We start from the raw sequence: 72,089 nt of genomic DNA on the forward strand, positions 1-72,089 counted from the left end.
GAGTGCTCAGTCACCCTCCCAGGTGTATATCGCTCGCTGAGTGACCCCTGGTTTGCCAATCTCGAACGATGCGGAGCTACCCAGGGCCGACAAGCCGCAAACACGGCGAAACACGTGTCCTTTGGTGCTGTCGCATCGTTCAATGAGTATCTGTTTCTCTACGTGCAGCCATAGAAGCCATTTTAATCTGTAAGTTTGAATTTCAAACACGTCTAGCATCATTTACTTATTTTTTTAATGGCTTTTCCCCCTTCTTTATAATTCACTGGCTTGCACTGTGGCATTGAGGAGTGCTCAGTCACCCTCCCAGGTGTATATCGCTCGCTGAGTGACCCCTGGTTTGCCAATCTCGAACGATGCGCAGCTACCCAGAGCTGACGAGCTGCAAACACGGCGAAACACGTCTCCTCTGGTGCTGTCGCATCGTTCAATGAGTATCTGTTTCTCTACGTGCAGCCATAGAAGCCATTTTAATCTGTAAGTTTGAATTTCAAACACGTCTAGCATCATGTACTTATTTTTTTAATGGCTTTTCCCCGTTCTTTATAATTCACTGGCTTGCACTGTGGCATTGAGGAGTGCTCAGTCACCCTCCCAGGTGTATATCGCTCGCTGAGTGACCCCTGGTTTGCCAATCTCGAACGATGCGGAGCTACCCAGGGCCGACAAGCCGCAAACACGGCGAAACACGTGTCCTTTGGTGCTGTCGCATCGTTCAATGAGTATCTGTTTCTCTACGTGCAGCCATAGAAGCCATTTTAATCTGTAAGTTTGAATTTCAAACACGTCTAGCATCATTTACTTATTTTTTTAATGGCTTTTCCCCCTTCTTTATAATTCACTGGCTTGCACTGTGGCATTGAGGAGTGCTCAGTCACCCTCCCAGGTGTATATCGCTCGCTGAGTGACCCCTGGTTTGCCAATCTCGAACGATGCGCAGCTACCCAGAGCTGACGAGCTGCAAACACGGCGAAACACGTCTCCTCTGGTGCTGTCGCATCGTTCAATGAGTATCTGTTTCTCTACGTGCAGCCATAGAAGCCATTTTAATCTGTAAGTTTGAATTTCAAACACGTCTAGCATCATTTACTTATTTTTTTAATGGCTTTTCCCCCTTCTTTATAATTCACTGGCTTGCACTGTGGTGTTGAGGAGTGCTCAGTCACCCTCCCAGGTGTATATCGCTCGCTGAGTGACCCCTGGTTTGCCAATCTCGAACGATGCGCAGCTACCCAGGGCCGACGAGCCGCAAACACGGCGAAACACGTGTCCTCTGGTGCTGTCGCATCGTTCAATGAGTATCTGTTTCTCTACGTGCAGCCATAGAAGCCATTTTAATCTGTAAGTTTGAATTTCAAACACGTCTAGCATCATGTACTTATTTTTTTAATGGCTTTTCCCCCTTCTTTATAATTCACTGGCTTGCACTGTGGCATTGAGCAGTGCTCAGTCGCCCTCCCAGGTGTATATCGCTCGCTGAGTGACCCCTGGTTTGCCAATCTCGAACGATGCGCAGCTACCCAGGGCCGACGAGCCGCAAACACGGCGAAACACGTGTCCTCTGGTGCTGTCGCATCGTTCAATGAGTATCTGTTTCTCTACGTGCAGCCATAGAAGCCATTTTAATCTGTAAGTTTGAATTTCAAACACGTCTAGCATCATTTACTTATTTTTTTAATGGCTTTTCCCCCTTCTTTATAATTCACTGGCTTGCACAGTGGCATTGAGGAGTGCTCAGTCACCCTCCCAGGTGTATATCGCTCGCTGAGTGACCCCTGGTTTGCCAATCTCGAACGATGCGCAGCTACCCAGGGCCGACGAGCCGCAAACACGGCGAAACACGTCTCCTCTGGTGCTGTCGCATCGTTCAATGAGTATCTGTTTCACTACGTGCAGCCATAGAAGCCATTTTAATCTGTAAGTTTGAATTTCAAACACGTCTAGCATCATTTACTTATTTTTTAAATGGCTTTAGCCCCTTCTTTATAATTCACTGGCTTGCACTGTGGCATTGAGGAGTGCTCAGTCACCCTCCCAGGTATATATCGCTCGCTGAGTGACCCCTGGTTTGCCAATCTCGAACGATGCGCAGCTACCCAGGACCGACGAGCCGCAAACACGGCGAAACACGTGTCCTCTGGTGCTGTCGCATCGTTCAATGAGTATCTGTTTCTCTACGTGCAGCCATAGAAGCCATTTTAATCTAAGTTTGAATTTCAAACACGTCTAGCATCATTTACTTATTTTTTTAATGGCTTTTCCCCCTTCTTTATAATTCACTGGCTTGCACTGTGGCATTGAGGAGTGCTCAGTCACCCTCCCAGGTGTATATCGCTCGCTGAGTGACCCCTGGTTTGCCAATCTCGAACGATGCGGAGCTACCCAGGGCCGACGAGCCGCAAACACGGCGAAACACGTGTCCTCTGGTGCTGTCGCATCGTTCAATGAGTATCTGTTTCACTACGTGCAGCCATAGAAGCCATTTTAATCTGTAAGTTTGAATTTCAAACACGTCTAGCATCATTTACTTATTTTTTAAATGGCTTTAGCCCCTTCTTTATAATTCACTGGCTTGCACTGTGGCATTGAGGAGTGCTCAGTCACCCTCCCAGGTATATATCGCTCGCTGAGTGACCCCTGGTTTGCCAATCTCGAACGATGCGCAGCTACCCAGGACCGACGAGCCGCAAACACGGCGAAACACGTGTCCTCTGGTGCTGTCGCATCGTTCAATGAGTATCTGTTTCTCTACGTGCAGCCATAGAAGCCATTTTAATCTGTAAGTTTGAATTTCAAACACGTCTAGCATCATTTACTTATTTTTTTAATGGCTTTTCCCCCTTCTTTATAATTCACTGGCTTGCACTGTGGCATTGAGGAGTGCTCAGTCACCCTCCCAGGTGTATATCGCTCGCTGAGTGACCCCTGGTTTGCCAATCTCGAACGATGCGGAGCTACCCAGGGCCGACGAGCCGCAAACACGGCGAAACACGTGTCCTCTGGTGCTGTCGCATCGTTCAATGAGTATCTGTTTCTCTACGTGCAGCCATAGAAGCCATTTTAATCTGTAAGTTTGAATTTCAAACACGTCTAGCATCATTTACTTATTTTTTAATGGCTTTTCCCCCTTCTTTATAATTCACTGGCTTGCACTGTGGCATTGAGGAGTGCTCAGTCACCCTCCCAGGTGTATATCGCTCGCTGAGTGACCCCTGGTTTGCCAATCTCGAACGATGCGCAGCTACCCAGGGCTGACGAGCTGCAAACACGGCGAAACACGTGTCCTCTGGTGCTGTCGCATCGTTCAATGAGTATCTGTTTCTCTACGTGCAGCCATAGAAGCCATTTTAATCTGTAAGTTTGAATTTCAAACACGTCTAGCATCATTTACTTATTTTTTTAATGGCTTTTCCCCCTTCTTTATAATTCACTGGCTTGCACTGTGGCATTGAGGAGTGCTCAGTCACCCTCCCAGGTGTATATCGCTCGCTCAGTGACCCCTGGTTTGCCAATCTCGAACGATGCGCAGCTGCCCAGGGCCGACGAGCCGCAAACACGGCGAAACACGTGTCCTCTGGTGCTGTCGCATCGTTCAATGAGTATCTGTTTCTCCACGTGCAGCCATAGAAGCCATTTTAATCTGTAAGTTTGAATTTCAAACACGTCTAGCATCATTTACTTTTTTTTTAATGGCTTTTCCCCCTTCTTTATAATTCACTGGCTTGCACTGTGGCATTGAGGAGTGCTCAGTCACCCTCCCAGGTGTATATCGCTCGCTGAGTGACCCCTGGTTTGCCAATCTCGAACGGTGCGCAGCTACCCAGGGCCGACGAGCCGCAAACACGGCGAAACACGTGTCCTCTGGTGCTGTCGCATCGTTCAATGAGTATCTGTTTCTCTACGTGCAGCCATAGAAGCCATTTTAATCTGTAAGTTTGAATTTCAAACACGTCTAGCATCATTTACTTATTTTTTTAATGGCTTTTCCCCCTTCTTTATAATTCACTGGCTTGCACAGTGGCATTGAGGAGTGCTCAGTCACCCTCCCAGGTGTATATCGCTCGCTGAGTGACCCCTGGTTTGCCAATCTCGAACGATGCGGAGCTACCCAGGGCCGACAAGCCGCAAACACGGCGAAACACGTGTCCTTTGGTGCTGTCGCATCGTTCAATGAGTATCTGTTTCTCTACGTGCAGCCATAGAAGCCATTTTAATCTGTAAGTTTGAATTTCAAACACGTCTAGCATCATTTACTTATTTTTTTAAAGGCTTTTCCCCCTTCTTTATAATTCACTGGCTTGCACTGTGGCATTGAGGAGTGCTCAGTCACCCTCCCAGGTGTATATCGCTCGCTGAGTGACCCCTGGTTTGCCAATCTCGAACGATGCGCAGCTACCCAGAGCTGACGAGCTGCAAACACGGCGAAACACGTCTCCTCTGGTGCTGTCGCATCGTTCAATGAGTATCTGTTTCTCTACGTGCAGCCATAGAAGCCATTTTAATCTGTAAGTTTGAATTTCAAACACGTCTAGCATCATTTACTTATTTTTTTAATGGCTTTTCCCCCTTCTTTATAATTCACTGGCTTGCACTGTGGTGTTGAGGAGTGCTCAGTCACCCTCCCAGGTGTATATCGCTCGCTGAGTGACCCCTGGTTTGCCAATCTCGAACGATGCGCAGCTACCCAGGGCCGACGAGCCGCAAACACGGCGAAACACGTGTCCTCTGGTGCTGTCGCATCGTTCAATGAGTATCTGTTTCTCTACGTGCAGCCATAGAAGCCATTTTAATCTGTAAGTTTGAATTTCAAACACGTCTAGCATCATGTACTTATTTTTTTAATGGCTTTTCCCCCTTCTTTATAATTCACTGGCTTGCACTGTGGCATTGAGCAGTGCTCAGTCACCCTCCCAGGTGTATATCGCTCGCTGAGTGACCCCTGGTTTGCCAATCTCGAACGATGCGCAGCTACCCAGGGCCGACGAGCCGCAAACACGGCGAAACACGTGTCCTCTGGTGCTGTCGCATCGTTCAATGAGTATCTGTTTCTCTACGTGCAGCCATAGAAGCCATTTTAATCTGTAAGTTTGAATTTCAAACACGTCTAGCATCATTTACTTATTTTTTTAATGGCTTTTCCCCCTTCTTTATAATTCACTGGCTTGCACAGTGGCATTGAGGAGTGCTCAGTCACCCTCCCAGGTGTATATCGCTCGCTGAGTGACCCCTGGTTTGCCAATCTCGAACGATGCGGAGCTACCCAGGGCCGACGAGCCGCAAACACGGCGAAACACGTGTCCTCTGGTGCTGTCGCATCGTTCAATGAGTATCTGTTTCACTACGTGCAGCCATAGAAGCCATTTTAATCTGTAAGTTTGAATTTCAAACACGTCTAGCATCATTTACTTATTTTTTTAATGGCTTTTCCCCCTTCTTTATAATTCACGGGCTTGCACTGTGGCATCGAGGAGTGCTCAGTCACCCTCCCAGGTGTATATCGCTCGCTGAGTGACCCCTGGTTTGCCAATCTCGAACGATGCGCAGCTACCCAGGGCCGACGAGCCGCAAACACGGCGAAACACGTGTCCTCTGGTGCTGTCGCATCGTTCAATGAGTATCTGTTTCTCTACGTGCAGCCATAGAAGCCATTTTAATCTAAGTTTGAATTTCAAACACGTCTAGCATCATTTACTTATTTTTTTAATGGCTTTTCCCCCTTCTTTATAATTCACTGGCTTGCACTGTGGCATTGAGGAGTGCTCAGTCACCCTCCCAGGTGTATATCGCTCGCTGAGTGACCCCTGGTTTGCCAATCTCGAACGATGCGGAGCTACCCAGGGCCGACGAGCCGCAAACACGGCGAAACACGTGTCCTCTGGTGCTGTCGCATCGTTCAATGAGTATCTGTTTCACTACGTGCAGCCATAGAAGCCATTTTAATCTGTAAGTTTGAATTTCAAACACGTCTAGCATCATTTACTTATTTTTTAAATGGCTTTAGCCCCTTCTTTATAATTCACTGGCTTGCACTGTGGCATTGAGGAGTGCTCAGTCACCCTCCCAGGTATATATCGCTCGCTGAGTGACCCCTGGTTTGCCAATCTCGAACGATGCGCAGCTACCCAGGACCGACGAGCCGCAAACACGGCGAAACACGTGTCCTCTGGTGCTGTCGCATCGTTCAATGAGTATCTGTTTCTCTACGTGCAGCCATAGAAGCCATTTTAATCTGTAAGTTTGAATTTCAAACACGTCTAGCATCATTTACTTATTTTTTTAATGGCTTTTCCCCCTTCTTTATAATTCACTGGCTTGCACTGTGGCATTGAGGAGTGCTCAGTCACCCTCCCACGTGTATATCGCTCGCTGAGTGACCCCTGGTTTGCCAATCTCGAACGATGCGGAGCTACCCAGGGCCGACGAGCCGCAAACACGGCGAAACACGTGTCCTCTGGTGCTGTCGCATCGTTCAATGAGTATCTGTTTCTCTACGTGCAGCCATAGAAGCCATTTTAATCTGTAAGTTTGAATTTCAAACACGTCTAGCATCATTTACTTATTTTTTAATGGCTTTTCCCCCTTCTTTATAATTCACTGGCTTGCACTGTGGCATTGAGGAGTGCTCAGTCACCCTCCCAGGTGTATATCGCTCGCTGAGTGACCCCTGGTTTGCCAATCTCGAACGATGCGCAGCTACCCAGGGCTGACGAGCTGCAAACACGGCGAAACACGTGTCCTCTGGTGCTGTCGCATCGTTCAATGAGTATCTGTTTCTCTACGTGCAGCCATAGAAGCCATTTTAATCTGTAAGTTTGAATTTCAAACACGTCTAGCATCATTTACTTATTTTTTTAATGGCTTTTCCCCCTTCTTTATAATTCACTGGCTTGCACTGTGGCATTGAGGAGTGCTCAGTCACCCTCCCAGGTGTATATCGCTCGCTCAGTGACCCCTGGTTTGCCAATCTCGAACGATGCGCAGCTGCCCAGGGCCGACGAGCCGCAAACACGGCGAAACACGTGTCCTCTGGTGCTGTCGCATCGTTCAATGAGTATCTGTTTCTCCACGTGCAGCCATAGAAGCCATTTTAATCTGTAAGTTTGAATTTCAAACACGTCTAGCATCATTTACTTTTTTTTTAATGGCTTTTCCCCCTTCTTTATAATTCACTGGCTTGCACTGTGGCATTGAGGAGTGCTCAGTCACCCTCCCAGGTGTATATCGCTCGCTGAGTGACCCCTGGTTTGCCAATCTCGAACGGTGCGCAGCTACCCAGGGCCGACGAGCCGCAAACACGGCGAAACACGTGTCCTCTGGTGCTGTCGCATCGTTCAATGAGTATCTGTTTCTCTACGTGCAGCCATAGAAGCCATTTTAATCTGTAAGTTTGAATTTCAAACACGTCTAGCATCATTTACTTATTTTTTTAATGGCTTTTCCCCCTTCTTTATAATTCACTGGCTTGCACAGTGGCATTGAGGAGTGCTCAGTCACCCTCCCAGGTGTATATCGCTCGCTGAGTGACCCCTGGTTTGCCAATCTCGAACGATGCGCAGCTACCCAGGGCCGACGAGCCGCAAACACGGCGAAACACGTCTCCTCTGGTGCTGTCGCATCGTTCAATGAGTATCTGTTTCTCTACGTGCAGCCATAGAAGCCATTTTAATCTGTAAGTTTGAATTTCAAACACGTCTAGCATCATGTACTTATTTTTTTAATGGCTTTTCCCCCTTCATTATAATTCACTGGCTTGCACTGTGGCATTGAGCAGTGCTCAGTCACCCTCCCAGGTGTATATCGCTCGCTGAGTGACCCCTGGTTTGCCAATCTCGAACGATGCGCAGCTACCCAGGGCCGACGAGCCGCAAACACGGCGAAACACGTGTCCTCTGGTGCTGTCGCATCGTTCAATGAGTATCTGTTTCTCTACGTGCAGCCATAGAAGCCATTTTAATCTGTAAGTTTGAATTTCAAACACGTCTAGCATCATTTATGTATTTTTTTAATGGCTTTTCCCCCTTCTTTGTAATTCACTGGCTTGCACTGTGGCATTGAGGAGTGCTCAGTCACCCTCCCAGGTGTATATCGCTCGCTGAGTGACCCCTGGTTTGCCAATCTCGAACGATGCGCAGCTACCCAGGGCCGACGAGCCGCAAACACGGCGAAACACGTGTCCTCTGGTGCTGTCGCATCGTTCAATGAGTATCTATATATATATATATATATATACTCCGTTGCTCTACTCCGTTGCTCTACTGTAAAAGCATGCGTGCAGAGAGAATACTACTGTGGTGCTACAACTTCGTGTTTTATTGCCAATACTATGTTCCTTTATAGTTACATAAGGAGCAAAAGAATTGGATAAAATCTAGGATGTGCAGCGAGGTACACTGTATAGAAAGAGCCATAGTTTAGCTAAATGACAATTTAGTTGAACAATCTACCATGGCCCTATGTTCCGTGACAAAATGTTCCCAGCTTCCTGCACGCAGCAACTCGACAATCTAGGTTGAAAAGAAAGAGTGAAGAGAAAGAAACCATCAAGGAGGCGGGCTCTCGGAAGCAGTAGCCGCTCTTTATTTCGTTTTTCGACCCGTCTGTCATCACTCAACGAAGATAAGACATGCGGTCACGTGCTTCGCAACATTCCGATATCTTTCGCTTGCAGGGATCGTCGGCTAGGCAGACGTGATGGTAGCAAATGTCACGTGGTTTCGTTACAAAGAACTGCGGATGCTAGTGAACAGTCAGTACGCAAATCAACATAGTGCTGGTCCAAATATATTCACTACAAAAATAGTCAAGCATACATACACAGTCACACACGGGACATGTTGGAGTAGTTCAAGGAGAACCCGCTTGGTTCGCAGCGAGCGCATAGCGCCGGAGCTCAGGAGCCTGGCTTCAAAACAGGGGCATCACGCATTCCATGTATTGAATATGGCGGTAAGCACACCAGTCCTTCTAGCCCACCATAACTGCACTCTTCCACCGTATGAGGCTCAACGTTGCCTTTACACCTGCCTTTCAACACCGTCTCGGCTCCACCTGGTCTTCCCTCTGCCCTACTTGTGGAGTGCACGGCGACCTCTGCAACGTCATCCTGGCTTGTGGGCAATATCACCACGAGCGTGTACTAAGAGAAGTTTCTATGCAACGTATTGACAAGCGGCCGTCCAACCTCGCGAAGATCCTCGGACCGTGGTCGAACGCTGCCCACCAGATGCAAGGCCTTCGTTTTCTTGCGGAGTACTCGCGCTCCACCTGTCTGGTGACGGATCCCTGAAAGTGCTCCCCCCATCATCATCCCCTCATCCGTTCCCAATGCGCAACAGGGCAGTGCACCGCCTCAGCGGCGGTGATTGCCCACCTCATCATCATCCAATGTATGTGTGTGTCTTGGGAACCGTTCCCTCCCAATCGCCTCCGCATGTAAATCTTGTGTTTATATGACATTTCGTTTTTATAACAATGACCGGTATTTTTAGCACAACTAGAGGCGAACACGTGTACCTTACACTCTTTACTGACCGTTGGTCACTGAGCTGGCGGTTCTCCTCCCCTATATCGGCCAAAACACGGGCTGGCTTTCAGGTTGACTCATGATGCCCCTCTGTCTGACATGCTTAAAAGAGCAGCGTCAGTGGTCATATAGTCAGAGTGATCCGCTGCAGTCATACGGCATTCATCGAACGCATACATAAAAAAAAAGAACAAACAAACAATTTCTGTGAGATCAGTAATTTCGCAACCACGAATATCGAGGCCCCCCCAAGGAGTCATACCTAGAGTCACTACTCTAGTCATACGTTATGAATAAGACGAGCTGTATAACCTAGCCCACAGTACTGCAAAATACTTGCTATTCCAGTTGAATAAAAAAAACACCCAAATGGAGGCGCGCGTATGCTGTGCACGCTTTGAAAGTGAAGGCGAAGACATTCCAAAAGCTGGGTGTCATAACTGGGGAATACACAACTGTAACCGACTTAACACTGTAAAAAATAATTTCTTTAGACGTTTCGTCTCCTATGCGGGAGACGCCATCAGTGTTCATCATCATGAAGGCAACCAAATCAGTCCTGCTATTTATGGGTTTGCCGAGACCGGAGTAGAGCCAGGAAGTGCGCAACGGTTGGCATTGCATGGTGTTCGCTTCCCTTGGATATGCCAGGATTCGAGGAACTTCCTCGGTCCCCACCGCTGTTCACGTGCAAGGGTGACCACGCCTTTGCACTCATGATGTCTCCCGCATAGGAGACGAAACCTGTAAATAAATTGTTACTTTTTGTTGTGTTAAGTCGGTGGCAGTTTTGTACTCTCCAGCTTTGAAAGTGCTCTGCATTTCTGATTCAATCTTGTTCGTAGTAATATTACAGTAGATCACAGGGATAACACTGAAACATTTACCTGAACTAACTCTAGACGAAAAGTTATGGTGGGCTACCATTAAAATTCGTTTATCATTCTAGGTTACCATGGCCGGGTGAACCCTGATAATATTTCGCCCCAGAGTTGTGATCTCATTTCCGCTAGCCTGGCCTACACTGGCGCCTGCGCCTACAATTCCACCGCCGGGTAGTAGATAGTCCACCGCCATCTCTCTTCGTAAGACCGCTCGGGAGCTCTCACAGGATTCCGCCTTAAGTTGCGAGAATTTTGCGACGCACGCCCTTCGTGAATCTAGACTTCGTCGCAACTTTCTCGTACGAGCTTATTGTGAATCCCGCCCAAGAGCAGAGAAGACAGACAGACCAGCAGTGCGTAGGCTGCATGTTGCTTTTGCTACGTAAGCATGGCTGTATTATTTTCGCTGGCCTTTTACAAATAGCGTTGCTGAAACATTATATACAATACACAGAGAGAGGTGCTCCCATATCACACTAGAAGAAAACACATTTTTCTTCGGAATTCATCGGTGAATTTCGTGGGCAGGAAAACGCCTCGGAGAACGCCACGCTGCGCTTCAATGGTTCATTGCACTTATGAACGAAACGTGTCCCATCGGTCCCATCGCCGCACATTAGCAGACAGGCGGCCACGAAAAACAGCTGCGCGTCCGACAGCGTCTGTAGTGGACGAGTTCCCGTAGCAGCCACGCTCTGGAATGCTTTCCAGGCCAAGTGCAACGACAAAGCCGCGGCCTCCGTGTCGTTTCTAACACCGTCTACAGAGTCACTGAAACATCGCCACTTTTGCGGTAGAAATAAGTAGTTGTCGTACAGGAGTTTTGTAGCAGCGTCCGCTACCAGAGACCCCAAAGCACCATACTTGACCGCATTGCTGATGTTCTTGTGGTAGAGTGGTAGCATCGCAGCATAAGGTGGCATCAAGAAGCGCTTTTCATTGCTATTAAAGAACGTGTAATATGTCTGTTGCATTTGCGGCTGAAAAGAGCTGCTAATGGAACCGAAGAGATCGTAATCGATTTTAGTGAAACCCTTGGACGCGTCCATCCAGTTAAGCAGGACGTGGTTTCCCATGTCGCTGATATTGGAGAGTATAACATCCATGGCTTGCGGGTCGCCAAACCTGGAACGGAACGAAAAGCATTCCCCCCTAACCTTACAATTCTCCGAACTGATACAAATGCTCCTATACAGAATAGGACAGGAAATAAATTGTAGCTCTCATCCGCATCGTTCACGGCATCACCATTGCCATCAACACCAGCATCTCCTTGGAATAATAATAATAATAATAATAATAATAATAATAATAATAATAATGGGGCCGTGATGTTACACGTAAGGTTTCCCATTGTTCGTCTGCCTACAGAATGGAGACATGTTGCACGTGCCGCAGAGTGGGACCTCCCTCGGGTATTCGCCTTCCCATTCTCGAGACATACTCAGTAGAAAAGTCAATATTGCAGTCAGTCTTGCCTTTGATATAGCTCCTACAACGTATTCAGGCTAAGTGCGATTTCTGTCTAGGATCCGCGGATAAGTGAAATACCTAAGTTGAACTAAATACACTGTTAAAACAGAACTTCACCACATAGCACGCTCCTAGCCAACCACCATCCCGAATGATACCATTGTGTCCTGGTTCGTTCAATACAGGGGGAGGAGCCTATCTGGGATATGCATAATTATGCCCAGATAAGCGCCTCCTCCCGTTGTCAGCAAATAAGGGCACAGAATGATATCATTCGGGATGGTTGGCTACGAACGTGCTACGTAGTGAAATTGTGTTTTAACAGTGTACCCGGGCTTCACAGTCCTCGGTGGATCAGTCAGCCTACACTCTTAAAAATGAACTTCACCGCATAGCACTCTCCTAGCCAACCATCATCTCGAATGACATCGTTATTTCCCCCGATCTGTCGAAAACAGCAGGCGTACGCATTTTTGTGACACTTATGCAGTTCATAATTGTCACAAAAATGGCGTACGCCTCCTGTTTCCAGCAAATTAGGGAAGAGAACGATATCATTCGAGATGATGGTTGGCTAGGAGCGTGCTATGCGGCGAAGTTCTGTTTTAAGAGTGGACTGATCCCAAGGAAACGGGTTCGAGCCCAAACGAGGACGCCAACAGCATAGTGGCGGGGTACAAGTTGCCTAGACACGCAGTCTTCTGCGGTGTGCCAGGTGCGGACAAACCTGAGGTGGGAAAATTTAATCCGCCGACCGACCATCACTGTTTCGTCACTCATGATCATAGTTGTCTCTCGACGTCAATCCACGAATTATCTTTACAGAGTCTTAGGAGACCGTTGATAGCGTGGTCTCCTGAGTCATGCGTGCTGCCATTGGTTCCGATAAGAAGTAGAATCCATGTTGCCGAGAACCAATAGGAATGGCCGACATTCTCTCCCCTCTGATGTCCCAGCTCGACCGCGGAGGTACGTTCAACACTCCTCAAAATGAACTTCACCACATAGCACGCGCCTAGCCAACCATCAGCCCGAGTGACATCGTTCTCTTCCCTGATTTGTTGAAAACGGGAGGCGTACGCCCGAATTGTGACACTTATGCAGAAATGATAATTGTCACAAAAAGGCGTACGTCCCACGCATTCCACAAATCAAGAGTGTTAGAGGTATCACTCTTGACAGTGGTTGGTTTTCAGCGTGCTATGTTGTAAAGCTTTGTTTTAAGCGTGAAGGGAAGGTATTTCCGTAATTACACTCTTAAAAATGAACTTCACCGCATAGCACGCTCCTAGCCAACCATCATCTCGAATGGTATGGTTATCTGCCCTGATTTGTTGAAAACGGGAGGCGTACGCCTTTTCTGTGACAACTATGAACAGCATAAGTGTCACAGAAAAGGCGTACGCCTCCCGTTTTCAACAAATCAGGGCAGATAACCATATCATTCGAGATAATGGTTGGCTTGGAGCGTGCTATGCGGTGAAGTTCATTTTTAAGAGTGTATGACCTGTGGCAAAATTATTTCTCTTTCAATACTTTGACATGTACACTCTTAAAAGTAACTTCACCGAATAGCACGCTCCTAGTCAACCATATTCTCGAATGATATCATTATCTGCCCTAATTTGTTGAAGACAGGGGGCGTACGCCTTTTTCCTGACACTTATTTTGTTCATCATTGTCACAAAAAGCCGTACGCCTGCCGTTTTCAACAAATCAGGGCAGATAACGCGGCCAGAAATCGCCTTTTTGTGTCAGTTTGGATATATGATAATTGCCACAAAAAGGTGTACGCCCCCCTCTCTCTTCCAATCAGAAGTAATAACGCTATCATTCGTGGCAATAGTTGGTGCAGAGCGTGCTATGCGGTGAAGTTCTGTTTTTAGAGTGAGTGGAAACACTTGCGAGAGAGCATGCCGAGAAGGGTGACGCACTTCCATTTCTTGAGGTTGCTGCCTGTACTGTTCAGTTTGAAGTTCGAGGTACGTGTATTGAAAGAGATTTGAATACATTTCACAACTAGAAACGACAGAAGTTCTAGGCATCGCATAAAGGTGTTCTGTTGGCTAACTGTTGTCAGTACCTTACAGCGGCGTAGTTCCATTTTTAAAACGAGGAAGGCTACAGATTGAATATCCTTTGATTTCAAAGGGGAAAAAATATTGAACGAATCTCCCAACGAATACGAACAAAAGAAGACCGAACCTCATGCGACGACCCCCCCCCCCCCCAACCCCCAAACAAAAAGAAAGGGGGAAACCGGCGGCGCCATTTTTCGCTTTTACTGTTCACCGATCTAGTCGTCTGTCAGCGTGCATAGAGTTTGTTCACAAATCCTCAATCAGGCGCAAGGACAGTACACATAAAGGAGTATTTGAGCAATAAATATAATTGTTGTCGCTGTAAACTGGATATAAAATATATAATTTTACTCACAGGAAAAAAAAGAGAAAAACTCCAGACTTTGGGTTTTCGTTCCTCTTAAATGGGTGAACTAGTTCTGAAAAGGAGTGTGTTCGGAATCACGCAAGTGTGGTCTACAGTTTAACGCACAGGTGATCCAGGGACGAAAGGGTTCTGGGCGAGCGCAATACGTTCTGGACAGGTCCAGGTCACGTCACAGGAAACGTCACCATACACGTGACCTTAAAGATGGCCGCTCCCACGACCGGAGGCGAAACCGTTTTTAAACATGGAGGAAGGAAACACAGGCGCGGCCGTTTCGAACAGATTTCGATGGGACCCCTCTGGCGATCGCTCCTGTCAAAGCCGCCATTACTTCCTGTCCACCATGTGATCCTGTCTAAAGTTTCGGTTTAGCAACGCTTTGCTCCTCGCGCTGCTTTCCGTGCTTTTATGCCTTTCTAAAGTCCTTTACTCGTAAAATGTGAGCACCATTGCGGAAACAACTATTTGTTAACGTGTTCTTACCGCGGTTGCGGCTATTGTTCAACAGAAAGCAGCTCTGTCATGGGAATAACGTTTCATTCGTAAGTACGTACTTGATCGGTTGTTTCGTACCCCTGTCTGTGAGAGTCATCTTGAATCATTCGTTTCCAAGCTGGCGCTGTGCTACAGCTGCAGATATTTTTAATTTCCTCCATTGCTGTACAAGTTTGATTACTGGCATGCTTTACCACTTCAGCAAGAAACACACAAAACGTGGCCACGTCGTCACACAAACGTCGCTGCCACGAATGATGTTTCTAGTCCTGCAGACCGGTCACATGGTAGACAGAAGCATCCCAGAATGCAATGCGAAAGCAGGCACGCCCGTCCCAATGACAAAAAGTTGGAAGGGCCGCTCCTGTGTTTCCTTCTTCCATGTTTATAAAGAACGCGTTTGATGTTTCCCTCCGCCGTTTTGATAGCTTTCGATAGGAGCGATTGTTTGCCCACCGTTATGTGCTTGATTGAGTCAAGTAGTGAGGAGGAAGAAGAAGATGACAATATCGAAACTGTTGATTACAGCGGGTAACGTTTTGTACGAGTGTGCTTGGGCAGGAAGAGGGTGGACTTACTATGAGAAGGGTAGTCACCTACTTTGAGTTCAAAAAGTTATTTCGCTTGTTGAAGAAGACACGGGATTCTCTGTCGAGAGAATTCGAAGCAGTCTCGCCTTATTTGCCAGAAATCCAAGTGGGGGTCGGCCGTGTATACCAGACGACAAGGCACGCCTGACAGCCTTGCTATATCTGGGTACGAAATCCTCCATCTCCGATGTAGCCGACACCGGTAGGTTTGACGTCTCAGCTCAGTGCGAGAACAACTACATGAATGACGATGGGATGAGGAGATTCACCGCAACAACTGAGTGTGAAAATCTTGCACTGAGCCTAGAATAATGCGGAATAGACATGCAAAAACCACGAGAGGCAGCCCAACGTGTTGCGATTGATTCGTGTTGTACGTAATAAATATGTGACGTACGTGTGTATATACTGATGTAAATACATTGTCCTGTAGTACTAAGTTCTGTGGTACTGTGCGCTTCAGAGAGCTTTTCCATATTAATCGAATATTTTATTTATTTACATGTGTACAGCGACCTATTTTCTGCGGCTTCAACCAGGCGAGAAGGAGCGAAACAGTTGAGAAACCCGTGAAAAATTGAGGAGGAAAAGAAAAAACAGGGCAGTCGTCAGGGGACCGGAGGAAGGAAATGAGTGATGGATACGAATTCAAAAAGCAGGTCAAGTTAAATGCGGGTCACACGGATCCTCGGTCACCCCTCATTAATGCAAATGACCTAGTACTCCGCGTTGCAAAATTTCATTTTGTCGTCTGCTTCATGGTGCACGAAAACGTTGCACCAACGTCCAACGTCGGAGCTGGTGCAGGATTTCCATGCGCTCGTGCTGCGCTCCCGTGGCACGTTTCTCGATCGAATGGGAGAGTGTAGTGCAACGGCTCCACTTTCGCTGAATCGAATGCGGGATGTTGCACTACTAGGTGAAGGTCATTCCCGCGATAGCGTAGGCTTACAGCTACAGAAGTGAATAGACAGGAGCCCGACACTGTGTATTTTAGCATTATAATTGAGCTTTTTTGTCGTGGAAACAAAATCATTTACGGATTCATACCAATCTTATAAGCAGAAAAACACTGAGATGTTCCATACTCAAGTGATTTTCTACTTTTGTACGTCTTCTATAGCAGGACTGTGTCATTCTTTGTTTGTTATGTCATATCGACGTTAGTGACGGAGCGAAAAAGAGGCTACGAGGACCTTCGACAACAGCGGTGCGAGCAGACGACGGCTGCCTCTGCGAAGACGTAACGTGGTGCAACACATTTTTACAGCAGCTGATATATGTGATGTTGGACTACAATTTCACCAAAAATTATCCCAATAAGTATTGCAGCGGTTATAATATAGGGGTCAAACATGGGAAAATTTTGCCGGGAATGTTTTGCTTCCATTTCGGGGCCATTCCGCATGCTTTACGCCGGCACTTGTGGCGTTAAACGGTAGAGCATACTTAGATGATTCTAATGAAATTGCATTGAGGTAAGCGTGTGGACGAAAAAGTTAAAAATGGCTCCGCAAGCTCCTTCCTCTCTCGAAAGAGATTCAGTCATCGCACAAGGTTCGGACAGGCCCTTGTTCGCATTCATTTGGAACATGGTTCAACATATATTTTTGGAGTTTATGAAATGACTGTGAATTTTATTAAATTGGGAGGGTTATTACAGCCATACCCCGAAGGGACTTTATCCAGCCTTAAGTCTGCGTAAAAAAAAAAAAAAAAACAAGCCGAAGCTCTTTGGCTGCAGCGTACGCGTATTGCGTTTATGAGCACTCAAACGTCGCATTACCAGCACTGAAAACAGCTGTTTCGACCTTATTCCGCTCGATGAGGCCGCACCAGATATCGAGTACTGGTATGGCAACGTATGAGATCGATAAACACTTCTGTTCGTGTGCATTTCCAGTCACATTCACGTTCACCTAGACCAGGGGTTGAGAACCTTTGCAATCCTAAGGGCCACATTTCAACCTCACCCCTCGCCCATATTTTTCCAGAGGCCACAGAACATATTTGAAACCGTTTCAAAGTAACTATAAACTAACATGCCACAATTATTAAACGGTCGCACAAGCTGAAAATTCCTTTAACTATTACTTTTTACGCGTAACGTACTGAGATCTCGCAATTTCTGTGGCTTATTGCAGTCACAAAGTTATGGTGACAGAGTACAACAAACACCTTTCGTCAACGGAAGATCGGGAAAGGCAACACAGAGAGCGTGCCTTTGTCTGAGGAATTGGCTTGCCGTGCCGCCCTCTGCCGTGCCAGCCCAGTCTTGGATAACCTCTCCTTAAGTTCATAACCAACAACAACTCCTAAGCAGCAGAGTGTTTGTCGCGCGCTTGGTCTGTGCTGGGCCATAATAGCGCAAGCCACAGGCGGACAGTAACTGGACCCCAAGCAGGCCGCGGGTTCCTGAGCCCTGACACAGATTGACACACTCCAGGCGGTCGGCATCTTCTCATTTACCGTAGTGACACAAAGTAGTACACAAAGGGACAACATCTAGCCTCAGTTCTATATTTCGATTAAAGAACAGCGTTCATGAAATGACATACAGTATGGCAGATTGCTCTGTAAAGGCTGTTGCTCTAAAGCATGCGTACATAATATACTCACCTGTCAGCATAAAATAGGAGTTCGTCCAAGCTCCGCTGTACGGTCGAGCCCACGTCTGATTGGTTCTCCATTTCCGTTGTACAACAGGGCTGTTTCTGGGACACAGTCCTGCTAATGGAACGAATTATATGATGCATGTCTTCACGAGTGTTAGTGTCGAAATACTGAGTTGCGTAGCTTCCGAAGGTTGCCCAACCCATGTACGATTCAGTCCGGTACAAACAGGTCTGAAGGTCCGCGACAGTTATGTCGTTTCTTCCCGCGTAGACTGAGAAGAATTTGCGATTGACGTATGGCGCCATCTGCTGGACATTTATCCAACCGATGTAACGATGTAGTTCGACTTCGCCAATTATTCCAAGCACTTTATTAAACCCCTTTATGTATTCTGTATTGCAAACGTCCACTGGTGTGTGTTCTAGATGAAACTCTGACTTGAAGACCTGTTCCCATCTGAGTTCACTTATATTAGGCGTGAGTTCAGCCAGCTGACTCAAATTCATTCGCACCGTTTCCGAAGAGACCCGAATTTCTTTCAGGAGCTGTTCCCTGATAGTATTTTCGACACGGACAAAGTCATCGTAGGCTTGGTCATCTTCCTTTGTGGAATCTGCACTTTTCATGAGGTCTCTCAAGCCCTCATAATATTCATGGTATCGATTCACTTGCTTGATCTGTAGACTATACTGGTGTTGTCGGATCATATCTTCACCTGGAAATACATATGGGAGCAGAGTGTCATGCCGTTTCGCAATGCCTAAGACGTTGCTCATGTAGAAGGCCTCAAAAATGCAAATGAGTGTCTTCGGGATATTTGCGTCCTTGTTTATGTGTGGCCAGTAAATCCCGCATTTGGTCCAGATGTCCCTCAGTACCTCATACTCTCCACCCTTAGGTCTGCTGGCAAATGCAGCAATTCTGCACGACTGGAAAAAACGTACAGCTTTCTGAACAGCGTTCTGATGCTGAGATGGAACCGTCTCTTCTAGCTTGTTGAAGAGGTTCTTGAAGAACCGCTCTAAGTGTTGCTTGTACATCGGAACGTTACGGTTCTTTTCCCACGTGCCGCAGACGTATAGATAGAAATTGTCGCAGGGATTTACCCCTAAATTCATCGAAGTTTCGAGCATGCCTCTGTAAGTAGCGCAGGCTTTCGTTTCGCACAGTGGAAGTCTTTGCTCATGGACAACATATCGAGCAAAGTAAGCAAAGTAGAGGTAGCCAAAGGCGAAGAGTAAGACGGCAAGTGTGATAATGACAAAGGTGTAATTGGGCACTCGGCGGGAGGTTGTTGGGCTGGAGAGACTGCGCTCAGCCAGGTGAGATGAAAGAGACTTGAGCAGTGCCGAATCCCGAAATTTCGTCAAGTCTTCGGGCTGCGAAAACCAAAGGACCGCAATAAAGCTCTATAAAGTGAAGTGCTCACTTGACATTTCGCGGGGTCAAAATGGCGCCGAAGGAACGGCACAGCGTAAACTGTAATTACAATTGGCCCTTGATTTGCACGAGGAATAGGGGCGAAACACGTGCACGCGCGAAAGACAAGAGCCGTGGATAATGCGAATCCTATTGTAAAATCAGTCACTGGACCGCCAGCTATGCACACTCTCTTGCGGGAGCCGGACGCACATAACCGAGGAAAGAAGGAAGTCACTGAAAAGGTTAGTCAGCTGCAGGACTCGAACCCACATCTTCTGGATTAAAGGTCCAGTGCTCTACCGATTAAGCTAAGCTAACACGCCTCGCCAATGACTTCCAGAAGATGTGGGTTCGAGTCCTGCACCTGGCTAACCTTTCAGTGACTTCCTTTTTTCATCGTTGATTGTTGTTCTTAGGCACTTGAGCCTTTGTGTGTTTGTCCTTTCTTCGGTGTTCCAGCTTCAGAACATCAATTTCCATCATGTTCAACCGGAGTCGCTTGCGTGCAAACACTTTTCGTTCCTGTCGCTTTTTCAACATTGCATTGTCGTTTTTTGAGTTTTTTTCTTTTTGTGTGTGCAAAATAACAGTGTGGAACGTTTGTGTTACAATTATCGTTCTTGTCGGAACATCGGACGTGACACTAATAATAGAGATGGAAAGAAGGAACATATGAAGAATACGATTTATCTGTCAGCGACCACGCATGCCCACAATCAACTTATATTTATTGTCATTGATTGATTTGTAATTAGCGTAGTGTCAATTTCAATCTTACGGGTGAGCTCCGACTTACACAGCTTCATTTAAAGGGACTGCCGCATCCGGAAACATGTGTATGGGACGGATACCGTAACGTTTGGCATCGCTTCGCAGTCTACTGGGCCAAATTTCTCTTCCAAAAACAGCTCACGTATTAAATAAACGAGTTTTGAAGATACGCGCTGCCTCTGGAGATAAGGAAGTCCCAGCGGTAGTAACATTACGATGACGTGGGTCATGCCCACGAATGTAAGCGCAGCGCAGTGGACTGTCGTCTGCTTCGCGTTTGCACAGCTAAGTGAAAAGTCCTCGGTAAAGTATGCCGACTTTCGCTTATGCGAGCGACTTCCGGCGCTGACTCACAAGTGATATTCAATGACATGTGCACAGGCGCTCACAGTCTCTCCGCTCGACTTGCTGACGCCAGGGCCCCATCTTCAACTTCTACATAGCCATCGTTATATTTAAAGGAGCCTGCGCGGATGAGATTTTTTGCACCGCATCCGACCCGCATCCGCGCACACGTTATTCGTGTCTGAGCAAAACGCACCGTCCGCATCCGATCCGCAAAATCCGCAAGTTTCGTAGGGCGCGTAAAGACCGCAGGAATCATATGTTGGTATAATTTCGGATGTCTCCATGCTGTCACGGAAGGTCTCACGACGATAAGCAAAGGTAAACCTTTCAACAAACGCGATATGGAGAGACTTCTGCAACGCGTGGAACGCTACCTCGCCGGTGCTCGCGTGGTTCGAGATGCCAGAATGCCTCCTCTCCCGTCTTGGCCGTGCATGGTCAAAGGTGAACCCGACCATGCGCTCGCTGTCGGCGCGCAATAGAACGAAATTGCTGGTAGAAAAATACAGCACGCGGTATATCCGCATCCGATCCGCTACCGATCCGCTGCTTTCACATCCGCATCCGACCTCGAGCCATCCGCATCCGATCCGCACACCGCAGGAAGTGCTAAATTTTCATCCGAATCCGCAAGTATCTTGCGGATATCCGCGGATATACGCTTTCATCCGCGGATGGTGCAGGGCTCTACATGGAAGTGACCCCTAAAATATTCTCGCTGCGACACCTTCTGCAACGAATAAAATGAGCTCCTGCGAAAGAACGATGAGCGCAGGTGACCTACAGAGCGAGCCCGAAGGCTCTCTTCCGCACACCTTTCAAAAATCATCCTCACATGCAAAGAGCGCATCGGCGAACGAGAAGACGTCGTGACGTATGAGCTCCGGCATGTGACTAGTGACGTCCAACGGCACAGCTCAAGCATATATAAGCGGTGCGTGAGCCGAGAGAGAAAAAAAAAGAAAAACGAAGAAAACAGGCACTGAGCAGTTTCTACGCCACGCGTGGCTCGTATCTCTCAGCCGCGACTGCTTTCTCCGACTGTCTTTTGTAAATTTGATTGCGCAGTGACAATACGCCGCAGAGCGAAAATATTTTACATGGTGACACCTGGTGGACAGCTCCACAGATGAGGCGGGGTTTCGAGCCATGTTAAATGTCACTTCGATGCTCCTTTAAAATTCGCGCTCCAAAGCCGCAACAGCTCGTGGCGAATAACGACAAGTTGAAAATCGAGTACCAGGCCGACCAGCTCGCGTGGCTCAGTGGTTAGCGTACTGGCCATGTCACGTCGAGACTGGAAGGTACCCGTTGTTCGAATCCCGGTGCCGGCTCTCTGGCGTTTTTCGTGGGTTCCCTCAGACGATTTCAGATATATGTTGGCGCAGTTCCCTGAGAAGTCGGCCCAGGACGCACATTCCCCCAAGGCGCCAGTTGTTGTCCACCTCTGTTAGGCCGACAACGGCAAGCCCTTTCATTACCATTCCCACAGGTCCTAGGCCGCCGGCCTGGATCGACAAAGGGCGCTCCCTGATTGTACTGTGCGACGTCATGTCTCTCTCCCCCCCCTCCCTTATAGTGACGGCATCCCCAGAGCCGCCTTCTGTCTTCCTCTCTGCGGGTGATCATCCCGAACGATTGCACACCGGACGTCGCAACATTATCACTTGAGCCATGGAGGAAGGAAACACAAGGAGCGGCTCTTTCCTCCAGGCTAGCGTAGCCACCCTCTGGCGGTAGCTCGAGTCAAAGTCGCCATTACGTCCTGTCCATAGGCGCCGACTGCGGGGGGGGGGGGGGGGGGGCGCCTATGCCCCCCGGAACATGAACTAGGGGGGGCGCCGCCTCCCCCGGGAAGTCCCGCTAAGAGACTGACACCAACCTTTGGGGCTTGGCGCGCCCGGGTCAAAAGAGCGAAGAGGCACCAACCCCAAAAATGCATCTTGCAATTTGTAAAATATGTATCCGCCCACCATACTCATCACAGTAGAAAGTAAGACAAGAAAGAAAAACACAACACATAGCCTGAATTTCGCCCAAAGCAATCAGATCAATGAAACGAAGCGGTCGAAAAGGTACCAGCAGCTGCCAGTGGGGTGTAACAGTAGAATCTTCGGAACGCATATCTGTTGGGAGCGGGTTCAACTCCCGCTGCTCCATTTCATTGACCATATTCATAATATGGCGCGCATTTCGGGTCAAACACCGAGGATTCAATGCGTTTTGTTCCTTTTGCAGTCAGTTTTCAAAGGCGTAATGCCTTCAGTTGTGCACATGTACACTGTTTACGTTCTCTCTGTTTTTTCTTTTTTTTTTCTGTTCTTCCTTCCTCTTATTTCTATACCAGTTCTACATACATCATAAGATCCCGCCAGAGTGTGTGATTCTTCAGCTTTAGTTTTGTGTTCTTCATTTTTCTTTTTGTTTCATTTTGCTTTCTTTTTTCTTTGCCTTTTTTGTCTACCCCATTTCACTCTTTTTTTGGAATAACACACCGACATCCATCTGGCTTACCGTTCTTTTTTTCTTCTTAATAAACATACCCCCCCCCCCGCCACAGTACTTATTTCGCGGTGCGCCCTTGGCATTCGTTACCACTTTATCAAGAAACGCACATACGTTGGAAGTCACCGTTGCCACACGTGATGTTTCCGGTCCCGCGTTCTCCTTTTGCGTTCTGCACACTGTGACTGGTCTTCTAATAGAAGAGTAAACATCCGAACATACAGAAATAAAGTGCAAGCACGCGTTCAACGCAATACTGCCATCTGAGCTGTGATACAACTATAGCTCGCGTCGTCTGCTCCGGTGGCGCCGTGCTGTTTGGAGGGTCACGTGAGCGGTCACGTGGTAAACAGGAGCATCCCAGAATGCAAGGCGAAGCCGCCTACGCTCGTCCCGATAGAAAACTCACGGAGAGGCCGCTCCTTGTGTTTCCTTCCTCCATGCCTTGAGCTGATGAAAATGGGGGCGCACGCCAAGTGGTAATAATGAACTACATAATACCACGAAAACTGCATACGTCCCCCCCCCCATCCCCCGTTTTCAGCGAATTAGGGAAAGAACGATGTCAGTGGGGATGGTTGGCTAGGAGCGTGCTATGTGGCAAAGTTGGCTTTTAAGTGTTCGCTACTGTTGCTACACGGACAGGGGAACAATAATGGAAACCGGAGCGGATGAAGATCGACGGAAACAGCAACCGAAGGCCAGAGCCTGGAGAGCCGGCCGCGTAGGTCACTGCCGAAGCCGTCTTCAGAGCAATGCCACGCTATCGTCCATGGCATCGTCTTGCGGTGTCGTCGGGGGTCACGGGGGTCAGGTTCAGTCATTCTTGCCGCAATGTTACGTCTCCCGCATTTGTACTTCCCGTGTGAGTTTTCGACGCCGGTAGTTTAAAGTGGACAATGCCACGTTCGTTTTATTTCATGTTTGTTATTGACGCGTTTTGTGTTATCCATCGTACGAAGCGAATAATAACGTCGCGTTTAATTGTGTTCATATTAGATCGTGCTTTTCTTTGTTAAACATGCATGGTGTCATTCTCGCCTCTACGGCTGCCCACGTGAGTCTATCCCCTTTTATTCCTTAATGTTGTGCGCCGTTTCTTCGGAAACGGGGGACATCACATCATATTTTCTACACATCCCAACAAAACTGTGCTCACCTCAGGGGTGACGTTAGCTTGCCCCTTCATGTCGAAGGTTGATCCTCCTGGTGTCAGGTTCGGCGTCCCACTCGTTTCCTTGGCGCACTGACACACATTGAGTGTAATATATTTATTATTATTTCGCTACCGGAAATCCTTAAAGCGACGTGACTGATGCAAAGACACGAACGTAATGTTAAGGAGAGCGCTTTTCAGAACGAAAATCTTCTCGTCTGGACAGAAATCTTATAATATGAAACCGTACTCACGGCAGGAGAGCCTTCGGTAGTCTTGGCTTTTGCGTGCGAGGTAGGTCTAGTTGGTGTCAGCGATGGTGTCCTTGCAGGTGAGACCGCAGTTTGCAATATAACCTGCCGTTCAGAGGGTATAAAGCGCAAATTGTTTACGTTCGCTACCGAAAATATGTGCAGCCACATAATGCAACGATACCAACTATTGGAGATAATATATAGTCTCCATCCGATGAAGCAGAAATATTTATTTATTTATTTGGCTGGAGTGGATTGAGCGGCGCGCGTGTATCTTCATCGCAATATTAGGGTAGCAGTCATAGTCGAACAAAGCTATCAAATTTATCTGCAAATCTGGGAAAGGCAACGAGCAGTTTGGTAGCCAGGAAAATATTTTGGGGTCTGGGGGTATTCCATAGGGTCTTCACATGGAGGAGGAGGACTTCTCCGCCCCTTCCATGGTATGGATTTTCCCCTTCCAAGATATAGCTTCCACAGACATGAAGATGTTCTGCATTATTCATTCAGTTGCGTTACTTTTGAGGTCTTCCTTTCGTTAGTTGCAGGCCTGCTTGTACGCGATTTTTGTCGTCAACCCCAAGTTTTCATTTTGGGTTCTGAAAATAACAGCCAGTCCCTGAGCACGATGTAACAGGCTGTATACGATGAGTGAACAGAGAGTACAGCATGCACGTTGCACCTGAAACGCAGATCTGTAACACGTAGTGTTGCTGTGAACCACTGCTGTGTCGGCAACAAAAGTACATTTGTGCTGTTTGAGAATGGTAAGGATGTGCTTGCTTTTAACCCATGGCAATCACTCAAAATTCACTTTCCGGAACCGGATCGAACTGATATTTTGCACTGCTACGGAGCTGAATCCGAGCCGAACCAATATGCCCGAACGTGAACCCAAGCCTTGCCCAAGCCTTGTCAACCTTCTTCTTGCAGCTTTTCGCACTGTGCCGCCCACATTGTACTTGCCACAATGTGAAATAAATTTTCAATTCAATTCAGTTCAACCGAACTGAAAAAATAACGGTTCCCTGCAGTTTAGTCCCTGCAATCCCTGCATATTATCCCTAAATCCCTGCAGTTAAGTAGAGTGGGCGAGTTGAACGACGAGTTAGTGCAGGTAAAGCTGGTTTAACTTAAACCTTCCGCCTGTGGTACGGAGCCCAGCTTATAGACCTCAGATGAGCACTGAAGCCTTGTTTACTTGAGCTCGATAGAAGCGGGTCGAGTTGACTAGCTGGTTGAGTCGAACCCGACCCGACGCTGTCTACGTGAACTCGTTCCAACCGGAGGCGATCGCAGCGGCGCCTAGCGAGTCGAGCGTTGAGCCTAGTCCGAGCGTGTCGAGTCGAGTCAACCTACCCCATACCGTCGGGTTGACTCGACGCGATGCGGGTCAACACGACCCGACAGCGCCTACATGAGCGAGTGGGACCCGACAGCTCAACCCGACCCGCTTCGGTCGAGTTTATGTAAACGCAGCTTGTACTTAAACCGACGTTGGTGAAACCTTCCTTTGTGAAGGGGAAGTATCCCAAAAAATAACTTCTTGATTTGGGAAGTATGATATCTCATAGGGGCGGGCAATCCGCAATGCGTCTGGCAACGTTGCTCCCCGAAGCTCAATTTATGTCTTCTCACCGCCACAGCCACTGGGAGGCTTGCTATAGGAATAACAACAACAACTTTATTTTTGGCTTTGGAGAGTGGGGAGGTTCATCGCCACAGGCGATACTCTACCCCATTGCTGGTGGGAATGTGGGGTATAAAATAACGAGCCCGTTCACAATAACGATCGAAGTCCGATGGTGTCCAGAAATGTCAGAAGAGCTTTGAGCGCAGAGCGTTGCTGGGCTGGATTAGGCTAGGGACCAAGCAATTTCGATAGGGAGAAGGGGCGAGAGTCTAGCTGACGACGAGACTCGGAGAGTGTGGTTCGGGAAGGTTCGTAGTGGGAGCAATGAAGAAGAATATGCTCCAGATCCTCAAGAACACCACAGTGGCAGCAGGTGGGAGAGTCAACTTGTCTCAAGCGGTAACGCCACTGAGCTGTAAAGGCCACATCGAGGCGCATTCGGTGGATTAATGCAGCATCTTGACGAGAGGTGTTTCGTGGCATGCGGAAAGCGAGCGTTGGATCAACTCTGCTCAACATAGAGGGGGGGAAGAATGTCGGTTGTTCATTGGCGGGAAGCCAGGGGTGTCACTAGGCGTCGCAGAATTGAACGGCGGTCTCCTCTCAGCAGTACAATACTGGTCCGTTTCCGATACGAGAGTGCTGCTTCTGCGGCGCTGTCGGCCTGCTCGTTCCCCACGACACCACAATGGGCTGGAACCCACTGGAGAACTAGCCTGTGGCCTGCGGCGTAGATAGTGTGGTAAGCCATTAACACATCTGTGACTAGGGGTGCGGATGGGCCTCGTATGCCGGAATTTTCAATTGCTTGAAGTGCAGATTTGGAGTCTGTGAAGACTGCCCATTCCCGCGGTGTAAAATCAGCGATGTGTTGTAGAAAGAAAAGGACGGCATAGAGTCTCGCAGCTGTGAAGGAGGTTGGATGTGAAAGGCGTCTTCCGTGCACTACGCCTCCGGATGGTATGACGAATGCTGAGGCGGACTTGTTGTTATGGGATGCGCCATCGGTATATGCTGCCGTAAACGTAGAAAACTTCTCGTCTACCAGAGCATGAAATCCTGAGCATGAAAACCTGAGCATGAGCCTGATGAAAACCAGCCAGAGCATGAAAACCTGATCTCTTCTTTCCAGAAGGTATGGAAGGCGTACAAAAGTGGGCGGTACCGGTAGAAACCAGGGGGCTTCCGGCGGTATGGTGTCCTTAGTTATGAAGCCAGTGAGAGTCTGGCGTGTCCTCTGCGCTACTCGATAGAAGTCGCTGTCAGGGCGGTATCGAATTTTCCTGAGGAGCAGGTGGCGGGGAATGTGAGCACGCGAACGGAGGAAGTGCCGAGCCGTTTCACGTTCACGGAGAACCTGAATCGGGAGCTCACCAGCTTCAGCCAGTACTTGCCGAGTTTCAGTCATTCTTGGAACTCCGAGGCATCGACGAAGGCTTCGAGCAAACAGGGACCGAAGTGTATTTAATGAAGTTATTGATATCCTGTGCATAATAGGAAGGCTGTAAAGCACAGTTGCCCTCACCAATGCCGCGTGAACCGCGAGCAGGGAACGCTGATTACAGCCCCATCCTGAGCCAGAAATATGTTGAATTGCGGGGAGCCATCGCTGCACTTTAGTTTCAAGGTGTTTAATGTGCCGAGCCCAGCGCAAGTCCGAGTCGATTACCACGCCAAGGAAGCGGTGGAAGCGTACCGGCTCAAGCTTCTTTGTACCAAGCCAAAGAGGGAAATTGACCATAGCTTTGCGCGTGAAAGGGAGCTCGACACACTTCTCGGGTGAAAGGTCCATCCCAAGGTGCGTAAGGTACGTATGGATATTATTTAAAGCGAACTGCAGGCGGCGCTGTATGGCTGGGCGTGATTTTCCTACTGTCCAAAGGGCGACGTCATCTGCATACACGGAAAACGACACTTTACGAGGAATTACTGATTGTAGGCCGGTCATCACCACGTTAAAGAGTGTCGGGCTGAGAATTCTTCCTTGGGGGACTCCTTGTCGAACAGGATGCTGAGGGCTTTGGCCTTGGGACGTACGGACAGCGACAGTTCGGTCCGTGAGGAAGTCTTGGAGCCAGATGAAGAGCCGACCGGATACCCCAAACGAGCGCAAGGCGTGCGCACAGAAACGTGCGAGACGGTATCATATGCGCGCTTTATGTCGAGGAAAACCGATAGGACGATCCGTCGATGGGCACGAGCATGTTGAACTGTAGAGACTAGGTCGAGAACTGGATCCATGGAGCTTCGGTGGCGACGAAATCCAGCATATTTCGTGAGGGAACGCACGTTGTTTTTCGAGCCACCAGTCGAGGTGATGCAAAACCATTCTCTTCATCAGTTTCCCAATACAGCTTGTCAGGCTCACAGGGCGAAAGAAGGATAGGGCATTTGGGGGCTTGCCTGGTTTTAGGATGGGAACAACCAATGCCTCCTTCCATGTATGTGGTAAAAAACCTTGTTGCCAAGACGTATTATACACATGAAGGAGAGCTTGGAGTGACCGCCCGTCAAGGTTTCGCAGGGCGGCATAGGTGATTTTATCGGGTCTAGGGGACGAGCCGGCGTTCACAAGCTTCAACGCTGCATTTAGCTCGATTAGTGTGAAGTCGCGGTTCATAACTTCCGGGGGACGGGGCCAGTCTTGGTGAAGTTCAGCTGTCAAACTGTGGACAAAACTGCGATGTAGTGGCGTGGTCGGGGCAGCCGCCGGAGTTGTTAGTACCACACAGAAGTCCGTCGCTAGCGCGTTTTCGTCTACACCCTTAACGATAGCCAAGGCCGCGAGATGATTCTTTTGAGGGGGCGCCTCCTTCAGAGATCGGATTGTCCGCCAGATCTTCATGGCCGGATCAAACGGTGAAAGGTGGTGGCAAAACTTACGCCAAGGCTTCCTGTCTCCCTTAAGTTCTCGTGTTACTTTAGCTTTCATCAGGCGGTATTCCTCTGGGGACATACCGGTGTGCACAGATGTTCTGAGGCCCGCACGAAAAAGTCTCCAGTTTGTGAAAGAAATCACTCCAGTAGTTGCTGAGAGAGGCAGTCTGTTGTGTGAAATATATAGAGGAAAATGATCGCTACCTCTAGAGTCGACGTCCGTAGCGCACGACAAGTGACGAATTATGTCGGTTGAGCACCACGAGAGGTCCAATACATCGAGTGACGTTGGGGATCGCATGTAAGTGGGCTCGCGGTTGTTCAGCAGGCACATGTTATTATTCTCCATTGCCTCCAACAACCTCCTTCCCCTACCGTCCGTCCTTCGGCTTCCCCAGGCCGAGTTATGTGCATTAGAGCCACCCAGAACAAGCGCCGGGGCTTTCAGAGAACCAAGTAAGCGTTCGATGTCACTCCACGGGACCTGTACCGCGGGACGGATATAGATACTGACGACCGTTAACAGCATTGGGCCAAGGCGGATCCTGCAGGTGACGTAATCATAAGAGCGATGACAAACTGACCCGATTTGCGCAGCAACGAGGTCATTGCGAACGTATAGCGCTGTTCTGCTCTCAGTGGATTGATGAGATCGGTAGATTGTGTATCCATTGACGCGATGTGTAGAATCCATGCCGTGTTCGCATATAGCTATGAAAGGGAACTTGTACTGTTGTAGATGTAATTTACAATCAGGGAGCTTGTTACGCAGGCTTCGAGGATTCCACTGCATTGCCATGGCCTTTCTATACAATGCCGTCATGCTGATGCGAAGATAATGCCTCCAGTGCCAGAAGCGCTTGTACCTCGGGCAGTTGCGACACACCAGGAAAAGCAGAGACAATTGCCTTAAGGGCAGCGAGTACCGCTGAGAAGAGTCCCAGAGAAGGCATATCTTCAGAGGCTGATGAGGGTAACTGTCTCCTCGTGCCTGCTGGTTCCGTCACACTGGCCTAAGTGTTTGTAATCTGCCTTGATGGACGAGGAGGCGGTGGGTGGCTGCTTGTGATAGGCTTAGCCGCGATTGTGTTCAGCGACCCTCGTTCACCTGGTGCAGATCGAGGGGGTAGTGCAGGAAATTCTTGTGCATTTGTACGAGACGGGAGTGTGGCACTACCACCCCTGCTATAGGAGAGTTCCGTTCACTGGCTTCATTGATATTTTGCATAGTGATTTTTGGAGTGAGGTTGATTTATAACACGAAATAAAATAAACATCATTTTTAGTCCGTAGTAACACTTTAACGGGCACTCTACACCACCATATATAGCGCGACACACTCTATATGGGGATATGAGTGAGAACGCGCAGTGGTAAGGTTGCAGGATGTAACGAACCACAGTTGAAAGTGTGAGGACACATTTGGGCGTACACCCTTAATTGACATCGAGCATTCCAGTGAAAGTGTATATTGTGAGACTGATTCACCGTCTCTCACTTCTGGTCATCATTCCCCTACGTGATTTTCATTGAAACTTTGTTTTTCGAAGAGCCACAATCTGCTTAGAAATGTGATTTATTTGGCGAAGAAAGATTTCGAAACTCCAATACAGCTGCGCCTAAGATTTGCATGTGTAATTCAGTACTGAGGCATTGTCATTTGAAGACTGGGCAGCTGTTTCGGTCTTATTTGGACCTCGCTGGCAGTGAAGCACGCAGGGCAGTGAGGCATGATGTATGATGTATACGCAGTATCCACTCCATTAGGCGCATCCTGAACTTTAACAACAGAATTGACGTCTCTGTATTGTTCTCTACGTTCTCAGTATACACGATAAATCGATGCATGAATAGTCACTACTGGGCAACTCTACCAATACAACTTGAAAACAGAAGGCAATAGTTCACTCCGATTAATCGGTCAAGCCAATGACCGAAAGAACAGTTGGGGAACTGTTAACCCGGTTTCACACCAACGTCACGTTTTTCGCGTTCGTGAAATGAGTCCGTGTTAGAACCGCCTTTTAATGCGTTAGAATTAGGAGTGGCAAAGTGGAAAAAGCTGCATGTATGTGTGTGTGTGTGTCTGAGATGGTGAAGCCTCACCAGGGCCAGTGTTGGGCAGTACCAAGTACTCAAGTAGTACTTTAAGTACATTTCTGTGTACTTGTATACTTTAAGTACATTTCAAATCGTGTACTTTGTACTATACTTAAAGTACTTTTTTTTTCTGAGTACTTTCCCATCAAGTACTCAAATACCCAAACTTGGAGTCCAGACAACAAATCATAAGTGAGTATAAAAAATGCACCTTACTAAAAGTGCTAAAATGACAAGAAGACGACGAAAACACACAGATAGGACTATGAGTTTCCGTCGTCTTGCCGTCATTTTAGCGCTTTTAGTGGAATGCAGTACAAGATTCCCAGTATGACATTTTACCAAAGGGATTTTTGTGCGTTTAAAGAGCATATTTGTTGAAGCAAATCTATTGTTGAGAGGCTTGAAATGTTGAAAAAGTATCAACGCTTCCATGGTTATGTAAAACGAATGGAATGCAAAGGTACGCACACATTATGATACTGCAACCGGCAGCACAATGACTTGGTCAATTGTCATTTCAGTTCTGTCAATGCGAGGTTCTTTGCTTTTTTATATTCTTTCCTTAATTGGCAATTAATAATCAATTTATTTCACAATCTGTGATTGCATTACACGATGAACACTCTGAAAGACACACATGCTTTAATTTTTACATTTTACGTCTTTTTAATTGGTCACATGGATTACATTGATACATATCACAGCCGTATAAAAATGAAAGCTTACCATCGTGTTTCACCCTTTTTAATTTTCTTCGTATTCTTTTTCAAACATGTTGCATTCCAGCAAGCAGCAGGGAATGCCCAGAAATGTATACTCTCCGTTGGCTTGTACTTCCCCCCCCCCCCCTGACATTATCTAGCCTCTTATACCCGAAGATTAGTACCGGAACGCCACACAAAGGTGGGTGACCTTGGTTCAGTCAGGGTATAATACTATTTTGCATAATCGCACCACAGCTGACTGATTACCTCTCTACATGTAACTGGAAATTATAACATCTGATTAAGTTCATATACACGGGTAAGCACTTAAGCTAGGACTTTATGGTTTCAGAGCAAATGTCAAGAATGCTCGTTGAAGTTTTGCCAAAAAAAAAAGAAAGGAAGACAAAGATACTAAACAGTGAAATGCAAAGTGATAAATTAAATTGGTGTAGTACTTGATGCGTACTTGAAGTATTTTGCTTAGTACTTTGTACTTTACTTGAAGTACATTTGCAATTGGGTACTTTGTACTGTACTTGAAGTACTAATGATACCAGGTACTTGGTACTTTACTTGAAGTACAATTTTGAGGTACTTTCCCCATCACTGACCAGGGCAGAGGTATAAGTGGAGACGTAAAGGGGAGATAGGAGGGTAAATGTAAATGAAGGTAAATGATATGAAATTGAAGAAGTTGAAGTTAATTAAGAGTAAGAGGTAAGAGTGATTAAACGTAATTAAAGCGAAAAGGTGACTTTAAAGGTAATGAATGTAAGATATATGTAATTAAGAGAAATTTTAAATGTAATTAACAAAAATTAAAGGGAAGTTGAGAATATTAGCCTATGATAGCCTATATCAAATATTTATGGAAGAAAACTGCTCACATTTGAAGAGCCCCTGCCTTCGGTAGTTTTCGCGTTGGTGGCCGAGGTCGACTTCGTTGGTGTCCTTGGTGGTGTCCGCGTAGGTGCTCGAGCCTCTTGCTTTCCAGTCTGCGCGTCAGTTTGTATAATACGACTATTTCAAGTTCGTTGCCCAAGTAGCGACACTTACGTATGTTTCCTGTTTCATTTTCTGAAGCTCTGTTTTTTTAATGTTCTGTGCGCTCTGTATTATCCTGCTACACTTCCACAGGCCGTTTAAGACAGACGTGGACACAGTGCCATGTTGCAGACCCACTGGGAATACCGCCGCTACACGGACATTTCAATGCTCATAGAAATGAATGGCGCTTGATCTGAGTGGTGATTGGCCATTTTCAATTACCATTAACTCCGATTCCGCCACGGACTCGATGGAATTTCGTGACATGCCCTCGAGGTAGCCAAGGGCTCTCCAAAAGTGGAGAGCCCTTCCAATTTCAAAGATCATCCGCTTCCGCAGCTGCGGAGCCTCCGTCAACAACAAGATCAGCGTGACGTCACTCCCTAACAATACGAATGAGAGGGCCTCACTTAGAGGACAAGGGCGTCGTCCGGACACCCGCACCGCCGCGGCCTCCCTTCCCTCAAGGCCGTGCTTTGATTGGTGGTGTGCACTGTTTTTCGAAGAGAAGTTTTCAAAGGGTCAAAAATGTAGATTTGCCATTTATACACTTTTCACGTCAGATTTACTCCTCACAAAAGGAGAAAAGGTGGTCCTCTTCCCCTTCCACTTACCTAGTTTTACTCCTTAATTGGTGTTTATGTGCCACACAAAACCTTCCTCAGAAGCGGTAACTTTACTCCGCTGGAGAAGGAGTACTGGCATACTCCACTTCCAAGGAGTGGAAAAGCTCTTCTAGAGGGGTTCACTATGGGACAAGCCATTTACTCCTCGTCTGGAGTTAATACATACTTTTTGGTTAACAGTCATGGGAGGTGTACGAACTTCCCGAAGAAGTGGTAACGCGTGCATTTTACTCCTCCTTCCACCTTCTCTGCTCGACCGCTTCGCCGCCTGGCACTTTCATCCGCATATACAGGACACATAGTTCCCACAATTTCTAAACACTTAAACGAGTGAAATCTCAAATGTACATCTCTGTAATGACATAAAATAGGTGCACTCTGTCTCTCATTAGTCGTCAGTCCTCACCAACGCAAGCAAAATATTTTGTGATCATGTTTGAGTCTGCCACACTCTTGTACCCTATAACGCGATTTCCCCTTTCACGTCGGTTTGGAGTTTGGCAACGCAGGTCGGTGTTCAGTAGTTCACAACACATATGGTTGTAAGTTTTCACTGTAGCTGAGACGTTGAAGATCGTATATGTGAAACTCAGCTTTATCAGGGAATTGATACTTTTTGGAAAGGGTTCTTCGGACTGAATACATTCGATAATAAGTCCACTCACACGGCCGTGAGAGATGTTCGCGAATACGGCAAGGCTTAACAAATCCACTTCGTTGTCATAACCTTCGTTAGAGGAAGTCAATTTAGGGAATTCTTTTATCATTTTCAGGCTGCATACGATCTTGACCTGTAATGACAGGTGTCACCGTAGCTGAAACACAGGTGAACTCATGTTGTTTTACGGGTCCTTCCATTGATTTGTGGTGATTCGCTTACGCCGTACGCCTACTTGTTTCGCAGTTTCGTAGTGGAAATTGGCTGCTAGACGTTTGAACGCTTGAAGACTTGCTTTCAGCGAAACAGTGCACTGAGGTTGAGGCTTCATGAGAACTTGCAGTGTCGTTTCTGTAGGTACTGTGACCTTTCGGGATTGCATTTCTTTTTGCTGTGTGTGGTGGCAGATACTGCACACTTCGATATTAATTGCCAAGCCGGTTTGGATTCGAATTAGAGAGTGTGTTTTTTCGCTCTTTGTAACTGCTTTGTGCCTCTATGGTTAATAAATGCGTGTTGCAGTTCACATTCGTTCTTCAGTGGTGCCAAATTTACGTGTTACACTCCTCTCGTTTGGTATTTCGTATTGCACTCCTCATTTGCTATGTACCATGTGTGCTAGATACATCTATCAAAGGGACAAGCTGTTTACTCCTCTTCTGGATTTAATGTATACTTTTGTGGTTAAGAGTATATATGAAATAATGTTTTCACCTTTTTTTTTAGAAAAGGAGATTCGGCATATTCTCAGCATCAGGAGTCTGCTCTTGTCATGTATTCTATCGAATAGCAGTCAAACTACGCCATTACTTCGTCTGGGATCTTCAATACCGTGGTCAGTGTTCAACGAGTAATAAAATGACACCATAGTTTCGAAATCGACTGGAACGGTTGTGGCAGCTGCTTTAAAATAAATGCATGTTGTCACGAGGGAGCAAGGAAGTGACATTTAACACGTCTGTAAACCCTGTATCGTCCATCAAGCAGTCTATCCAGGGCCATCATATATATCTGTATGGTGGGCGGCGTATTGTTACTTCGCAATTAAATTTACACAAACTGCTAGCGAAAATTGCCATTAGCTAAGCCCCATCTGATCGCGTAACGTCAGCAGACCCTTCGTGGCATCAAGCCTGCGTGACAAGCACCCGAAAGCTTCCATTGGCCACCGAAAATCACATCGTCTGCTGTTGTTGCTATGGAGCTTCATCCGCGCCGAGCGATCGTCACAAAGACACGACCGTCACGCGTACGAGTAACCTCATGGCCACAGAGTGATGTCGAGCTCACTCGTTCACTTACGCGCTCTTTGAAGAAGCGGAGGGTATGCAGAGGGTGTGCAGATCAGAGGCCTCTAGCGCGCATTGCAGCTACGGTCGTCGTGACGTCACAAGAAGTCAAGTTATTTGTTGCAAAACACGTCTCAGAGAATAACAAAAGAATATGGAGATTGGAGATATGGAGAAGAATGTGGATATATGGAGACATATGTACATTTCACTACTCCTTTAATCTCGTGGGTCACTCGCGTAGATTTTGTTGCAGTTACTGTGTACTGTGATTTCTGCAGCGAAAAGAACACGTCATCATGCGTTCAAAGTATAGCACGGACCTTCTAGTAGCCATCAAGTGTAGGTAAGCTGGGAGGAAATACAACAGAAGCTTGCAAGCATATAGTGTAGCCTAGTGTGTTATTTGTACGGTATTGTGCAAAGCTCTATAACGACTCTTGTCGCCTGCCTGTCTGCCTGGTCTCCGCTGACTTTTGGGTTATGAAAGCGGTATAGCTCTCGAACAGAAGGGAATACGGAAAGGAAGGGAAACTCCATCTTCGTTCGCTGGTAACGTAGCGTGTTGATTTAGGTTCTCTATCCAAACGGGGAAAACGAAACAAACAGTTGAAACACAATGCTGTATAAAAGCGAACACCACTTTGTACGGGTGGTATTATAAACGTGCATCGAATGTTAGCAAGAAGTGGTGTCAACTTTAATCAGAACTGTGCTTCAAATGTATATACTCCTGGTGCCCTTGCGCAAAGAGAACTCCCGGCAATTTTGCACAAATAATCGTTTCCTGGTAGAAAATGCTTTGTGATGTCTTCAGATATAAAGGGCGCATAAAGAACACAGTAAACTCCATAATGTAAAAGCCTGAGTCTGGGCACACAGAGGGACGACTCTCTGTGCCCAGACTCAGGCTTTTACATTATGAGGTTCATCCACCAGCTGGCCTGCACATACGCATGAGACACAGTAAACGTTTTTTATCGGAAATAACCTATAGTCGTTTCCAATCCAAGGATGGTTTGAGACAATGCTTGTGTGTTACGTTTCCTAGTCTCGGGGTTTTCCGTCAAGAAGTTTTCATAGAGACCTCATGGGAAGTCACCTTGTAATATTACAGGACACCAGACGGGAGTGCTCCTCGTGTGGTTCGCTCACAGTGTGCTTCATGTGTCTCGGCAGCAGACTGAGGTGATTTTCAGAGAAAATATTTTACATGTCGCTGGTAGACTGCTTGCTTGCTTGGTAGGGGATAAGAGTGGTCACCCATGCAGATGGCTTGCTACTCTTACTGCTGCGTTAACTAACTAATCCGGTGTGGAGCAACCCTACGTGTCATTTCACTGCTGCTTAAAGTCATCTGCCCTTTACCAGACCTGTACTACTCATATTGTCGTGGTAATTTCTGTAGATGTCATCATCCGTTGCATAGTATTTGCTTTGCGTGCAGCTACAAATGCACGGCATATACATACAATACGGCGCTTACAAAAGAAGAGTCCCTGCCGGCGGTAGGTTGCATGCCGATAGCCGTGGTTGACTTCGATGGTGTCCGTGTGGGCGTTCCTGTGGCATGCACCACAGCCTGGAAACCAGTTGATGCAATGCGCCTAATATCAGTTCGCTGGTCCACGAGGAACATTACAAGTATTGTAGGAAAACTGCAATCTCACTGTTGGTGACAAGGAGGGTGCAATTGCTGTGGAAACGAGTGAATTGATGTATGTATTGTCACTACTCTATCATGTGATACGCCAGCGTGTATAGTCACTTCTTTAGCGGCTTAGTTAATCCGTCCTCTGTTCACCAATAAAGTATTGCGTTTCGGTGGCCGAATGCGTCACATTGTACATGCAAGGGAAGAATAGATCGTTTACGAGGAGGTGGCTACAGCACGGTGCAACCGGATGTGCGCACGAACAGTTACATTTGGCGATATGTTTGCGGGAGGAGGATATCGTGGAAGAATTGCTAAGAGTGTTCTAAACGACGCCGGAAGATGCGACAGTAGAAAACGCGAAAATGCGTGATCGAAGTGATGCTGCTAGGAGACGACACAAGCAGACGAACAGAGGAGGACGAATATTCTCTGGCGAGCGAACGGAGTTTTGCCGCGGATTGCAGAGCTTTCCGCGAGATGACGTGGAGTAATGCTAATATGGTAACGCGTACCAAACTAACTGTGATGTTGCTCCTTCCGCGCTCCTGTCTCCGCCGACATTTCTCTACCTGAAGTTCCTGCTGCGGATGCCGTGCTACAGCAGCCGTGACAGTATCTCTGCCGGATAATATAGAAAAATATCGGCTGGTGGAAAATATCGATGCTTTTTCATGAACTGCCTTAATTTATTCCGGATAAAGCGGGTAATTTTGTCACAGAGACAAACGTATTTAATATCGAGGCATTCCAGGTACACTACCTATGTTATACTCGTGTATGGATCGCACTGAATACAAACTGCCAACTGCCAATATCGAGGCATTCCAGGTACATGACCTATGTAATATTCGTGCATAGATCGCATTGAATACCAACTGCCAATATGGCTTCCGTAAAACCTTCTCATGTGAGACACAGCTAGCTGGCTTTATCCACGGCCTCCACTCAAATATGGACACTTGCACTGAAACTAGAGTCACTAAATAAGCGAGTATCGACACTGAGGTCCAGGGAGAGCAGGAGCGCCATCTTGTTTCCGCACCACACCGGTACCATCCCCATTTGAGGATCAAAGACGGCTAACGTAATGCTCCCTCTGGGATAGAGAAGTATGTATGATTGTTGCGCGATAATCCATGTATTGTCAACCAGAGCGTCCCGAAGATGTCAAGCTGAGCTCAAGGCCGTCAACTGCTGCTTGCAAATGAAACGAACATCTCACCCGCGCACGATAGATGGCATCGTGCGCTAACGTGCGCAGTGCGCGTGCGCGTGGGTAGCGTGGCGCCGAAACAAGATGGCGTATGCTCGCTTTTGGAACTCAGTGTCGATACTCTGAAGCGTAGCTTATTTAGTGACTCTAATTGAAACCGATGCCGTTTTCCTGGACTTTTCTAAAGCCTTTGATTCCGTACCGCACGCTAAACTAATGCTAAGACTTTCATAACTAGGCCTTGACCCAAATGCTCTCTCCTGAATACACATGTTCTTGACTGACCGCCTTCAGTCCACTTTCGTGAATTCCTCGTCCTTCTGTCATGTATCATCTGGTGTCCCACAGGGTACGGTCTTGGGTCCCCTTCTCTTCTTTGCCTTTATCAACGACCTCACTGATTGTGTCTCATCGAGTATACGCCTGTTCACTGACGCCTGTGTCATCTACAGATCAATACGCTCATCATAATATAAACATCTCCTACAACGTGACCTACAGGCTCTGGAAAGTGTGATAAGTGGCTTCTTTCGTTCAACATATCTAAATGCTGCTGCATTGACAGAATGGCGTAAATGCAGGCTGCATCTTTTTTCCCGCACTATACGGCAACCTTCAATCATTCCTACACCCCATGCGGCTCCGCGATTCGTATTAATAATCAGTACAAATATCTTGGAGTCATTATTTCTTGTGACCTCACATAGAATGCTCGCGTTTGCTCTCTTATCAGCAATGCTTCTCGTACCATTGGTTTCCTTCGCCGTAATTTGAAGCTTGCTTCGCCTAAGTTCGCCATATCGCATACACTACTTTTGTTCCTCCGAAACTGGAATATGCCTCAGCAATATGGGATCCCCTGCAACAATACCTGCAACATCGTAGGTTCATTGCGAGGCTATGCTTATTCCACAGGTTCTGTCACAATCCTTCTCTTTGTAGTCATTACATAACACCAGCGCGAACAGTTTGTCCAAGCATTGACCATCCACACACAGTAGAACGACTACTGTGTCGTACATACATCTCGTTTCATGAACTCCCTTTTTCCGCAAACAGCCATTTCGTGGAATAGCCTTCCTCACCACATAGTCGAGCTTACCGACCCTCGTCAGTTTCAATTTCGCACCGCAGCGTCTAATCACTTATGTGTTTCTCTTTAGTAGTGTACTTACTTACAATTGAAAGATGTATTTATACTGCATTGTACCTACCAACCTCTATGTGCCCCCCCCCCCCCGCCCCATGTAATGCCCTGTACGGGCCTTTGGGGTATGTAAATAAAATAAAAAATACCGTCTTCTTTAGATACCGAATTTCCGGGATAATGAATCGAGACTGCGTTTACGCATTACCCTTTTTCATAGCTGCCTACTTATGCAACGTGCAAAACACATTATTTTTCGTGGACAAAAACATATCGTGTATGCTACTTATGGTTTCCAATGTGATCGGAAACTTTTGCTAGAAAATCATGTACATGAGTAAGCAGTATAAGTATGGAACATTTCACCGATATCACACAGGGACACCAATGGTAGGATACAGAGCCGTAGCAATGGGGGCGAGAGGGGCAGCCGTCCCGGGCGCCCACGCCGGAGAAGGCGCCGAACGGCAGGCCCTGGCAGGTTGTTTGCATTCTCACGGCAGTGAGAGAGAGAGAGAGAGAGGGGGGGGGGCTTCACGTTTACGCTGCCCAGGGCGCAAACTCGCCTCGCGACGGCTCTGGTAGGATATGTACAAAGTTCCTGTGCCGTACCGCGTACAGCCGTATTATGTAACATTACCAAGTCATCGCATACGTATTGTCTCCCAAACTGGCACTGTAACGATATGGTTGCATCGTTTCATGTAGGCGGAGAAGGGGTCCACGGTTAGCTATCTATATTTTGACGCAATCGACACACGTTTGCATAATACACGATATATACCTTGGCTGGTGATGACCGTGATCTCCTGACTTCATTTTCTGGAATCATATTTGCGATGTTGAGCAGAACACAACAAACGAATATGTCTTCTATTGCAGAGAAGGAGAAAGTTACAACAGAAGCACGCATATTGCATATTGTTCCATCCTCGTGGCGACGTCTATAGTCATTTTCTTCTTTTTTGATGTCAGGGGGCTCGACTGGAAGACAGCGGACTGAAGCGGAGAGACCTGGCTTAGCGTTTAGCCCACTCTGTTGAAGAATATCTTCGTCATTAACACTGGTAGTGAATAACCATCACGGATGAGCAATGTTCATCTGACTTTTTGAGAGCATAAGGGCGGATCATAGGTGGAATGGAAGATGATGCAGAGGTGATGAATAAGTGTTTTGGTTTGGGGCATCGAAAAGTAAACTACAAATTAGGTGGGCAGTACTATTCCACCACGTATGTACGCAAAATGTAAGGATTCGATACCGCGTGGATTGTTATAGCTCTGCTCAAGATTTGTTTCTGTGTTGGGATCAAACTATTTGTCCCTAGACTGTATTTCAAAAATCTTTTAATATCCTTTCTGTTTCACTGCGAATTTTTTTGGTGTGTTTTGATCGGTCGGCACTTAGCCAAATATGTTTAAAACGTATTAAGCAAGGACAGATGTCTCATGTAAGATATCGGGATATTTCAGCGACATGGCTGAACACAAAGTCATTTTGTGAATATAGTGGACGCTGTTAAGGCTATTAATACAGTCAAGCCTCTTGATTTTGCTGATATTACTTTTTCTTTCACAGCAAGACCGACAAAAAAATATATATATATACGGGGTGTTACTCTATAAAAGTCTACCCGCGCCGGCATGCTGTGCTCGCCAATTACTCAATGCAGGGGGTACAATGTGTTGCCTACGTATAAAACTCATAAGGACATTCCATCATGGTAAATATCGAAGTGATTGAGCACCGTAACGCAAAGCTATAGCGCAAAACGTGAGGTTCCCGTAGTCAAAACAGCCAAGATGGCGCCTCTCAGTAAGCAGACGACATCCCTTTTGGGTGTCGTCTGCTGAGTACGTCGGCATTTTTCGCTCCTCACGTTGCTTACTTCTCAGCAAAATACGACAGTTACACGAAAGCGAAATGAAAACTGCAGTTCCATCCGGCTCGCAGGATATGCTACACGTCGTCGTCTGGGGAGCAGCATGTCAAGTGCTCTTCTCAACGCCGCCATCTTTATTGTTTTGACTACGGGAATTGCACGTTTTGAGTTATAACTTCGTGCTGCGGCGCTCAATCACTTCGAAATTTAACAAGATTAAATGTCCTGATGAGCTTTATATGAAGATCGCACAATGTGCTACCTGCATTGAGTAATTGGCGAGTACGGCATAGCGGCACGGGTAGACTTTTATAGGGTAACACTCTTATATATATATATTTTTTTTTTAATCACGAAAAAGTAAAAATTTCATATTCCATTGTAAATTTCTGTCTCATCTTGCCCCACCTTTCTCCTATATTCCTGCGAGTTTTCGGTCAATGGCGCTTGCCAATATCCTGATCTAGCATCTAGCTTGCTGAATATCTTGGCTCCGACAAGCTTTGCGAGATTCTTTTACGGTGGGCATTTGAATTCGTTCGCGGAGGCTACTTGTTTGTTGAGGTCACAGTAGTCCACACACATGCGCAGCTCGCCGTTTTGTTTCTTTGCCACAACCGTCGCTGCACGCCATTGGGTTTGGGCACACCAAGTCCCTTCCTGCTGAGGGCGTTATTCTTCGGGGAAAGAAGAGCAGCACACAAGGGAGGACCGAGGAAGCAGGGAGGAGGGCAAAGGGCCACGTTCATGGTGCAGCGAGGGGGAACGACGACATCCTCGGTCACAGAAAGGTTCCAGAGAGCGTTATCGACATGAAGAGCGTCGTAGCGTGGCATGTCGCTCAGAAACAGCGATTCACTGGCGCAGTCAATAATAGCGAGATTGTCACGAAGAAAATCCCAACCTAGTATAAGATCATGGCAGCACGACGACAAAACGAGAAGCTCCACCGGATAAGTTACGTCTGAGATGGTGACGCGGGCTGTGCAACGGGCGAGGGGCGAAATATGACTTCCGGAGGCGTTTCGCAAGCTGGGACCATCGTAGGGCGTCGTGACTTTTCGTAATCGAGGCCTTCGATGGACACGTCGACGAGGTTGTGCTGAAGAGACGGAGGTGGTTGCGATGGTGCCGCAAGCGACCGACCACGAGCAGAAGGCCTCGGCGGTGATAGTCCGCGATATGGAGATGCTGAACGGCGACGCTGTGAAGGTGACGAGTCACGTCCGTAAGGAGGACGATCAGGGAAGCGTCGAGAATCATCCCCCACGCGCTGTGAGGATGGAAACGGACTGTTGTCAGGACTGCGCCAGGCGTAGTCAGCAGGAAAGGCGCTCTGTGACACGTAGAAGGCTTGCTGATCACGACGCCGCTTACGACAATAGCGCGCGATGTGCCCGCGAATGCCACAATAGAAGCATGTACGAAATTCGGGTAAGCGAGGCTGAGGAATGGCGGGTGGTGACGTCGGTATGCGTGCGTTCATCTGAGTGAGGGAGGCCACGGGTTCAGCCTGGCTACTTGACAACGGTGGCGCCAGACGCACGACGTCCGCATAAGTCGGCCGAGCCTGAGGGCTTGTGGCGCTGCGCAGTGTGTGAGCGAGCTCCTCACGCACGACCGTGTGAAGGTTGACTGGTGCCGGCTGTGCCTGGTACGACTCCTGTGTAGGCGGAGGGAAGCCAACGCGCGCAAGCTCTTCGCGTATAACATCCCTTACGATGGTACGGATAGTTTCCAGGGTGCCGGGGGGGAACAAGTTGGTGCTGTTGAGTGATGACGATGGTGAGGCTTGTAGGAGGGTTATACGAGCATTGCGCGCATCCTGAAGCGTCTGGCACAGTGCAACGATGTCGGAGATCGAGGTTGTGGCCTTAGAGACAAGGAGTTGGAAGGCGTCTTCGCGTACTCCCTTGATGACGTGCTTTATCTTATCAGCTTCGGACATGTTAGCGTCGATTTTGGCGCAAAGAGAGATGACATCCTCGATGTACGAAGTATATGTTTCGTCGGGACCCTGTGTTCGATGCGAAAGCTTGTGTTCGGCATCGGCTTTGCGATAGGCAGGGCGGTCGAAGAGTTCGCGAATGCCAGCGAAAAAAGCCATCCAGTTGGTAAAATCCGCTTCATGGTTCAGAAACCACGTCTTCGCTAGGTCGGTTAAGTAAAACACGACGTTGTTAAGTTTTGTGGCATCATCCCACTTGTTGTGCCGACTGACCCGATCGTAGGTATTGAGCCATTCGTCGATATCGAGAGAGTCAGTTCCCGAGAAGGACGGTAGGTCCCGGGGCCTGAGGAGCGGTGATGAAGGCACAGCAGAGTCGCCCGAAGGCGTCGGGTGGTCACCGACTGCGGAAGGCAGTGGCGACATTGTAGGCAGTATCCTGCGGGAGCGTAGAATTGATCCACTGCACTGAACTGTCAATACGCTGTGTCATGCTATACGTTGCTGTGGAGTGTATAATGGCATACACTGAAGGCAGGAACACAAACAGGCTATCTGTATTTCAGTGCAAAAGTGAAGACCATGTTGTACGTATTATATCTCCACACAGAATAAGTACTTACAAATATCTGCACACACTAGTAGACAGGTCCCGATAGTTATTATACTCCAGGAAATTTTTGTAAATTCTGTTATATTTTGCAATCATCAGCAACAAATTTGCAGGCGAGTCAATCGAACGACAGATGTGGCCTGACTTGTATTGAAGGGGAATGATATTGTGTCAAAGAAAGAATAATGTAGGATATAGAATAATGTAATGAGTGGATATTCGTAATAAAGAGACATTAGAGATTGTAATCGAGTAGCTCCTTACTCCTCTTTCCTTTCAAGCATTGCTTTGACACTTGCATGGGTTGGACTGACTTTGAGAGCTGGCTGTCGCTGCATGGATCTCTACCTCGGAGTGGGCATAGAGGACCTACAGTCAGGAAACAAGTGTGTGTGTGGTTCACACTTGACACATGTATTTCAATCGAAACTGACAAATTAATTCGCCATGTCTTAGGCTGGGTTGCACTAGTGCAAGGTATAGGACTTGAAATCAGATTAGACCTCAGTAAACTTGAGAGTGCGGTGCCATGAACTCTGCAGGCAATGGCTCATTTGTATATGCTCGCTAATTAAATGAAAATTCTAACGTTTAAATTTTAAGATACGAAGGCAGAAAAAATAGGCGATGTCAAGTTGCCGGTGGTGAGTAAATCAAAGAGTGATATTAAACGGTAGGAACAACTTATTTATTTACACATGGTAAACAAGACTTTCGTGCACGAGTCTGCACTTCTTCAGGTCAAATTTTACTTGGGACACTTTCGGAACGTCTGTTTTACGTATCGGGACCTTCAGTGAAAAATATTTTTAAAAAAACTATGTTTGCAATTGGTGATTTTTTCAAGTTATCAATTGGTTGCAGCTTACACATTTTTTTGTACAGAGCAGTGTCCAAAGCTCTTTTGCTCAGCTCACTTGATGTGTCTATTGCATGTTCATCTGCCTGTCACGCAAACAGGGGTGACAAAGGATAAGGCAGCGTTCACACAGGCCAACTTTCTGCACCAACTGCACATTCATGACCGACTCAAGTTGGAGGTAATCTGTCACCGAGCGAAATCTTCAGAAATTGGTTGTGCATTGGCAAGTCAGCGAGAGGGGCATGTCACATCACTTGCAATGATGATGCGATTTTATTCGCCTCATAGTGCCGTACAACTATTTTTAAATTGCATATTGGTTACGAATTGTGCAGGTGTAATTGAAAAATTATTGTTCTTAAAAGGTCAAAGCCGCAGAAGCACCCCAGTTGGCATTCCCTAAGAGAACGTTGTTCTCTTGGTGAAATAAGATGATGTGAGATTGTTTTTCTGCGGAGCTTCCTAGTTGGTACTTGTGAATACGCAGATGGCACCGCCTCGAAGTTGGTCTGTGTGAACACTGCTTAAGGAACAGCCACAAGGGACGCTTTGGAATCCTTCTCTACCTGACTTGTAAACAGCAATGGCGGTGATGTCGTTCCGTAGGTGAGACATCACGTTTGCATCATGAGACGACACGACCGCTGTGCACCAGTTCGGTAGAGAAGAACGAAAAGTGAAGTGTATCTTCCATCTGACCCTTAACTTCTGCCCCCTATGTGTGAACCACGCATATGAACACACAACTGACAGCAGCCAAAGAGCACATTTGTACGCTGCTTCACGCAAGAAATATGTAAACAGAATCCAACTAATAACTCGAAAAAGTCACTGAGTGTCAATGCAGTTCGTTCTCGGAATATTTTTTGCTGAAGGTCCTGGCCCGCTTGCCACGAAACTTCTGCTAGGATACTAACCTTGAGGCATTTCCTTTGGCACAGCTCTGGCAGTGCATTTCGCGGATAGGAAAGTTTATGTCAGTAGCATGTGACACAAGCACTAGCAAGGCTGCACTAAAGGGAATTCCTCGAGGTTAGGACCCTAGCAGAAGTGTAGTGCAAGAAGGCCCAGGTACTTACCCAAAAGTGTCCGAAGTAAAATTCAAAAGTTAGGATATTTATATAACTAGTGAGCATATGCAAATAAGCCACTCACTGCACAGCTCATGGCCGATGCCTAAAGGATCGTTAGCGATAAGAAAGCTCTCCAATAGCACCAACTGTTTATGAATTATTCAGACTGGGGACCTTCGTGAAAGAAGTCCTAAAGAAATGGGACGTGGACAACAAAAGTAGGGTAATAATTAAATGGGGTGTTTACGCTTTGGCAGTTTATTCCATGTAGCAGCTGCAGTTTTTGAAATCTAATCTGCGAAATTGTAAATTGTGGTAATTCCATTTTCAATCGACCACGGTCCGCCGATGACATTTTTTGATTTGAGAGAAAAAAAAAATGTTGGAGACGACCGTAAGTGAAGACGAAAGTAGGTTCCCGGAGCTTCATACGATCAACCAGTCCACAAATGGAGAGGGGGTAAGGTGGCGCCGTCTTCGCGACGTGATTTTTTGTCGCGACTTTGCAGCCTTGCTGATGCCATTTCATTCGCGTCACAGCCCTCATAGCAAGCACACGTAAAGTCTGGGCACTCTAGTATACCTATACGGAGTGAAAGCGGTGTCACTTTAAAGGGATACTGAAGAAAAAATGCAAAAATAAGCAGATATAACAAAAATCGCACATTTTTTAGCCCTCATAGCTCCTCAACCAGGGGCGGATTTAAGGGGGTCGTGGGGGGGTGACCGCCCCCCATACGGCTGTGTTCCCTATGTAAAAACCCTATCTCCTGGATGATGCTGTGCCGCAAAGCACGAAATTTCCTTAAGACCGCCCCCCCCCCCCCATGACAGACCCTTAAATCCGCCCCTGTTCTCAACGGCAGGTCAGATATCCGTACATGAAGTATGCTTTCAATGCGCAATATTTCATCTCTCGTTCAATATATAAAAACTGTACTAACCCGTTTCGTTGCTGAAAGAGATGTCAGTAAAGTTAGGTGGGGAGCAGAAAATTGCCGATGTTTGGTGTGGCATACCTCAGCCTCTGCAATACTTATTCTGTGAGACAGATCTCGCGAGCCGAATCCTCATCACCATCGTCAGCGAAATAAACGATCGCATTTCGAATCCCCACAATTTGGTGGAGGTGCGTTCATCGATCCCTTCCTCAAGGCAGCCCTACTACAGCTTAAAGACGCACCCCGGAACTTCTTCCTGGAACTTAACCTGGAACTTCGAAGCCGACGAGTACTGTCCATGGCCACCAGTGCTCCAGCCGTCGCAGCTGGTAACGGTACTGTTCCGGCCACGCAGGACACAACATCGGCATCTGCCGCTCCTGTCGTCAGGCAACGTCACCCTCCTTCCTTCAGCGGCCTCGACGGCCCAGACGTCGCCGATTGGCTAGACGAATTCGGCCGCGTCTGCCGCCACAACAGGTGGGACGATGGGAGCAAACTTATTAATGTTACCTTTGCGGTGTAGCGAAGACATGGTTCCTCAACCACGAGGGAGAATTCAGAGACTGGGGACAATTTGCAAGCCGCTTCCGCGATCTTTTCGGCAGACCGGCATTTAGAAAGCTAGACGCTGAGGAGAAGCTTTCCTCCCGGATCCAGCAGAACGAAGAGTCCTACATGTCTTATATTGAAGACGCCCTGTCCCGCTGTTCCCTCGCCATCGATGACTCTCACACATCTCTTTCCTACGAAGACATCATGTGTCTTTCTCAGATTGATCCAGACAACTTCGTCGTTGAACAACTTAAGGATGAATCGGCCCGGAAGCTCATTTGTCATCTTAACGGCTCTATTCCGTCTGCTGACAAAAAATTCGTTCGCAGAAGCCAACATTTCGTACTGCAAGACGGTGTGCTCTACAAGAGAAACTACACGCCCGAAGGCGCCCGGCTTCTGCTGGTTGTACCCCGACATCTTCACGGCAGGATACTGCAAGTATTTCCCGACGACCCAACTGCAGGGCATTTAGGGTTTTTCAAAACATACGAGCGAATTCGCCGAAAGTTCTTTTGGCCGCGCCTGTACAAAAGCATCTACAAATATGTTCTTTCCTGCCAGCTCTGCCAAAAACGGAAGACAACCTCTTCGTCCTCCGGTGCCCTCCACCCGTTACCTCCCCCTGAGCATCCTTTTGAACGCATTGGGATTGACCTTTTCGGCCCGCTACCGTTGTCTGCCTCTGGTAACCGCTGGATCGTGACTGCAGTCGACCACGCAACCAGGTTTGTCGTCGCCTCACCTCTCCCGTCTGCTACGGCGGCAGAGGTTGCAGCGTTCTTTCTTCAACGCATCCTCCTGCAACACGGCGCGCCAAGAGTCGTTCTGAGCGACCGCGGCTGTCAGTTTGTCGCTCGCATTGTCAACAAGGTCCTCTCCAGTTGCTCTGTTTCTCCTCGTCTGACATCCCCGTACCACCCCTAGACCAATGGGTTAACAGAACGATTCAATCACACGCTGGCGGACATGCTCTCTTTCTACATCACGCCTCAACAAGACAACTGGGATGACTTGCTCCCATATCTTGTTTATGCCTACAACACTGCCACCCAGTCCACGACCCGGTTTAGCCCCTTCTACCTGGTGTATGGACGAGAACCCGTGCACACTATAGACACGCTCTTCCCGTATGCGCCGACATATCTCACCCCATCCTTGCGGACGCCACCTGTCGTGCTGAAGAGTGCCGCCAGATCGCGCGGTGCCGCACATTTGACGTTCAAGCCGCCACTAAGCAGCGCTACGACGCTACCCACGTGAACGTCGTCTACAGTCCTGGGCAGCGTGTGAGGCTTTGGGTTCCTCTTCGGAAGCCGGGTCTCGCCTCCAAATTCCTTTGCCACTATGTCGGCCCGTACCAAATCGTCCGAGCCCTTTCCGACGTCACTTACCTCGTCAAGCCGGTAGAACACCCAACCGACCATCGTCGCCGGTCGACCGAGTCCGCCCATAGTCTCGCCTCAAGCCGTACATCGCCCGTCCCCCGCAGGACACTCCACCGCCTACACCTCGCCAGGATGGCTCCTCTCCGGAGACGGGGGAAGTTGTGAGACAGATCTCGCGAGCGGAATCCTCATCACCATCGTCAGCGAAATAAACGCTCGCATTTCGAATCCCCACAATTCCAATAATTTTGCGGTTACTGAAAGGCCAACCTATCCCCTAAACCCAGCTGCAAAAATATGTTGCACTATTTTAGTAGGGTGAACGCAGCGAATTTTTCTCTGTGCCAAGGTCTCGCCGTTGCAACCTTGCACTCCTACTCGACTCTCGAGTGGCACGCCGTCGCGCGTTTCCCATTTCACAGAGCCTTCGGTCTCCCTGATGTTGCATTGATTCCCGCCTCTGGCACTTATTTGTTGACATGTGCACGTCGGCATTCTTATTTACGTGCAACCCTTTTATATGCCGTCGCGAGACAAACAGGTGGCGTCTGTCTACTAAGCCGCAGCGACTGAGAGTGCAATACTGACTCGCGATATGTAACTGAGTATAGTAATCAGCTTTTGAAACAGTTTTGTCAATACTACACAAGGTGAGAAATTTTTAAATTAAATTCTGTGCTGGGAAGCGCTTCCAGCGGCTGATTGCTGCAGGTGCCGTCTTTATTACAGCCGCAAAATGAAGTAACAAAAAACTGTCCGGCTATATTGCATAGGTACCATGCCTTTCTACGATGGAAATTATCGTGACATCTATTTGTGACATATATTAATAAAAACGAATGAGGGACGCATTCTAACGAGAAGGGTTTGCCTGGTCTGGCGTGGTGCAACCTTCCTCTTATTGACCAAAACCTGCCTAATTGACCAAATAATGTCGGTGCTCAGAGGATGCATATCCTACCTATGCAATGTGGCCGGACAGTTTTTTGTTACTTCTTTTTGCGGATGTAATAAAGACGGCACCTCCAACAATGAGCCACTTGGTAGCGCTTCCCAGCACAGAATTAATTAAAAAAATTCACACCTTTTGCAGAATTGACAAAACTGCTTCAAAAGTTGTTGCTATACTCAGCTACACATCGCGAGTCAGTGTTCCACTCTCAGTCGCTCCGGCATAATAGACAGACGCCATCTGTTGGTCTCGCAAGGGCATATAAAAGGGTTGCACGTAAATAAGAATGCCGACGTGTACATGTCCCAAAATAAGTGCCAGAGGCGGGAATGAATGCAACATCAGGGAGACCGAAGGCTCTGTGAAATGGGAAACGCGCGACGGCGTGCCACTCGAGAGTCGAGTAGGAGTGCAAGGCCGCAACTGCGAGACCTGAGCACAGAGAAGAATTCGCTGCGTTCACCCTACTAAAATAGTGCAACATATTTTTGCAGCTGGGTTTAGGGGATACGTTGGCTTTTCAGTAACCGCAAAATTATTGGAATAAGCATTGCAGAGGCTGAGGAATGCCATACCAAACATCGGAAATTTTCTGCTCCCACCTAACTTTACTGACATCTCTTTCGGCAACGAAACGTGTTACAACCGCTTTCTATATATTGAACGATAGATGAAAGATTGCGCATTAAAAGCGTACTTCATTTACGGATATCTGACCTGCTGTTGAGGAGCTATGAGCGCTACAAAATCTGCAATTTTTGTTATATCTGCTGACTTTTGTATTTTTTTCTTCAGCGCCCCTTTAAGGTGACACCGTTTTCACTCCGTACAGGTATACCAGAGTGCCCAGACTTTACGTGTGCTAGCTATGAGGGCTCTGACGCGAATGAAATGGCATCAGTTAGGTTGCAAAGTCGCGAGAAAAAATCATGTCGCGAAGACGGCGCCACCTTACCCGCTCTCCATATGTGGACTGGTTGATCGCACGAAGCTCCTGGAACATACTTTCGTCTTCACTCAAGGTCGTCTCCAACATTTTTTTTTTTTTTTTTCACTCAAATAAAAAAATGTCATCGGCGGACCTTGGTCGATTTAAAATGGCATTACCCACTTCTGGTAGAACTTCTCTATACCTGATTCACATGATGTGAGGCCATATTTAGGTGTGTTTGGTATCAGAGGGGTAGTGATGCTACTAGTAAACATATTGATGCCACATAACAAATCCTTGTCGTTTAAAAGATGTTACCTGTAGTAATCAAAATTTACGCAAACCCTGTAAAAATATGTCTTATGAAAGAATATCAGGTGCCCTGTCTGATCTTTATGCACAAAAGAGGGAGGCCGTACCCCCAAGGCCCCGAGATCAAGAGGAAAGTCTGTTCTCCTGCACCCACCTTCCAACACCTACATGCATATACAGACATACATTATATCGATGTAAAAAATGGGTTGTGTTGATAGACTTGGTGGTTATGATGTTTTCATTGTCATCACGCATGCTTGTGCTTGGTGAAGAGTTGACTGCATTGAAAAGACGAAGCTTTTGGTAAAAGCCCAACACCACTTGTTACTTTTCTTTTGTTTGTCCTTCCTTTTTTTCTCTATTTCCTGGGAATAGCAAGCCGCCATAGCGCAGGCTAACCTTTCCCTCCTTTTATTAATATAATAAACATATTCACCCCCCCCCCCACACACACACCACTATCCCTTGCTTTTACGAAAAGTGTGCCTTGTAGCCTGTATGATGGATGAGACCTGCGCTGGGTATATGCGACCACGTATAAGAAGACTATGCAGTATAATAAACAACCGATATAACAGAGCATGTGTGTGCTGATCATATCACTCAACAGAATGGTTGCTATGGCTGCGAGACATGAGCTTTATTAAACACAATTGTACAACATTGTAAGTGTTTCTTCATCTATCTTTCAGTTAGGAGTAGTATAGCAAAGACAAGTGCTATCTGGTCTTATATGCAGGAAGCATGACAGTAACAAACATCAAACAATAATGTGGTTGCATGACAATAACGTGACCTAGAATCACTGGTAGAACAGCATCAATGCAGGCAAGCTGGTGGACAAACTGCATGGTAAACAACCATGAGTAATACGCAAATGTTGAAGACAATACGAAAAGACTGCATCCTGTCATGTTGTTTTCAGAGTACGTCCATTGATCAGGCTTGTTTACCACAAAGCATGACCTGCAAGATTGACATGACAAGTGTGATTATGAGTAGGGACACAAAAAGCAGGCATAAGTTAATAACTGCAGATGTATTCAAAAGAGGCATGTCAATGGTTACTAGCTTAACACGCCAGTCCTCAAAACTAAATGTCTGGTGTCAGCTAATGCCCAAGTAGTAAGAGTGCCGTCTTTAGAAGACAGACATCTGGAGGTGAGCATTATGTTCAAAGGAGGGTGTCTCAAGAGGTGGCGTCAGCAACATGCCGAAGCCATCTCCTGTCAGTAGGAGTGTTTCACAAGGGAATGACAAGTGCTGATTAGGCAAAACTGCCACTCAGTTAAGAAGCTTTTCGATAAACTGAAAGCTGTGGGCTAAACATGGAGGTGACGTGAAATTTGTGTGAATTATGCAAAAATATGAATTATCGGAACTCGAATTTTTTGAGATTACCTACATTAAAATGTAGCAGGTACCAGACAAGTTGTTGTCGGTTGTTTGAGGTCTATTTTGTTAACTGCCGTGAACTTGCTTGGACTATTATTGTTTGGCATTAGTACCAGCGACATTGGAAAACGCAATATATTTACTCTTTCTTGTCCAACGATGGCCCGCTTCAAGACATGTCCTGAAGCTCACTAACACAACTGTTACCTGATAGCCATAGTACTGTACATGTTCATCGCATTGCCCTTGGTGGTTTTTTTTTTGTTTGCCTTTCTTTGCTGGGAATAGCAAGCCGCCGTGGCACAGGCTAACCTTTCCCTTCTATATTTTTTATATAATCAACATACCCCCCCCCTTGGTGACCATACACGACTAACCAATAGATGTAATTGTGTTGTTGTGTTGTGTTGTGTTGTGCCCACCCCATCACCATCCAATGTATGTGTGTGTGTTGTTGAGGCTGTTTGTTCTTCGATTTGGCCTTACAACCTGAACGTTATAGCAGTGAGTGGGACCAGAATTCATTAAACGCAGAAAAATCAACACTTTTCAAAAAAATCTCATCGTTTCCAAGCTCTCTAGCAGGTGTTTTCAGAGCCTATTGGAAAAACCGAAAAGTTGTAACTCTAGCGATACGGTGCTACCATAATTGATATGTTGTTTGCGCACAGCAAACTGAAATATTAAAAGGCCATTATTAGCGGCAAAACATGGGGAATACAGTTGTAATGTTTTTGTACTACACGGAATTACAGGCTTCACTGATGCTGTCCAACTGCAACGACACGCATGAAGGCCAAGCAAATAGTTCATCCTGCAACATGTGGGGGTTTTGTGGAAACGACATTGCTGTGCGACATTGCAGTATCACTCTAGTGACATGAATAAATTATCCCTTTTGTTTGCTTGTAACGAAAAAAAGAGGAGAAATAGAACATGTCTCCCGACTTGTTCTGCTACTCCTAACAAATTCTCATCCCCCCACCCCCTAAAAATACTGCTCATTTGATCTAAAGTTCCCTATTCACTATGCACATGTCCGCTATTCAGAAGTTCACTATTCATATGTTCACTAGATGTCCACTAACCACATGTTCACTAGAAGCCCACTATTCACAATTATCCCATGATCATGCACAGAGAATCTTAAAAGGTTGTATCCATCCCACAGCTCTGAACAAATTTCACAAGTGCCGCCAAGGCAGCATCCCTCGTGTTCGGTGCCCAAAGTCCCAACACCTTCACTATATTGAAGACACTGCTGTCTAGTCGAGCCCTTTTATTTCATAACCTCGCAGTGCGGGTTACTGTTTTACAGAGCTGCAGTGCCTTTGCATTTGCAGGCAACATGTTGTACGTAAAGCTTAATTTATGTGCACACATACATACGGAGCATGTGATGGTGTGGGTATGATCAGGATTGGATCAAGTGGGTGCAAACACTGGCACTGGATTTTTTTTAGTTAACCCACTCCCTTGCCTCGATCAGTAAACATGTGAACCCAGAGACCATCCCATCTCGGTTTGATAAGTTAACAAAGTCTTTATGTTTGCTAGAGAGTCCCTTGTAGAAACCATTGTACGACAGCTTTCCTAAATAATAAAAAGAAGAGCAACGCGTAATGTGTTGGTTGACAAAACAGAGGGCTCCCAGTAAGACCCAACCAGCGGTGGCCCCAGCCAAACATGCAAAGCAAGTTGTAGACATCACATGGCCATGTGAAATACATCTTGTCACTATTCCTAACCAAATTAACTTAGACATGTTCTTCTGGAGCTACAATTCTAGTTATGATTGGTAATAGTCAATGGTTGTCTCCAATGATTAGCTCCGTGGTGAATCTTGTATGTGCATGAGGTATTGCATAAACAGGTGACAGGTGAAACTGATGATCTTTTGCCCTGAGGTGATAACCACTTTTGTCTCTTTGTCCATTATCATCACAGTCATGAGCAGAGATCAGAGTTGACCATGAGACAGAGAGACCACCACAGCCATGAGATACAGAGTGAAAAATAAAATCAGTGATTATAATTTACACAACAAATGACGATTTCAATATTCCTCATGGTACGTGCAATATGGGCATTTGCTAAGTCACAAAGTTATCAAAATAATGTCTTGCTGAGCTGCGTAGTAATGAAACAAGTAACGTAACTAATACTTGTGTTCAGTTCGCGCAGTTCAAAATGAGACAAGAAACATTTCAGGAATAAATGTGTGACCAAATTGGTCAGTTCTGGTTGAGTGATATCAAGTGAGACACAAGTTGCTATACCTTAAATGCTCCAACTCGTCAAAGCATCCCTTCTCTTTCAAGAAAACAAACAATGTGAATGTCATTCCTCATCACAAGATGACTAATGCAGTGATACTGACTTCATTATGGTTTTTGCTTTTACTGATAGCTTTTGTAGAAGCATACTTTTTATTCGTTTTAGTTTGTGTCTTGCTATTTTAGTGCACTTGCTATCTTTAGGTACGCATGTGTACATTATGCATAATGTTTTATCACGTTCATGCCATAGTTTCCTGTTAGCAGTCAGAAACACTGAATAAAAAACAAAATATAGCAATATAAAAACCTGCGTGCATTCTTTGACATACTGCGTACGTTTATCCACAACATTTAGTGATGAAAGGCAAGTGTACTTGACTTTTTGCCAACATGAAACCACAAAAGCAAGCAGTATCAACACTAAGGCCATAAAGGCTTATAATTATTGGTCAGAAAGATATATGAAGTGCACTGAAATGCACCATAAATACAGCCTGATTACGTGTTATACCTGATTCCACCCCAGAGTCTCAAGAGTTCGGATTACCGTAAACCAAGTATCGCCCTGAATTTCAATCACGTTTCAATCATGAACTAAACTGGGTGCGCATTATTTGGATGTGATGCTCAAGACCACTACATGCAACTTTCCCTGCGAGAAAAAAAAAGAAAGACAAAAGGAATATAACCTGAAAACGTCAGAACCCTTACTACAGGTCAGAAGGACCATAGGTACGTACACACACACACACCGTCTTTGTGCACGCGCTACGCACAGACTTCAGTACGGTGCCTTTACTTTTGCAGATTCACTTCAAACTGCATTACACGCCGCAAGGACCTGTTTTCAGCTTTTTATGCCAACGGCCATCCAAGTAGCAGCACAACATCGCTCACATACACTGAAAACACCGTCTCTCTGCGGACTCACGGTTTCAAACACAAGGAGCATAAATGTTCGAAGAACTTGCGCGTTACTTAACGTGTAATCTGAAGGCACGTCAACCAGCAAGCCAAATCTATCTATTTCTTTTCACTCATCCCATTCGTCCCACTCTAGATGGGTAGAAATCCAGCGAACCGGTAGAGATGTAGGAAGGGAGTTGCCTCAGGTAAGGCGGTTGTTTGAACAACCGCCTTACCGGACACAGAACCGACACGTCCAACAAACTCCCCAAAGCAGTCGCAAACACTTTAACGTTCCTGGTCACAATTTTGACAACATTAAACTATATATTCTAGAAACCGGGTTTAGATCCACACGTGACAGACGTGACAGGGAGCCTTATCTCATATACAAGTTCAACGCTCTTCACCCGTCCGGTATCAACAAATCACAAGGCACCCTAGAAACACTTCACAAATAAAATATGCTTTTCCCTTCTACCTCCATTATCATCTGTTATGTTCTGCATGGCCACTGCTTTCTGCTTTCTTTATTGCATGCCACAACTTTGTATTACAAATATTTAAAAAAAATAATAATAATAATAAATAAATAAATAAATAAATAAAAAACCTTTGCTCGTTCTGGAATTTTCCCCACGTAACCACTAACCTCCTTATATTTCGCTATGCTTGCCAATTATTGCCTGTTGTCCCGTTTCGTCCACGTGTTCGTGAACCTTCCATTTTTCTGTAACCGGTCTGTAGCCTAGATCACTATGTTCACATAATCCCCTCCACACTCTAACAAAGCAGCCATTCACTCCGGCCGTAGAAGCCCGTACGGACCCTTTTTTCCCTCTGGGCTGTTGACCCACAATTCGCATGAACCTTTAAACACGTCACACCTTACCCTTTAAATACCATGCCAATGATGAGGACGGTGCCCAGAAGAAGAACAGTCTCTGTTCGAAATATCGGCGGCTTCTGTCCTGAGGCAACTCCCTTCCTCTAACTACTCTAAGCGTTCTCAAAACCATAAAACGTAACACCGAGTACAGCCGCCATCATGTCAGCAGCATCCTACGCCAACGCGACGCATCGGGCTTTCAGGGTTTTCTACCGGCGCCGCCACTCTTCTATATCGGTCAGAGTTTCGAAATACGCTTCCCCGGTAGGTAGATGGTTAGAGCATTGCTGCCACCATGTAGAGATCACTCCAGATGGGTATGGTAGAAAAACCTTTTATTCTCACAAACCCTAACAAAAGACAACTTTTCACATGTGACCTGTTCCAGTCTCGTGCACATGTCTTCCTCTGTGCATCGCGGCAGGTAGATGTCTCAAGACTAATTACCACACCCCATACAAGATATTGGTATTTTTTAAAACTTGTCCCCGCAGCCGGTTTTTGCTCTGTTAGATTCTAAACAGAGTTTTGTCGAAGTTGGTCTTTTCAGGGCCGTTTCTGAAGGTGAAGCAGTCGACGGAGAAACGTGAGAAACATTACAAATGATAGACCCACCACCACCTACCGTTCGGGCGGTACTGCGGTTCACAGTCTCGCCGGTTTCCTTGCGTCGGACTGGTAGAAATTACGCCAGTTGTGGCTATGTAGTGGGACGTAATGCAAAGCACGGTATCTCACTGAACTTTGTGTCCGTGCGTGCTCTCCGCATAAAGAATTCGGTGCTCTCCAGCTCTCCTCGTAATCTGAACTGGAACCGAGTTCATGGTCCAGACTGTACACCACCACTTAGGGTGTTCCCTTGCAAATGCGGTGAACTTCTACAATCTCAGTAACGCAGATGTACGCTGCGGTCGAGCATTTTGGCTGCTGCAACATTAGATTAGAAATAGTTCTGCATTATAAATATCTAGGCATATTCATCTCATCAGACTTGTTTTGGAAAAACTCACATTGACTTTATAGCTAGCAACGCGAACCGTTCTCTAGGTTAAATTCGACATAACTTTCATCACGCACATTCTCGCCTCAAGTTAACGCTGTATGAATCCATCGTCCAACCTAAACTCAGGTATGCAGCTTCCGCCTGGGATCCAGGTCATGTAACGATCTCAAAACCATCCAAAACAGAGCTCCACGTTTCATCCTCGGGAAGTATCGACGTACCGCAAGTGTCACTTTTCTGAAAAATAACCTTCAGCGAAGTGATCTAGCAGTGCGACGGAAAATTTCCCGGCTCTGCCTTCTTCACAAAATGTATTACCGCAATGGCTCACTGCGAACTAACTTTATCCGTCCTGCCACATACATCTCCCACCGCACCAATCATCGCCAAGAAGTGCACATACCTATTTCGCATATTACATGCTTCGCCAATCCCTTTGTTCCCCGCACGAGCCAGGATTAGAACCACCTGTGATGTGATGTGATAGAGAAAGAAAAAAAAAGGGATTTGAAGTCGCGACAAAGTTAGACTAGCTACCCCAGACCACTTAACCGCAGTTAGTCGAAATAAATAAAAAGAAATAAAGGAAGAAATAAATAGAAAGAAAGAGAAAACCCAGTATGGGGGCCAGGAGACAAACATCCCGAACTAGTGGGAACACTTGACAGAAACGAGGGACTAGAAAGTCTCACAAAATGTCAATCAGATGAGTTTCTTGGAGGAAACGTAGGAGCGCTTTTAATGCAGCCGCAATTGTTGATTGAAGGGCTGAGGACCCAGGAGCTTTACAAGGTCAAATGCCCAAGCGTCCAGGCGAGCCACACTTATTTCTAGTGTCCTGCGACTGTCTACATACTTGAAGCATCTGAGGAGGATATGCTCTGTGTCCTCGACAACATCGCACTCACTGCAGTTTGGAGATGGGGACTTGGCCAGTTTGTAGAGCAACCGACGGCTGTACGGGAAATTCAGCCGGAGCCTGTGCAAGAGACACGCTGCTTGCCGAGGAAACGATGGAGGTACCTGGAAGCTAGCATGGGGTCGACCCTGTACAACAGCGAAGGTCGAGCAGATCCTGTCAGCCAAAAAGAGTTGCACATTTCTTGTCTCAGTTCACGTATGATTCTCCTTTCGTCCTGGTGAAATAAATGGCCTTTGTTTGTACGTGACCGTGTTGAAGTGCTCGACGCGCAGCAGCATCCGCAGTCTCGTTACCCATACAACCACCGACGTTCCAAGGACATCCTGAAACGATCCAGACGTCTTGGTCCTTCGTGGACGTCAGAAAGATGTGCACAAAACATTATTAGAGATGTCCCAGTGATATCAGATCAGGATTCCTTGTAGGATGTCACTGGGATTTTAAATTACATCCAACTCGGACGTAGAGCTCAACTAAAAATACGAGCATATTTTCTGTGCAAAATGTTTTTTTTTTAACCCCCATGATGAATGGTGCATTATTCATTCCTGTGGTGCTGAACCCCTCAAAACAAAACAGCATGAAGCAGAAGTAGATAATATTTGAAACACTACGACTCCATTTGACTGGCAGCTACTTTGGTCACTTCTACCTTGCAATATCATATGCAGCAAGGAGAAGCGCGAAAGCAGACAGAACACATTCTCCTTTGGAGATACAGAATATATCCACATGTCCATATCCAGAAATAAATGTCCGGTGGGCATCTCTGGGACTTCATGGATGGACGTCCCTAGCCATATATTCACAGCATTTCCCGCCACAGCTGTTTCAAGAATAGTCCAAATCAGATCCATCACAGGATGGTACATGGATCATTTATTGCAAGAGAGAGAGAGAAATGGGGGTCGTGTAGCACTGCATAAGGTCGACTTCCGATGCACCTACTGAATGTCTCAAACCAAAAGCAGTAAGAAACACAGACTCTCTATTCATGGTGAGTTAATGCACCAAGCAATTCCTTATGTCGGTGTTGTTTGTATACACAATGAAATTAAACTTAGACACCTCATCCTTCATTTTGATTCGTGGGCGAACAGGACTCTCAGATTTGTGGAACCTCGCGGGACAAACAATGTGTAGTATATGCCTTACCCATGGAAATTTCTTGAGAGCTCAGGTCTCCCTTCAACTCCGCGTACTTACGTGGTAGAGGGGGCAGAAAAGTGAGCCTGCTATCCTGCTTAGGGTGAGAGCATCTTTGCTAAAACAGTCTGCATTGGTGGGCCGTGTCTTGGAATATAACAGAATGGTCGCCGGACAGTATTGCTTGCAGTACTGCTCCATGGAAATATTTTTCAACTTTATGAGCTGTTTTGTCGGTCTCTCCCACTGTTTTCTTTTTGCACTTTAAAGCGCTGCTACGCTTATTGTTAGACGAAAAAAACCAATTTCAGGTCCGTAAAATGTAGTTCAGGATGTTATAAGGACTTCCCTAGGATCTCCCGGGATGTGACTTTGGTACTTCACAGGTTGTCCCACAGACGTCCCAGAGATGATAAAGGATGTCCAAGGGAAGTTTTTATTCTCCGGAGGTGAACGTTCTGAGGACGTCCACAAGTAATCGTTGGTTTGCTGGGTACCTACTATGCCGCAGTGAGCATGAATCCACTGTAATATGATATCATGTCCCTGTGATACTGCGGCACCATATAGGTGCAGCACATCATGAACAATTAGGGCCAGAGACCCTGTGATAAGCATAGTGGCCAATGATTCTAGGCCACATCTTGAGTCACTGTACACAGACCACTGAGAGCACGTTGGTTGAGAAATGATGAAGCTTAGTGCAAGATGGATCCCATGGAGCTCAGCTGCTGAAGCCGTGGTGATCTTTCGGCGCCCATCCCACGAATGACAAACGCACATGACGAGTCAGGTGTCGTTGTAGATGCATCGGTGAAAAGTTGAACTCTACCTCTCTCAACCGACCTCTCCATTAGATCTAGACTAAGTTGCGGGAGGACTTGATTCGATACATCTTTCCGGCGTGGTGCACCCGGGATATTGACCCTCACTTCAAATGGTTGCAGGGCCCACATTGGAACAGCTGGGTACTTGTGCTGCTTGTGCTTAGGGAGAATCAACCGTTGTGCCTGGATAGCCTGAGTGAAGGCAGAGCTGGAGCGCCGCAATAAGGCTCGAAGCAGAGGATAGCGATGATAACGTGTTGCCAGTCGAGAGAAGTGGCGAAACGACTCTTGCATCCTGAGGACAAGTACAGGTGGTTCCCGTGCCTCTGCCATGGCTACCGTGTTGGAAGTTGCTCGAGGAACGCCAAGTCATAGCTTACTACTCTTTGCAAGAATGGTTTGTAGGGCTTGCTTTGTCGTGAAAGGGAGGTTGTGAAGCACTAGTATGTGGTACGCTAATAAGGGAGCAGTGAACGCGAAGCATTGCTTTCGTCGAGCTACCCCATCGGGAGCCGCATAGATATCTCAGTACGCTGAGTCTGCTTGTCTTTAGACAATGCACTTCTGCCGCCCACGACCAACTCTGATCCAGAGTAACCCCCAGAAATCTGTGATGGTGCACTTAGCGTATCTGGAAGCTGCCAATATGCAGTTGAAATTTCTTTAGATGCCGGCGTGTGAAGGGAAGCATTACAGTCTTCTCTGATGAGACGTCCATGCCCCTCTGCAGGGGCCCTATCCTCGTCAAAGCTAATCGACCTCGATTACTTTACGTCACAAGCTGTAGGGCGGGGCTGCCACGAAATACTCCGCCCTTAAATCCAGCCCGTTTCAATTGAAATCTATTACCTCGTTTTCCTTCGCAGCCTCTCGACCCTAATCTCGGACCGTGACCCTACGTCATTTTGACGTAACAATGACGTAAAAGATTAGTTTCAACGCTGAAAAGTAATGTAGCGAAAGAGGGTCGATTACTTTGAGCGGCGACGGGTTTCGTGATGGGTCCACATGTGCATTTCCGTTTATTGTGTTGCATAAAGTCTGTATGTGCTCGCCACAACAAAAAATTCATATATTTCTTCGTTTTTGTGTAATAACGATAGAAAAGCACCGCTGCACAACGCGCTTCACCGCGTAACACCGTTTTTTCTGCGCCGATCGCGGTCCCGTATGCGTGAAAGTGGCGCGCTTTTCGGAGCGTCATCACAGCCGTCGTACAATCAATGTTATTGCAACATAGCGGTGTGCACACAAAAAACTCATCCGTCAAAGTTCACTGTTTGTTGAGTAAAACTATCAACGCTCATTTGCGGTACTATTGCCACCCCCACAGCTCACGAGCAAAAGAAGCATATTGAAATGTGACTTATCATTTCGCATATCGAGCACACGGACACACAGAAAAATATAAAGAAAAGCCCATAAATAAAGCTCAAGATTTAAAGCACGAACCGATTTCTCATAAACGCGTTTACGGCTCGCGCCACACTGTCGGTTCGACTACAGTGCCCTAGAAGATTGTAGTGGAAAATGCGGCGCTCCCTCTGTGAGGCTCTTGAGGCGGATGCCACTGGGGGCTGCTGGCGTAGTTACCCCGAGCAGAAACTGGTGCCGGCGTACCGGGTTATCCACTCCCTAGGATTGTTATTTGTGTGTGCATGTCTCTCTGTGAATTATTCCTTGTTACTTTTTTTCAAAAACTTTTACTACACGAATAGTCTACTGGCATATGCCATATAAAACAGGAAGCACGCGCAATGAGGGAGACAAGTTTATGCTTTCAGGTATGGAATGATCGCAGGCTACGACGCTGTAACGTTGGCTGACAAGAAGTATAAGACACAAGATTATAACGTCCAGAGTATGAACATAAAAAGCACAATAAAACTGCAATTAAATGCAACATTGGATGCACATATTGTAAAGAACAAAATTAATTACTGGCAGGTAAAAAAGACAAGTTATGTGCAGCGACTGAGCTTCAGATATTTTGCACAGTCACGTATCTGTGCTTTGGCTCGTTTCAGCGACTCAAAAAAAGAAAAAGACGAATCCTAATGGTGACATATAATGCCATTACTTCAGGACTCATTTGGGGATCCAAGGGTCCGGACCCCCTCAATTCCGGACTTGAACATGGGGTTTAATAGACCAATCCCAGCATGCACCTGGCACTTGTCCATAACGGACCTCACACCTCGGGAAAATCCTAGATCCGCCCTTGACTTCCATAATGCCTTCATGGTGAAGTTCCTGCGTACTGAAGCAGCTCTAAACACGTTTTCCAAATTTCCCACGAAGCTAAGTATAAAGCCTAGTGGGTATAACAGGCCCCCCTTCAGTGATTTCCCCAGAAACTCACTGCTTGGGGGGGGGGGGGGTATGCCTGGTGAAGGTTCCGCTTACGGAATTTTTCTTAGACACGGAAAGTATCGTGGCACGATGGTGACATGTCTGCACAGCGTTCCCGTTTTATTTGTACATGTTATTACGTTAGAACGCAGTACATCAGATTATAGATTCATCATAAACTGCACTTCAACATTAAGATGCATAATCGCATGACCGGAAAAGAGAAAAGACTAGCACCTTGTTTCACGCAGCTCAATGGATACCTAGCAACCAAAGGTGAAAACCTTAGACGAAAAAAGCAGAATACCTTGCTTGATTGAGTTGGGCGCAAATGGTTCTTCATGATCCACATTGAGTTTGCGTGCCCGCACGCATCTTTGCTCGTATATGTGCGCAATATATGCAATGAACAGTCATTTTCAAACGATTTTGGACAAATGCATGGTACGATCATCTGCATGACTGTGGTCCTACAGCATAAGTTTGACAGTACAGGATGTAACTTGCTGCGCCGGACTCACTATACCAGAACGTGTTGGTGGCCGAGCTGGGTGGGGTCAACTGAGAAATTTCAGGGGGGGGGGGGGTTGTCGCAACAATGCAGGAAGAGTGTACATAGGGAAATCCCTGCCCCCTTTATCTTACAGCTGAGTCAGCTGAGCTGCCTGCAGGTTCTGTACATTATTCTTGTCACTAAGCAACAACTTTCTATGCATGTCACACTTTGATTTAGACAAAAATTTTCCGGCAACATCGGGCCAGCATTGCAGCAGGGCACGAAGCAATGCCTCTCTACCCCTCGTTTTTTCTTTTTTTCAATAAACATATCCCCCTCTCTCTCTATCCTCTTTTTTTCTCATGACGCAACAGTCTGACGCAACAGTCTCCATCGAGGACTAGCACACTCAAATACCGGCAAAATTTACAGTAAGGTTTTCTATTTTGATGCGTCACACATCGCCTTCTTTCTGAGTCACCAAAGCATGACCCAAACCACGCGAACACAGCAAAAACACTGCAGCGGTCAAAAGCGCTTCACAGCTTCTCCTCGGGAATTCGACAGCAGCGCCAGGAAATCCAGCAGTGGCCGTCCGCTCGTCCTTCCTCGGCTATCGGGCTGAAACCGGTTCCGCTCTTTCCACTACACTCGTCTGGAGGAGGAGGAGGAGTGTCGTCGGGAGGAACCCGAGAGGTCTGCCTGCCTGATTAGGCGGCATGTTTCTCGGGAAGGGAAAGGTGGTGGAGAGGAGGAGAGGAAAGGGTGAAGTGGAAGACCGAGCGGAATCCGCTCGGGGGGAGGATAGCTGCGTCCATGGGCCGACTTCAGGGGAACTGTGCCGGCATACGCCTATTACACATCTGAGGGAAACCCAGGAAAAACCCCAGACGGCACAGCCGGCCCAAGGATTCGAACCGCGGACCTCCCAGTCTCCAAGCGCACGCGTTACCGCTGCGCCACCGGAGCTGGTACACTCTTCTAGGGCACAGTAGTTCGACCCTTTGCATGATCCTTTGCGGTTTTATCGCTTTGTTGCCTGCCATCAGCGCCATCTCACGGGCACATACCGCATTATAAATGCCAAGTACAATCACGATGTCACACAAACATTGCCGTCTTGCACACCTGTGCGTCATGAAAAATGACAAACAGCAAGAAAAGAAGTTACGAGCGTGCTTTTCCGCGCATTTTCCACGAAATTCAGTTTTACGCCGGTAGAGTTTTCCGTTTTCAACACCAAAGAACCGAAGCAACAAGGCAGGGCGGGCAGATCACAGGTGTGGCCTTCGGTTTTCTTAGAAGGAAACACCGATAAGGCGGGTCGCTTTCCAAGATAACACGTTGGGCCATTGGTTGATAAAAGGTGTCAACCACTTTTAATATTCACGCCTTTTTCGATTGTGCACCAATGACAGAAGAGATTTAAAGTAATCGAGGTCGATTACTTTGACCAGGATAGGGCCCCAGGAGGAAGGTTCCAACACAGTCCAGGGCACTCTGAAGGCGACGCTGCAGGGCTGGCCACTGCTTACCGGATGACCATATGCAGACTGGAACCACATTCGTGGCTGCCTCACATCGATTTCATCCAGTAATCTACTTAAAACAGATGTTTGTGATTATGTTACCCAAGTGTGAAATTCCTAACACAGTAAGTTATTCCTATCTTGCTTGTAACCTTTTTAGAAACCACTCATCTCTGTAATGGTTCTTGTCCTCAAGGTAAATAAATAAACTGTTGTAAAAGTTCAATTAGTTGTCTGTGGCTAAGTAAAAGAGATGTGAAAAATTTTGAAAATTTAGATTTTCAATGCAAAGACTTCATTGCCTTTGCTAAACCACATAATGTAAAAGCCTGAGTCATTAGCCTTGGTCATTAGTCTTGGTCTTAGTTATTATGAGTCAAAAGCTTTATATTGTGGAGTTCATCCACCAGGTGGCCTGCATATACTCCATCTTGTCTGAACTACAAGTTCACGATGCCGTGACACCTGGGTCAGATGATTCACTCATTGGAAAGCACCAATGCTCTTTTGCTTGCCAAGGAAGAAATACCTTCCACCTGAGCTTTTGACTCGTTTCTTGACCACGAGTGTAGGCCATAACTTGTAACAAACCAACCACAAGCCAGCCAGAGTTTCTGTCTAAGAAACTCTTCTAACCCATAGAAACAGGAAATCTAATGTAAGAAAGCAGACCCATGAACATTAAAAAAAAAAGAGCACCATACACTAGGTTTATTTGAGCACCCTTTAATTGGTGAACTCTTCAGAAGCACACCTTACATTTAGTTCTCCAAAGTCTGTCTACACTCTTGGAGGAGTTGAAGTGCCTTTTGTGTGTCATGTACATTTTTACAGTTTTACACCATGTTCCTGCATTTTTTGAGTTCAAACAAGATGTGTTGCCTCAGCAACTTGATGTGCTCTTGGTCTGGCATTGGGGAACATGTCACGCAATCATCCATGGCTAAAGAATTCTCGCGTGTAACTTCCTCAATGGAATCCTTATCAACTTCCATGTCGTCCTCCAGAGCAGACATTTCACAAGGCGTTTGCTCCAATGTCATGAGTGGTCCTTCTGTATAGCTTTCAGGTAACATTTTGAAACTCCACTCCAAATCATTAAAACTCCACTACTGCAGTGATGGTGCTCACGACTCAGACTTCTATAATAAAACCTGTAATTTTGATTGTAATCGTATTGATTAAGAATAGCTTCTTTCATTAAATGTGCTACTCCAGTTTAATTCTGATCCATTGAAAACTTGTGTGTATGATTACCATTAATAAAAAATACTGTGTTTGATTCTTTCTGTGTGATACCTCTTCAATTCTATTGCATCATATCTGTAATAAGCAAATATAATCTTTGTTACGTGTATCACATTGTGTTTCTTCTGCTTCAAGTTTTTTGGCTGGGTTTTTCTCCTTCACACAGAGTCACAACATAATTTCCGGCACTAATAACTTTTATAAATATATTTTCACTTCTCTTTTTGTGTATGGCTATCCTTTGCATGTCTATACTTGAATGTAAATCACCCACCGCACACCTGTTGTAGCGGCAAAAAAGTCGAGTGAAGTCGGCACAGGCAGAAAAATGCGCAACGATAAGCGTGCGCACGCAGCCCTCCGCCCACCGGTAAGAGCACGGACAACCATCCGCCCACGCGCCACCTGCCGCGCGCAGGAAGAAATTCGCGAAAAAAGTCGGCCAAGACGCGACGGTGGCGCAGCCCTGGCGGTGGTGCCGTCCTCCTGGCCCTATGTGTACTACTCTCATTTTCATGTTATTTTGGTTTCATCACTGATTTTCTTTCCCGCACTTCAGCCAATCAACTTTTCCTACCTCCGGAAGGCAAAATCTGACATGGGGCTTTACGTTAGAAACTTCAACATCTGTTGTAACTGTCTGTTCTTGTGTTGTAAATTGTCCTGTCACCTATCCACCTACGACTATACGCACAAGTATGGGTAAACAGTATTGTAAATACACTAAATTCAAATTCACTCAGTGCTCTCTACTTCTTCACCGCCTCGAATGTCGGTGACCTTCTGTATTCCTAGCTACTGCAGGGATTTGGGAATATACACGCATTCAATTCTGAATGTATTTAGTTCTGCAGCAAAATTTCTGCTCTAACGAAGTAGCGTTTAATCAAATCATTGCCCGGATAGCACTTGCAGAAGCCAAATTGTCCACATCTTCCATTTTATTTCGTGATATTAACGTGATATGAACGTGATATGGAAGATGTCATCATTTAATTACGTAGGCTCATAACTGTTTCCCTAGCTACAGCCTGCGAAGTAGCGTTTGGCCAAATCGTTCATTTTCAAGTGACCAAAGAACAAACAGGACACAAGACCACACACAAGTCGTTCTGTTGTTGTTATGTGTTTGTTCTTTGGTCGCGTCTGGATTTACGCCAACCGGCCCAATCTACATATTTCAGACATTTTGTCAAATCATCACCCAAGTGGCACTCACTGGCGCCAAATTGTCAATTTGCTCTATTTTAGCTCGTAATAACTCTTGATACCAACTTGATATATATGTATATATATTAATTAATCTCTATATATAATATATAAATTAATATATATATTAATCTCACTCCATTTATTGTTCAACTGATGGTTGTTGTTTGAGAGCTCAATTGCTATGCTGTGAGATTCGAGTGTACGGCACACATACGACAATAATGCAATAACGCAATAAAATGTGCAAGAAGGAACAGCGGTTTGCAACTTGTTGACATGTCATCTGCCTTATTGTTGCTCATGTTAGACCGGTGTGTTCATGACCCAATGCTGGCTCAGATTTTGGTTCGATATCAGGTGTTGCACACTAGATGTCTAGCATGTTGAATATAAAAGATGTGAAGATGTTTCAGAAATTTCAAAAATACCAAGATGAGCATGACAAATGTGCAAGATGGAACAGCGGTTTGCAACTTGTTGACATGTCGTCTGCCTTATTGTTGCTCATGTTACACCGGTGTGTTCATGACCTCATACTGGCTCAGATTTTGGTTCGATATCAGGTGTGGCACACTAGATGTCCAGCACGTTGAATATAAACGATATGGAAATGTTTGAGAAATTTCAAAAATACCAAGATGTACATGACCTACTGACATGACTGTTGCAACTGCTTTCCTTGCAAATGTGTTTCACTGCACATATCTGCATTTGTGTAGTTAAATTATGTTACCAGAGGCAAATCCAAGACCCGTTTTTTTTTTCTGAGTGTGTGGAGATGGGGGGATGTGGAAGAACTTGCTTTGGATAGCATGCACTATGTTAACATTTCTTCATACCTTGTCATACTGACATTTAGGAATCACAGATGGTATTGTAGAAGGCATCATGTTTATTGAGACTTGTTTGGCCATAAACACTCACTTTCCAATATAGCAGATGACTGTTTACATTGGAATTGCCACAACACTTAACTGAATCCCTATTAGTGACAGTCACCATCACAGAAAAGAAGGCACTAAAATTTTACTGATATCCACCCAGTGATTCTGCAGCCATAAGGTGCTTACAATATATCTTACAGCACTGTAGTGTGCTAAATTGCTTATACTGCCGCATTACTAATCGCTAATTAAATTTAAACTAGTACGTGTGAATGATATACTAAAGTGAATAAATACATAAAGCAAATAGGAACAACTTTCCTCCGCTCTTGTCTGAACATTTGCACCATCACTAAAATAATATTGCGCAAGTCTGGAGCCTGCTAATATACGCGCTCAAGTCGTAAAAGCGGCATTAGGCAATTAAAAGGAAAGTATTCAAGTCTAATTTATACACGACGGGATGCACACGGCTGTGTGTGAACGGACTGGTTCGCGAAAGAGCCTTTACAATGCAAAGTGTAGCAACACGGGAAGCAATAATAATGTGGTGTAATTTACTGTGAGAGAACTGATGTTCACTAATTTAGTCACTGGTTCAGTGACTTTCATCTTTCATCATTAATTTCTTAGGCACCGGTAATCCAGAAGATGTGGGTTCGAGTCCTACAGCTGGCTAACCTTTTCAGTGACTTTCATCGGTTATTTATCGTGCACGTCCTTTTGTTTATATTTATTTGTTTATATTGTCGTATGCCGTATGCGTGCCGTACACCCCAATCTCACAGCATAGCAATTGAGCTCTCAAACAACAACCATCAGTTGAACAATAAACGGAGTGAGATTAATATAAACTCGTTCAGAGACTGGCACACAACGCTGGACACAAAACCATTTCGCCGCTGCCGCCGCGTATCGCGGTCATGAGACCATAACAACGGTGTGGAGAGCCGCCACTGAGAGCGTCTATCCTGTCGCCCGCAGTGCCACCACAGCCTTGCACAAGGAGGCACTCTATTTCGCGTCGCCATCCCATGCCTCCCGCTATCTCTCACCATGCTCCCTGAAGGAGCAATGACGTCATCCGCGGAATGCGATAGCAACGGCCCCTAGTGGTGAGTCGTCGCTCATAGCGCCCTCTGGTGGTGTGCCCTACACAATGGCTAGTCCTTCTATTCATCGGATATAATCCATCTATTGGGGGCTGCATTGGAAACAACACCCACTTTTTCAACCATTCCTTCAGATACATATGCTCTGTCGAGCCTCGAGAAAGAGGAGCCATGCGACCATGATTAACCAAACGAAGAGGACTGTCTAACATCCCATACTCTCCTTTGCATGTCTATACTTGCATGTAAATCACCCACCGCACACCTGTTGTAGCGGAAAAGAAGTCGAGTGAAGTCGGCCCAGGCGGAAAAATGCGCAACGATACGCGCGCGCGCGCAGCCCTCCGCCCGCCGGTAAGAGCACGGACAACCCTCCGCCTACGCGCGCCCGCCACGCGTGGGAAAAAATTCGTGACAAAAGTTGGCCAAGACGCGACGGTGGCGCAGCCCTGGCGGGAGTGTCGTCGTCCTGCCCCTATGTATACTACTTCCATTTTCATTTATTTGGTTTCATCACTGATTTTCTTGACAAAAAAGTAGAGAAATTAGTGTGAGTGATATAGTGAGTGATATAGAGTGATTTTCTTTCCCACACTTCAGCCAATCAACTTTTCCTACCTCCAGAAGGCAAAATCTGGCATGGGGCTTTTCGTCAGAAACTGCAACATCTGTGTCATTGTCTGTTCTTGTGTTGCAAATTGCCCTGTCACCTATCCACCTACGACTGTACGCACAAGTATGGGTAAACAGTATTGTAAATACACTAAAATAAAATTCACTCACCCCCCTGCCCCCACTCCTTCCTGCTGCCCTCTCTCAATCTGTCCACGTCTGTGCGCCACTCAAATAGTATGGGATGGACACATGCTGCCGCCAACTCACAACTTGGTCTAAACACGAGTTAATTAACAATTAGAGTTAACTGGGACCCCCACATTAATGAGCACCCTCCAGGGAGTCATTACACTAATTGGGGAGCGTTTACCTCGTGTCCAGACCAAGGTGTGAGATGGCGGTAACCTGTGTCCATAAAAAAGAAAAAAATAGATAGAAATAGAGTGGAGAGAAACAATTTATTTGAAAATCAGCGATGCAGTGGCGAAGAAACCGCTCCGGAACACCCGAGTGACCAGCGACCGCCATGTTGCTTGTTGACGTCCGGTAGCTGCAGAGATCGACGACAGGTAGCCACCTAGTTGCAAGGCATCACACCAGATGGCACCACCATCATAACTCTATGCGAGAAAGACAAGAGAACAAACAGATACTAGCGGCAGGTAAAATTGCAACACTGCTCAACAAGTCTAGACATGCATGAGCGCGTCGAAAAGGCCTAACCGCTACTGCTAAACACCACGGAGAAAACAGTACACATCGGGGAAAAAGTTAGGCCTAACCACAGCGTCACCGCACAACGCTACGAAATTCAACAGCTAACGCAAGATGACAACCAGAAAACGCTAGGCTCACAACGCTAGGGTGCCTGAATGCGCACTCTCCTCCTCCTTGACATGGTGGGGACAACGGCGGAGGTGCCGCCATGTTCACTCGCAAGCGCCGCTTGCAGCCATATGTTCTGATAGAAAATTTCGCCTTTCTAAGCTTTTCTTTCCCGCTTTTTTTGTTTTGTTTTGTTTGTGGCCTGTCATAGGGGAACGAAGTGACGTCTGCATTCCAAAGCATTGTGTTTTGAGTTTGTCTCGTGGACGGCGAACACCTTGTATTAGCCATATTAGCCAAAAGAGTGAAATTACACAAAATTGTTTTTTATTCAAGGCATACAAAATGTACACATCAAAACAACATTTTAGTTCTCATTCAATACGAAAACACTGTTTAAGAACTTCTGAGAGAACAGGGCAAATGCAGATATGTAATGTTCTCATGGGAGATTTACCCCTGCACAACTTTTACTGCTGTAACTCTTTTCTGTACAGATGTTTCCACTCCTGAGGGACATCTGTAGATGCACTGTGATAAACTTTTTCAGGAATGCCTCGTGCCAGTGCTTGTGTGCCTCACAGAATGGCAGATCCATTGTGAGCTTAGCTTCAAGAATTTGGAGAAAACACCGAAGTGGTTGTCCAATTTTTGTGATGTCATGTTCGTTGTCGGCAGCCTGAAATATCGGCTCACATTCTTGTGTTGTATTTAACACCTGCGTGCTGGCATATGTCAGGTTCATCTGCCCAGGAACAAACTCTTTTAAAGTCGTCGGTGTATGTCCCTCAGAAGCGGACGGTGCAAGGAGGAGCTCACGGCATGTATGACATCCTTTTGTTAGAGGCAACGGCCCTGCTTAAGATGAATCCAGCCAGATGGTTCACAATGCCACACTCAACACATGTGAGCTCAGGTAGCTCTTCATAGCCCTCCAGAAAGTCAGTGTTGTCCTCCAGCACTTCTTTGATGTTGTCCTGAAAGAGGTCTACCAGGTACACACTGTTGTCTAGCTCGTAGCTGGTGTTCTTTGGAGTCTTCAAAAATTGGCTCACAGTTATAATTTTTAGGGCGTACTTCAGGTCCAAAGCATTTGGCACTGGTTTCTTCAGTCTCACCACGAAGCACAAGTTTTCCAGGCAATCCTGAAGGAATCGTCCAGCAAGAACAAACTTGTTTCCCCTTGTTTTCAGAAGGTACTCTTGCAGGCTCAATATTACAGTTGTCGAGATCAGGATGCCTGCTTGAAACGGCTTCCACAAGCCTGAAAGGTTCAACTTCAGCTTCACTGTGACTGCAATGACTTTGTGTAGCTTCCTAATAGCTTCAGCGTGTTTCTCAGCCTTGTTCAGACTCAGTGCTGTGGTAGCAGATCGTGCCGACATGATGGTGTACCAAGCAAGTACAAGGTCAAAGAACCAGGCTGTTGTCATAGCAACATTTTCCAAGACTCCGTGTCCAATGTAGTAGCGAATTGCGGCTGGTGCCTCTCGAAACAGTTGTACAGCTGTTGACACCCTCATCTTCGTGAAGTGCCCATTACTGA

General features: G+C 46.5%; 1 protein-coding gene and 1 non-coding gene across 5 annotated transcripts; both read right to left on the reverse strand.

The window, feature by feature from the left end:
* Window positions 1-10,771: 10,771 nt before the first annotated feature.
* Window positions 10,772-40,371, reverse strand: LOC135401024 (endothelin-converting enzyme 2-like). Of its 4 annotated transcripts, none has more exons than XM_064633132.1 (7): window positions 40,227-40,371; window positions 36,912-37,007; window positions 32,693-32,800; window positions 24,486-24,587; window positions 24,235-24,321; window positions 18,033-19,408; window positions 10,772-11,532 (listed from the first exon to the last, which is right to left on the reverse strand). In XM_064633132.1, the coding sequence occupies exons 1-7, from the start codon at window positions 40,353-40,355 to the stop codon at window positions 10,884-10,886; spliced, it is 2,547 nt and encodes an 848-aa protein (XP_064489202.1). In that variant the 5' UTR covers window positions 40,356-40,371; the 3' UTR covers window positions 10,772-10,883. The 4 variants fall into 4 exon arrangements, with proteins under 4 accessions (XP_064489202.1, XP_064489211.1, XP_064489220.1 ...); XM_064633141.1 differs by lacking the exon at window positions 36,912-37,007 and adding an exon at window positions 40,083-40,118; XM_064633150.1 differs by lacking the exon at window positions 36,912-37,007.
* On the reverse strand, window positions 19,697-19,769 carry Trnak-uuu (transfer RNA lysine (anticodon UUU)). Its single transcript has one exon. It is a non-coding gene; the product is annotated as a tRNA-Lys (tRNA).
* Window positions 40,372-72,089: the final 31,718 nt, after the last annotated feature.

This window comes from Ornithodoros turicata, chromosome 1 (assembly GCF_037126465.1).
Source record: "Ornithodoros turicata isolate Travis chromosome 1, ASM3712646v1, whole genome shotgun sequence".
Lineage (NCBI taxonomy): Eukaryota > Metazoa > Arthropoda > Arachnida > Ixodida > Argasidae > Ornithodoros > Ornithodoros turicata.

Coding starts and splice junctions, on each gene's coding strand:
- LOC135401024 (XM_064633132.1), bottom strand. CDS start 40,355: ATGCGTGCTTCTGTTGTAACTTTCTCCTTCTCTGCAATAGAAGACATA. Junction 24,588..32,692: donor AAGGCAGGGGCTCTTCAAAT/GTGAGCAGTTTT, acceptor TCTGAACGGCAG/GTTATATTGCAAACTGCGGT. Junction 19,409..24,234: donor AAGCTAACGTCACCCCTGAG/GTGAGCACAGTT, acceptor TGGTTTTCGCAG/CCCGAAGACTTGACGAAATT.